General features: G+C 44.8%; 1 protein-coding gene across 1 annotated transcript; it reads left to right on the top strand.

Annotated features, from left to right (window-relative positions):
- The first annotated feature begins 23,085 nt into the window (after window positions 1-23,085).
- On the top strand, window positions 23,086-45,486 carry LOC120997958 (carboxypeptidase N subunit 2-like). Its single transcript, XM_040428336.1, has 3 exons — window positions 23,086-23,202; window positions 29,725-29,828; window positions 42,299-45,486. The coding sequence occupies exons 2-3, from the start codon at window positions 29,764-29,766 to the stop codon at window positions 44,730-44,732; spliced, it is 2,499 nt and encodes an 832-aa protein (XP_040284270.1). The 5' UTR covers window positions 23,086-23,202; window positions 29,725-29,763; the 3' UTR covers window positions 44,733-45,486.
- The last annotated feature ends 26,603 nt before the right edge of the window (window positions 45,487-72,089 follow it).

A 72,089-nucleotide genomic window follows, 5' to 3' on the forward strand; every position in this document is an offset into this window, starting at 1 on the left:
CCGTGGACACATCGTCATCATCAACCGCTTCACTTGTATCTGACACCTCAGCAAAGGAAGCAGCAGCGGGTACAACATCATCATCATCACACTGTACGTCCATGTGTGTAATCCTGCCTGACTGAGACATATCCCCGTAATCTACATCATCTGGCAATAATGGTTGCGCATCACTAATTGCATCCAACTGATGTGTAAATAACTCCTCTGACGGATCAAGTGAAGCGGCTGTGGTGGCTGTGGTGGTAGTGGCGACGGGCGGGTGCGTGGTAACTTGAGAGCAGGTGACCGAAGCTGAGTTGGAGGAGGATGGTGCGTCAAGGTTCTTAGCGGAAGCTGTTGAAGATTGGGTGTCCTGTCTAAGCCAGTCAACTACGTCCTCTGAATTTTTCGGGTTCAGGGTACGTGGCCTCTGAAAACTGGGCATTATTCCAGGGACAGTGGAAATCACAGCACCACGACCACGACGGCCCCTGCGGGGTGGCCTGCCTCTGCCTGTCATTTTTTTTTTAGATAAGTGGTACTACGCGTGCTAGGTACTGTGCCACCCGGTATGAGTGGTTGGCACTGGCAGTGGGCACACTACAGTCTGTGGAAGTGGGCCTGACACACACTGGCAGCAGGCAAGCAACTGAATTTAGACTACTGTCTAAAAATTAAATGCCTTATTTATCGGCAAGCTACTGTGCCACCCGGTATCAGTGGTTGGCACTGGCAGTGGGCACACTACAGTCAGTGGAAGAGGGCCTGACACACACTGGCAGCAGGCAAGCAACTGAAATTACACTAAAGTGTAAAAATTAAATGCCTTATTTATCGGCAAGCTACTGTGCCACCCGGTATGAATGGTTGGCACTGGCAGTGGGCACACTACAGTCAGTGGAAGAGGGCCTGACACACACTGGCAGCAGGCAAGCAACTGAATTTAGACTACTGTCTAAAAATTAAATGCCTTATTTATCGGCAAGCTACTGTGCCACCCGGTATCAGTGGTTGGCACTGGCAGTGGGCACACTACAGTCAGTGGAAGCGGGCCTGACACACACTGGCAGCAGGCAAGCAACTGAAATTACACTAAAGTGTAAAAATTAAATGCCTTATTTATCGACAAGCTACTGTGCCACCCGGTATCAGTGGTTGGCACTGGCAGTGGGCACACTACAGTCAGTGGAAGCGGGCCTGACACACACTGGCAGCAGGCAAGCAACTGAATTTAGACTACTGTCTAAAAATTAAATGCCTTATTTATCGGCAAGCTACTGTGCCACCCGGTATCAGTGGTTGGCACTGGCAGTGGGCACACTACAGTCAGTAGAAGCGGGCCTGACACACACTGGCAGCAGGCAAGCAACTGAAATTACACTAAAGTGTAAAAATTAAATGCCTTATTTATCGGCAAGCTACTGTGCCACCCGGTATGAGTGGTTGGCACTGGCAGTGGGCACACTACAGTCAGTGGAAGAGGGCCTGACACACTGACTGGCAGCAGGCAAGCAACTGAATTTAGACTACTGTCTAAAAATTAAATGCCTTATTTATCGGCAAGCTACTGTGCCACCCGGTATCAGTGGTTGGCACTGGCAGTGGGCACACTACAGTCAGTGGAAGCGGGCCTGACACACACTGGCAGCAGGCAAGCAACTGAAATTACACTAAAGTGTAAAAATTAAATGCCTTATTTATCGGCAAGCTACTGTGCCACCCGGTATCAGTGGTTGGCACTGGCAGTGGGCACACTACAGTCAGTAGAAGCGGGCCTGACACACACTGGCAGCAGGCAAGCAACTGAAATTACACTAAAGTGTAAAAATTAAATGCCTTATTTATCGGCAAGCTACTGTGCCACCCGGTATGAGTGGTTGGCACTGGCAGTGGGCACACTACAGTCAGTGGAAGAGGGCCTGACACACACTGGCAGCAGGCAAGCAACTGAATTTAGACTACTGTCTAAAAATTAAATGCCTTATTTATCGGCAAGCTACTGTGCCACCCGGTATCAGTGGTTGGCACTGGCAGTGGGCACACTACAGTCAGTGGAAGCGGGCCTGACACACACTGGCAGCAGGCAAGCAACTGAAATTACACTAAAGTGTAAAAATTAAATGCCTTATTTATCGACAAGCTACTGTGCCACCCGGTATCAGTGGTTGGCACTGGCAGTGGGCACACTACAGTCAGTGGAAGCGGGCCTGACACACACTGGCAGCAGGCAAGCAACTGAATTTAGACTACTGTCTAAAAATTAAATGCCTTATTTATCGGCAAGCTACTGTGCCACCCGGTATCAGTGGTTGGCACTGGCAGTGGGCACACTACAGTCAGTAGAAGCGGGCCTGACACACACTGGCAGCAGGCAAGCAACTGAAATTACACTAAAGTGTAAAAATTAAATGCCTTATTTATCGGCAAGCTACTGTGCCACCCGGTATGAGTGGTTGGCACTGGCAGTGGGCACACTACAGTCAGTGGAAGAGGGCCTGACACACTGACTGGCAGCAGGCAAGCAACTGAATTTAGACTACTGTCTAAAAATTAAATGCCTTATTTATCGGCAAGCTACTGTGCCACCCGGTATCAGTGGTTGGCACTGGCAGTGGGCACACTACAGTCAGTGGAAGCGGGCCTGACACACACTGGCAGCAGGCAAGCAACTGAAATTACACTAAAGTGTAAAAATTAAATGCCTTATTTATCGGCTAGCTACTGTGCCACCCGGTATCAGTGGTTGGCACTGGCAGTGGGCACACTACAGTCAGTAGAAGCGGGCCTGACACACACTGGCAGCAGGCAAGCAACTGAAATTACACTAAAGTGTAAAAATTAAATGCCTTATTTATCGGCAAGCTACTGTGCCACCCGGTATGAGTGGTTGGCACTGGCAGTGGGCACACTACAGTCAGTGGAAGAGGGCCTGACACACACTGGCAGCAGGCAAGCAACTGAATTTAGACTACTGTCTAAAAATTAAATGCCTTATTTATCGGCAAGCTACTGTGCCACCCGGTATCAGTGGTTGGCACTGGCAGTGGGCACACTACAGTCAGTGGAAGCGGGCCTGACACACACTGGCAGCAGGCAAGCAACTGAATTTAGACTACTGTCTAAAAATTAAATGCCTTATTTATCGGCAAGCTACTGTGCCACCCGGTATCAGTGGTTGGCACTGGCAGTGGGCACACTACAGTCAGTTGAAGTCGGCCTGACACACACTAGCAGCAGGCAAGCAGCTGAAATTACATTAAAGTGTAAAAATTAAATGCCTTTTTTAAGCAAAGTCCTGTGCCAGCCGGTATGAGTGGTGGGCACTGGCAGTGGGCACACTACAGTCAGTGGAAGTCAGCCTGACACACACTGGCAGGCAACTAACCTTAGATTAAAGTGTAAAAATTAAGTGCCTATTTTTTAAGCAAAGTCCTGTGCCACTCGGTATGACAGGGGTGGGCACTGGCAGTGGGCACACTACAGTCAGTTGAAGTCGGCCTGACACACACTAGCAGCAGGCAAGCAGCTGAAATTACACTAAAGTGTAAAAATTAAATGCCTTTTTTATGCAAAGTCCTGTGCCAGCCGGTATGAGTGGTGGGCACTGGCAGTGGGCACACTACAGTCAGTGGAAGTCAGCCTGACACACACTGGCAGGCAACTAACCTTAGATTAAAGTGTAAAAATTAAGTGCCTATTTTTTAAGCAAAGTCCTGTGCCACTCGGTATGACAGGGGTGGGCACTGGCAGTGGGCACACTACAGTCAGTTGAAGTCGGCCTGACACACACTAGCAGCAGGCAAGCAGCTGAAATTACATTAAAGTGTAAAAATTAAATGCCTTTTTTAAGCAAAGTCCTGTGCCAGCCGGTATGAGTGGTGGGCACTGGCAGTGGGCACACTACAGTCAGTGGAAGTCAGCCTGACACACACTGGCAGGCAACTAACCTTAGATTAAAGTGTAAAAATTAAGTGCCTATTTTTTAAGCAAAGTCCTGTGCCACTCGGTATGACAGGGGTGGGCACTGGCAGTGGGCACACTACAGTCAGTTGAAGTCGGCCTGACACACACTAGCAGCAGGCAAGCAGCTGAAATTACATTAAAGTGTAAAAATTAAATGCCTTTTTTAAGCAAAGTCCTGTGCCAGCCGGTATGAGTGGTGGGCACTGGCAGTGGGCACACTACAGTCAGTGGAAGTCAGCCTGACACACACTGGCAGGCAACTAACCTTAGATTAAAGTGTAAAAATTAAGTGCCTATTTTTTAAGCAAAGTCCTGTGCCACTCGGGATGACAGGGGTGGGCACTGGCAGTGGGCACACTACAGTCAGTTGAAGTCGGCCTGACACACACTGGCAGGCAACTAACCTTAGATTAAAGTGTAAAAATGAAGTGCCTTTTTTTTAAGCAAAGTCCTGTGCCACACGGGATGACAGGGGTGGGCACTGGCAGTGGGCACACTACAGTCAGTTGAAGTCGGCCTGACACACACTAGCAGCAGGCAAGCAGCTGAAATTACACTAAAGTGTAAAAATTAAATGCCTTTTTTATGCAAAGTCCTGTGCCAGCCGGTATGAGTGGTGGGCACTGGCAGTGGGCACACTACAGTCAGTGGAAGTCAGCCTGACACACACTGGCAGGCAACTAACCTTAGATTAAAGTGTAAAAATTAAGTGCCTTTTTTTAAGCAAAGTCCTGTGCCACACGGAATGACAGGGGTGAGCACTGGCAGTGGGCACACTACAGTCTGTGGGCCTGCAGCTCCTCACACACAGGCAGGCCAGGCAACTGCAATATGTATATAAAGGAAAAAAAAAAAGCAGACTAATGTTGCAGCCCTAAAAAGGGCTTTTTAGGGTGCTGTCAGGACGCTGTCCTTACAGCAGAGATCAGATGAGTCTTTCAGGACTGGAGTGGACACTGAATTCACTAGCCTAGCTATCGATTTCCCAATTAAATCAGCAGCAGTTACAGTCTCCCTCCTCTCACTAAGACTGCAGCTTCAGAATGAATCTAAAATGGATGCTGTGCAGGAGGTGGGAGGGTCTGGGAGGGAGGGTATGCTGCTGATTGGCTGGAATGTGTCTGCTGACTGTGAGGTACAGGGTCAAAGTTTGCTCAATGATGATGTATAGGGGGCGGACCGAACATCGCATGTGTTCGCCCGGCAGAGGCGAACGCGAACAAGCTATGTTCGCCGGGAACTGTTCGCCGTCGGATAGTTCGGGCCATCTCTATTTCTGATCTCCTCATGCTGCTGCCACTTCACCACTCTGTGGTCTCCTCATGCTGCTGCACCATCACTAGTCTGTGGACTCCTCATGCTGCTGCCACTTCACCACTCTGTGGTCTCCTAATGCTGCTGCCACATCACTACTCTGTGGACTCCTCATGCTGCTGCCACATGACCACTATGTGGTCTCCTCATTCTGCAGCCACCCTCAACACTATGTCACTGGGCCTCTTTGTGGTCTCCTCATGTGGCTGCCTCTTCACCACTCTGTGGTCTCCTCATGCTGCTGCCATATCACTACTCTGTGGTCTCCTCATGCTGCTGCTACCTCAACACTTTGTCACTGGGCCACTTTGTGGTCTCCTCATGCTGCTGCCACTTCACCACTCTGTGGTCTCCTCGTGCTGCTGGCACCTCAACACTGTGTTACTGGGCCACTTTGTGGTCTCCTCAAGCTTCTGTCACCTCACGACTCTGTCACTGGGCCACTTTGTGGTCTCCTCATGCTGCTGCCACTTCAACACTATGTGGTCTTCTCATGCTGCTTCCACATCACTACTTTGTGGTCTCCTCATGCTGCTGTCACCTCAACACTATGTCACTGGGCCACTTTGTGGTCTCCTCATGCTGCTGCCACTTTACCACTCTGTGGTCTCCTCATGCTGCTACCACTTTACTACTTTGTGGTCTCCTCATGCTGCTGCCACCTCAGCACTATGTCACTGGGCCACTTTGTGGTCTCCTCATGCTGCTGTCACCTCACCACTCTGTAATTGGGCCACTTTGTGGACTTCGCATGCTGTTCCCACCCTCTCCACTCCATGACTGGGCCACTGTTTTGCCTTTTTGGCCTGCTTGACATCATCATTTATTTGATCCTTCTTCTGATCTGTCAAAAGGAAGGAAAAATTAGACGCACAATGGATCCTGTCTACTGTATGTAGCAGCTGTAAGGCCTGTATGACATGGTCCCTATTTTGCATCAGAATTGGCTTATGATTTGGTAGCCAAAAGCAGGAGTGGGTACAAAATACAGAAGACATGCAAAGATTCCATTCACGTGTCATCTCTGTTTTGGATTCACTCCAGTTTTTTTTATTTTGGCATTAGCAATACTGATGGATTACTGACCAAATGCTGACTGAGTGAAGGCGGATGTTCAACAGACAGGATCCGTTTTTTGGGGGTTATTGTTCTGATGGATCAGAGGATGGGCAAAATAATCAGTGACATCAACACGAACCTACTGCTGACACCCTCTCCACTCGGTCGGGGGGCTCTATTTGTAAGCGTTCTGTAGACATCTATGTGGAATCAGCTGACGACGGTGTAAAAGGAGTGCGCTTCTTCTTGACGCTAGCATCGACCTGTAAGGCTGAGTTCACACTTGAGTTATTTGGTGAGTTTGGCCCCATAACTGCCCATTAAGTGAAGTGTGCAGTGCCTGTCATCTGCATATCATATTGACTCCCAGTATTGTTTCACTACCACAGCAGACTCCCTATGCGCATTACTGCAAGGCACAGTGTTCTACACAGTCTCTCTGCAGCCAGGAAATAGCTGTATTTAACACAAATTCAGATCGAATCTGTTCGTAAAATTTGGATAACCGACTGAATCGAAATTTTGAGAAATTCGCTCATCTCCAACAACAACCTTTTGGGTTTCTGGCAAAGATATTCAAATTTCCTAAGCCTATCTGGTGCTAGCAGATGTAAGCTAATTTTCATTTATTTTTCCCAGAAACCCAGAGCAATGTTGACTGGCTTACAAAACTCCTCATGCATACTTGGCACCCTCAAATTTTAATTGTAGCGGAGCGCTAGTGCGACATAGGCTTTCTCCGCCGGTATTCCAAGGGTTACTTCAGGATCAGGTTATTAGCACAGGAAGCACAGCATCAGAAGTAAATAAAACCATCCACGAATATCCCATCACTCTTCCCAATAACTAGACGACACACAGTATCAGAAGCAGGACACTATTTAATGCCACATACCCTACTCTCCCATGCAAGGGAGACACCTACAGAAAATTATCCATTTTTCAATCACAGACTGGTTACAGCCCGCACATCCCCTCCCCTCAGCCTAAGAAGTAATTCAATCAACAGTCCAGTTGAGACATACATTGTAGCCATTGTGTTTCTACCGCACAACCAGACGAATGCTCAGCAGGTTACTGATTACTTTTTGTCTTACAAGTAATGAACCATAGGGAATTAAACATAACATTGCAAATCTAATTAACAGTCCAGTTGAAAAATCCATTGTAGCAAAACGCAATCCGCTACACTAAACATCCATTGTAGCCAAACGCTATCCGCTACATAAATAGTACCCCAACCAAAGCCTCTCAGGCAGCCAAGCAAAATTTATTTTCTTAGCTCTGTTGAAGGGTAGATAATAGAATGCTGGATTCCTTGTATGAGACAGTTTTCCTTTCAGAACGGAGACTATATTCAATTTTTTCAGAGAAGCATTGGTGATGCATGCACAGCAATAGATAAAAATCTTATTTTAAAAAATGGACCAAGTAGACAGTTTGAGGCTTCCACAAAAGTCTTTACAAAGTAGGGGAAAATTGATGTATGAAACACAAGGAGATGTGTATAAATATATATACTAAAGATGAGCAATTCAACTTTTCCCAAAAAACTTGATTGAAAAACGCCTTTATTACAATCAAAATCATCAAACATACATACTTAGTACTGCAATGCAGCACATGCCAAGAGGCAGCACTTAATAAACACTTACAATCGTCTTCCATAGCATCTTATTGTTATGTAAAGCACAGGTTAACCTACACTATACATCACAATGCATGCTACACTAGCATTCCTATTCAATCACAAATGAACATAAACCTTCCAACAAAGCATTTAGACAGTGATGAGGTGTGGGGGATGGGAAGGAACGGAAATCACATGCCCAAAGCTTTATTGAAAGGACAGACACAAACGGGGGGAGAGGGGTTAAGTCAACGTCCAAGATGTAATGCTGCAACAGGCCTGTGGCAGTCCAGGACGGACATGCTCTCCCTCCTGAGGATAAGCTGGTTCCTGGCAAGCCATATAGCATCCTTAAAACAGTTTATAAGGCGCAAGGCCTCCTGGATGGCCTCAACAGTATGAATCCCAGGAAATAGTCCGTACAACACCAAGGTGTGTTGCAGACTGTTCCTGGGCATAGAGTATTTGAGTTAATGTTCCAGGGCATCCAACAGGCCCTGCGCAAAGGGGCACTCCCAAAACAGGTGATAACATGTTTCCTCTGTGAAAGGGCACCTGGGGCAGTACAGGATTTTGCACCGGTTGCGTTCATGAATGACCGGATGGGTAAGCCTCCCTCAATGGCCATCCATGACAAGTCCTTGTGCCCGTTGGTTAACCTGTCTGAAGACACATTAGTCCATACTGTCTCTGTGGTGTCATCACGGAGTCCTGGAATTTACTCCACCAAGTCCTTTGCTCTGATTAGCTTGTGGATCGTCTTGGGTTTCCATAATTCGGGCTTGATGCCCTCTAGTAGATGTTCCCTCACAAACCGAACGACATCATGGAGCGTGCCAGTTTTAAGGGATGGAGTTGTCCCACTTGTCCCAGCCTAGTGGGGCAGGAGGAAGAAGCTAGACATGGCCTTGCCCGCAGAGCCGTTTGTGGTTCTCAGAGTCGAACGCTGTCACAAACAAAGGCGATGCGCAGTAAGGTGGGCAGGTCCGGAATGGGGTGTCCATTTTGGATCCCCAAACAAAGCAAAACACTGTCCTGGTGATGGCCCTAGAAACAGTGGCAAGAGGGAGACATGCCTGTGCGGTGTACTTTAGCACAGGCAGAACTTCGTTACGCAGGATAAGTTCTTTGCCCTCAATAGTGAGCTGTCTGAGGCTCCATAGTTAAATCCTTTTGTTAACCTTGGCCAAGTGTTCTTCCCAAGACTTAAGGGCTGAGCCTTCCTTCCCGTACCAGATTTCCAGGATCTGGATGAAGTCTGATTTGATGGTAAATGGGAAGGGGGCAGAGGAAGCCAGTTGCCAGTCCCCAAGAGCATACCTTCCGACTTCCCGCAGTTGACTTTAGCCCCTGAAGCTTGTCCGAACTATTTGCCGGTCTAGACGAGTGCGGTCACTGAACACAACAGCACAGAAAACGGTCACGTCGTTCATGTACAGCGAGCACTTGACCTCGTAGTGTCCTGGTGCGGTGATCCCTCTGATCTCTCCATTCTGCCGGATAGACTCCGCGAAGAGTACTATAACACAAACAAAAAGAAGAGGTGATAAAGGGCAGCCTTGTCTGATCCTAGAGAGAACTTGGAAAGGGTCAGTCTTCCTGCCGTTCACCAACACCGTGCTGTAAATATCAAGGTACATCAGGTTAACAAATGAACAGAACCTCCTGCCCAGACCCAGCTTGCCCAGTATTCATGAGAGACTCGGTCAAAGGCCTTCTCCTTATTAAGGCTGACCAGGGCCGTGTGTACACAGAAGTCTTTGATGAATTGTACAGTGTCTCTCATGAGTGCAAGACTGTCTGCGATCCTGCAGCTAGGAATGCAGCAGGTCTGATCCGGGTGGACGATCCTGCCGATGACAACCTTCAGCCAGTTGGCTAGTACCTTGGCGAGGATCTTGTAGTCCACGTTCAGGAGAGAGATGGGACGCCAGTTTTTCAGGTCACATCTCTCCTTCTTCCGCTTATACAAGATTATCATTCCTTTCCTCAATGATGGGGGCATTCTACCCTTTACCACCATCTCCTCATAGTGTCCCAGCAGGTCTGGACAGATCAGATCCCCCAGCGTTACATAGAGCTCCGCTAGAAGACCGTCACTGCTTGGGGTCCTGCCGGGCCGAAAGGATTTAGCGGCATAGAGCACCTCCCCCACCATTAGATGGTCATCCATTGCCTCTGCACCTGCAGGCTCAAGAGGGTTAGTGATACCTGATAAGAATTTATTTGAACTGGACTTTAACATACTCCCACCAGTCACTAGTCCGTTCAAACAAGCATTTGTCGTTTCGCCAAGCTACGTAGATCTCTCTAAGCTCCGCAAGAACGTCCTTCCGATTCAACAGAGCGCAGTTCAACTTCCAGGATCCAGGGTCGGGGAGAACCCGTCGCCAAGGACGCACTGGACCCGAATGGCTCTGTGATTGGAGAAGAAGCAAGGGATCATAGAGTGTCCACACCGTCTGACTGCCCGAGAGGTAAACACAAAGTCTATGCTAGAAAGGAGTAAGCCATCGGGTCGGCTCCACGTATAATTTACGTAGCCTTTCACCATCTCAATAAGCAGTTTGGAAATGACATCTAACTTGCTTGAAGTGCCAGAGCTGCGTCCGTCCTCCTCGATTGGGCAGTTGAAGTTCCTGGCCATCACTATGGTCCTAGTGGTAGCGATCTGCAGTCGCAGGGCCTGGAAGAGTTCCAGTCGCTAATCCTTGTCAGGAGAGGCATACACATTGATGAGCCTAACCGGCTCTCCCCCCCAGGAGCCGTCCACGACAAGAAGTCTGCCGCAGACAAGCTCCTGGACAGAGTCAAGTGTAAAAGCATTTCCCCTGAGGAGGATGGCAACACCAACTGACTTACGGTCACCACCACCGGACCAGTAGGACGGGCCGTTGGGCCATAGCCTGGCCAGATCGTTGTAAGTCCTAGAGGGGGGCAGTGCACACTCCTGCAATATGTACACGTCGGGTACCTGAAAAGCAAGAAAAGCTAGCACCGTCTGGCACCTAGACCTTTCCCTAATACTCCTAACAATTGATAAAAGGTTCATTAACCTTTAACCCCTCGGTCGTCCGGCGGCTTCTCTTCGTCTTGCCCGCTGTCTGTGGGTTGCCCCATCAACATCAGGCACTAGGCATCGAGCTCATCAAGGAGTGTGGAGGTCTGGAGGTATACCAGTTCCTCCACGAGCTAGTCCATTTCCTCTGCACAGGGCAGGGGATCTTCCTCCACCTCGATCAGCTTCTTCTTGGAGTGGTCGGCAACAGGGCTGTCCCTCTCCATCCTCTTTCTTGGCTGGACACCTGGGGGCGGGAGAACGGGAAAATCCTCCATAGTGAGGACTCCATCAGCTGGAGGGGGGTTAGTGCAGGGAGGGGAGGATTCGGGAGCATGGCCAGCGGCAGGTGTCCGCTTACCCTCCTTCTTAGATGGCTTTTCTTTAGGCTTCGTCACCACCGGAGCTGAGGCTGGGGGTTGGATTTCCCGCTGACCGCAACCTTGGCGGCAACAAATGCCCAGGTGCAATCCCTCTTTGGACAGTCCTTGTAGACATGGGAAGACAGTCCGCACAGGTTGCACACCATCTTCTTGGGGCAATCCTTAGTCTCATGACCTGTGACCCGGCAAATTTGGCAACGATCCTTCTTGCATTTCTTCATCTCATGGCCCTTCTTTCCACATTTCTGGCAGAACTGTGGCATATTCTGGTAGTAGATGAGACCGTGGGAGTTTTCGAGAGAAAAAGACTGAGGCAGTCTTCAGAGGTCGAGTCATTATTTAACTTCACGATCACTGACCACTTCCCGGTCCAGAAGCAGAGTCCATTCATGATGTGGGTGGGTTCCCTCACCAGTGTACAGAATCGCTTGAGGAAAGTGGTGATGTCTTTGCTAGGGGTGTGCGGGTTCCTCAAGGACACTGTAATCCTTCTCTCCTCCCTCTGAATGGGGCAGTTCCCAACATAGCGAGAAAATGGGGAGTCCAGTGCTTCTGATTTCACCGCTTTCCAGCATCTTCTACAGGTGTTTATTGACACGAAGGTCACGTAGAAGATCCCGGTCAAGAATGCTTGGACGCTGATGGTCTCCGGCTTCAAAAAACCCTGGTCCACCAGAATCTTCTGGCAGAAGATCTCCTGGGTCATGTCAGGGACCCTCCCATCCACCTCCCATCCACCTCCTTGAGCTTCAGGGCAACGGTATGCCTCATCCAGGGCTCCAGGGAAGGGGCGGCCTGGCCGGGCTTCACGCCGACCTTCTGCTGGCCAGAAGTGGTGGGGTCAGATCCAGAAGATCAAGGGGGCTTGGTGGCTTCTTGGCTGGTCCTGCAGCATCCTTGGTGGTCTTGGAAGGTTTGGAGGTTGAGGCCATGGCTTCTCCCTTCTTGGTTTCCTCTCCCTGGAGAATTTCCACAAAGTGTCCCTTTTGCCAAAAGGGGCGGGGCTATGCAGATATTCTCCTTGCTGGGCAGAGCTCTTCCAGGGAATATCTTTGCCGAGCCTCTTTTCCTCGTCGGGTCTTCACAAAGATCTTCTCCTTGATCGCAGTCGGAGAAAATCTTCCAGATGTAGTCATCTGCAGCTGTCGAAATCCAAGTAAGTACTGTCTAACGTCGTACACCAAGACTATTAAGCAACAGGCCGAGGGGTCAGAGACCGGAACACTCTTGTTCCTAGGGGAATAGCCCTACATCCAATAGCAGCAGTCAGCTGATGCCCACAGGCTGAGTGTAGGTGGTACCCAAAGGACTTGCGCTGTCAAGTCAAGGCAGACTACATTTGATTTTAGCCAAAAGGCCAAGAAGCAATAAAACTTGAACTCCAAGAAATGAGCAGAGCATATATAATCATCTTTTCTAGTTTAGAGGCCTTGAGGGGACCTCTGGCTGGGTACTATTTCTGTTATGAAGACCATTTAGTATATGTGATGACTATTGTAGGCTAGACAAGGCTTCTTTTTGCATATATGCAAATTAGTATGTGTAACAGCTGGCATCAGAAAGTATCTTTTTTGTCAGGAAAGCTTATTTGCATAGCTATTGGTTTTTGGGGAAAATAATCAAATTAACTTTTCTGACAAAAGGTGCGAAAGGTAATTCTTTCTGATGCCAACTGATGTTAGACATGCTAATTTGCATATATTTTTCCCAGAAACCAAGAGAAGCATTGCCTAGCCTACAATAGTTATCATATATATTAACAGGTCTCCATTAGAGATAAGTGAAGTTTTGAAAAATTTGATTTGGCTGCTTCGCCAAAGTTTGACAAGAAATTTGATCTGTTACGAATTAATTAATCACGAATCGCTATTTTAAAACCATATTTAGCCTATCAATCAATGGGCCAATTTTTAGCGGCCGCTTAGACAGAACAGCTGTTAAAACCAGTGATACGCTAGTGCAATATGGACTTTTGAGTAAAAAAAATATAATTATAATCACCTCATCTACTTGCTTGCACAGAGGCAGTCCACTCACCTGAAGTGGAAAAGACTTGTCGAAGGACCTGCAGAGAGGGTGATGACGTTACTGTACGCTCCAAGCGTGATCACATGCTGAGAGAGGAGCGGACTGCCTCTACACAAGCAAGTGGATAAGGTGAATATTTTTTTCCATTCTTTCTAACAAACTTTTGCTGCCATTTTAGGAAAAATGATTTGTTACCACGAAACACAAGGAAATTCGGCTTTGTAGTTAATCAAATTTTTCCTAACCTTCGAATCTAATTCAACTTTGGATGTTTCAATTCATTCAGCACTAGTCTCCATAATAGAAAAAGTATTCAAGCCAGAGGCCCCCCCAAGGAATCTTAACTGAAAAATCTGATTCTATCTGCTCTGCTCTGATAAAGGGTTTTGTAATCAAAGAGATACTCCTTGTATAGGAGCGATCCGTCCCATTGAAATGAATGGGACGGCTTGGGTGTAATTACACATGCTCACCGCTGCAGATGCAATGGCTAACAGGTAAACAATGAAGAGGAGGCAGCGCTGGCACGGCGCGCGCCTTCTCTTCAAACAGCTGATTGGCTGGGGTGCCGGGTGTCAGACCCCAGCCGATCTGATATTGATGACCTATCTTGAGGATAGGTCATCAATAGAGTTGAGCGAACACCTGGATGTTCGGGTTCGAGAAGTTCGGCCGAACTTCCCGGAAATGTTCGGGTTCGGGATCCGAACCCGACCCGAACTTCGCCCCGAACCCGAACCCTATTGAAGTCAATGGGGACCCGAACTTTTCGGCACTAAAAAGGCTGTAAAACAGCCCAGGAAAGGGCTAGAGGGCTGCAAAAGGCAGCAAAATGTAGTTAAATCCCCTGCAAACAAATGTGGATAGGGAAATGAATTAAAATCAAAATAAAATAAATAAAAATTAACCAATATCAATTGGAGAGAGGTCCCATAGCAGAGAATCAGGATTCATGTCAGCAGAGAATCAGTATTCATGTCATAGCAGAGAATCAGGCTTCACGTCACCCAAAACTGGAACAGTCCATTGTCATATATTTAGGCCCCGGCACCCAGACAGAGGAGAGAGGTCCCATAACAGAGATTCAGGCTTCATGTCAGCAGAGAATCAGTCTTCATGTCATAGCAGAGAATCAGGCTTCATGTCACCCACCACTGGAACAGGCCACTGTCAGATATTTTTAGGCCCCGGCACCCAGACAGAGGAGAGAGGTCCCATAACAGAGATTCAGGCTTCATGTCAGCAGAGAATCAGTCTTCATGTCATAGCAGAGAATCAGGCTTCACGTCACCCACCACTGGAACAGTCCATTGTCACATATTTAGGCCCAGGCACCCAGGCAGAGGAGAGAGGTCCCATAGCAGAGAATCTGGCTTCATGTCAGCAGAGAATCAGTCTTCATGTCATAGCAGAGAATCAGGCTTCATGTCACCCACCACTGGAACAGGCCACTGTCAGATATTTTTAGGCCCCGGCACCCAGACAGAGGAGAGGTTCATTCAACTTTGGGTTGCCCCGCAATATAATGGTAAAATTAAATTAAAAATAGTATTGAATGAGGAAGTGCCCTGGAGTAGAATAATATATTGTTAAGGGGAGGTAGTTAATATCTAATCTGCACAAGGGATGGACAGGTCCTGTGGGATCCATGCCTGGTTCATTTTTATGAACGTCAGCTTGTCCACATTGGCTGTAGACAGGCGGCTGCGTTTGTCTGTAATGACGCCCCCTGCCGTGCTGAATACACGTTCAGACAAAACACTGGCCGCCGGGCAGGCCAGCACCTCCAAGGCATAAAAGGCTAGCTCTGGCCACGTGGACAATTTGGAGACCCAGAAGTTGAATGGGGCCGAACCATCAGTCAGTACGTGTAGGGGTGTGCACAGGTACTGTTCCACCATGTTAGTGAAATGTTGCCTCCTGCTAACACGTTCCGTATCAGGTGGTAGTGCAGTTAGCTGTGGCGTGGTGACAAAACTTTTCCACATCTCTGCCATGCTAACCCTGCCCTCAGAGGAGCTGGCCGTGACACAGCTGCGTTGGCGACCTCTTGCTCCTCCTCTGCCTTCGCCTTGGGCTTCTACTTGTTCCCCTGTGACATTTGGGAATGCTCTCAGTAGCGCGTCTACCAATGTGCGCTTGTACTCGCGCATCTTACTATCACGCTCCAGTGCATGAAGTAAGGTGGGCACATTGTCTTTGTACCGTGGATCCAGCAGGGTGGCAACCCAGTAGTCCGCACACGTTAAAATGTAGGCAACTCTGCTGTCGTTGCGCAGGCACTGCAGCATGTAGTCGCTCATGTGTGCCAGGCTGCCCAGAGGTAAGGACAAGCTGTCCTCTGTGGGAGGCGTATCGTCATCGTCCTGCGTTTCCCCCCAGCCACGCACCAGTGATGGGCCCGAGCTGCGTTGGGTGCCACCCCGCTGTGAACATGCTTCATCCTCATCCTCCTCCACATCCTCGTCCTCCTCGTCCTCCAGTAGTGGGCCCTGTCTGGCCACATTTGTACCTGGCCTCTGCTGTTGCAAAAAACCTCCCTCTGAGTCACTTCGAAGAGACTGGCCTGAAAGTGCTAAAAATGAGCCCTCTTCCTCCTCCTCCTCCTGGGCCACCTCCTCTTCCATCATCGCCCTAAGTGTTTTCTCAAGGAGACATAGAAGTGGTATCGTAACGCTGATAACGGCGTCATCGCCACTGGCCATGTTGGTGGAGTACTCGAAGCAGCGCAGCAGGGCACACAGGTCTCGCATGGAGGCCCAGTCATTGGTGGTGAAGTGGTGCTGTTCCGCAGTGCGACTGACCCGTGCGTGCTGCAGCTGAAACTCCACTATGGCCTGCTGCTGCTCGCACAGTCTGTCCAGCATGTGCAAGGTGGAGTTCCACCTGGTGGGCACGTCGCATATGAGGCGGTGAGCGGGAAGGCCGAAGTTACGCTGTAGCGCAGACAGGCGAGCAGCGGCAGGATGTGAACGCCGGAAGCGCGAACAGACGGCCCGCACTTTATGCAGCAGCTCTGACATGTCGGGGTAGTTGTGAATGAACTTCTGCACCACCAAATTCAGCACATGCGCCAGGCAAGGGATGTGCGTCAAACCGGCTAGTCCCAGAGCTGCAACGAGATTTCGCCCATTATCGCACACCACCAGGCCGAGCTTGAGGCTCACCGGCAGCAACCACTCGTCGGTCTGTTGTTCTATACCCCCCCACAACTCCTGTGCGGTGTGGGGCCTGTCCCCCAAACATATGAGTTTCAGAACGGCCTGCTGACGTTTACCCCGGGCTGTGCTGAAGTTGGTGGTGAAGGTGTGTGGCTGACTGGATGAGCAGGTGGAAGAAGAGGAGGAGGAAGCTGAGTAGGAGGAGGAGGAGACAGGAGGCAAAGAATGTTGCCCTGCGATCCTTGGCGGCGGAAGGACGTGCGCCAAACAGCTCTCCACCGGGGCCCAGCCGCCACTACATTTACCCAGTGTGCAGTTAGGGAGATATAGCGTCCCTGGCCGTGCTTACTGGTCCACGTATCTGTGGTTAGGTGGACCTTGCCACAGATGGCGTTGCGCAGTGCACATTTGATTTTATCGGATACTTGGTTGTGCAGGGAAGGCACGGCTCTTTTGGAGAAGTAGTGCCGGCTGGGAACAACATACTGTGGGACAGCAAGCGACATGAGCTGTTTGAAGCTGTCTGTGTCTACCAGCCTAAATGACAGCATTTCATAGGCCAGTAGTTTAGAAATGCTGGCATTCAGGGCCAGGGATTGAGGGTGGCTAGGTGGGAATTTACGCTTTCTCTTAAATGTTTGTGAGATGGAGAGCTGAACGCTGCCGTGTGACATGGTTGAGATGCCTGGTGACGCAGGTGGTGGTGTTGGTGGTACATCCCATGTTTGCTGGGCGGCAGGTGCCAACGTTCCTCCAGAGGCGGAGGAAGAGGCCGAGGCGGCAGCAGCAGAAGAGGTAGCAGGGGGAGCCTGAGTGACTTCCTTGTTTTTAAGGTGTTTACTCCACTGCAGTTCATGCTTTGCATGCAGGTGCCTGGTCATGCAGGTTGTGCTAAGGTTCAGAACGTTAATGCCTCGCTTCAGGCTCTGATGGCACAGCGTGCAAACGACTCGGGTCTTGTCGTCAGCACATTGTTTGAAGAAGTGCCATGCCAGGGAACTCCTTGAAGCTGCCTTTGGGGTGCTCGGTCCCAGATGGCGGCGGTCAGTAGCAGGCGGAGTCTCTTGGCGGCGGGTGTTCTGCTTTTGCCCACTGCTCCCTCTTTGTCTTTTGCTACGCTGTTGGCTCGGTCTCACCACTGCCTCTTCCTCCGAACTGTGAAAGTCAGTGGCACGACCTTCATTCCATGTGGGGTCTAGGACCTCATCGTCCCCTGCATCGTCTTCATCCCTGACCTCCTGTTCAGTCTGCACACTGCAGAAAGACGCAGCAGTTGGAACCTGTGTTTCGTCATCATCAGAGACGTGCTGAGGTGGAATTCCCATGTCCTCATCATCAGGAAACATAAGTGGTTGTGCGTTAGTGCATTCTATGTCTTCCACCGCTGGGGAAGGTCTAGGTGGATGCCCTTGGGAAACCCTGCCAGCAGAGTCTTCAAACAGCATAAGAGACTGCTGCATAACTTGAGGCTCAGACAGTTTCCCTGATATGCATGGGGGTGATGTGACAGACTGATGGGCTTGGTTTTCATGCGCCATCTGTGCGCTTTCTGCAGAAGACTGGGTGGGAGATAATGTGAACGTGCTGGATCCACTGTCGGCCACCCAATTGACTAATGCCTGTACCTGCTCAGGCCTCACCATCCTTAGAACGGCATTGGGCCCCACCAAATATGGCTGTAAATTCTGGCGGCTACTGGGACCTGAGATAGTTGGTACACTAGGACGTGTGGCTGTGGCAGAACGGCCATGTCCTCTCCCAGCACCAGAGGGTCCACTAACACCACCACGACCATGTCCGCGTCCGCGTCCCTTACTAGATATTTTCCTCATTGTTACCGTTCACCACAATAAGAAAAATATTATTCGGGCCAATGTATTGAATTCAAATTCAGGCCTTTTTTTACAGATACCTAACACTATCTGGCTATCTATTTAGGTACCGTATTACACTAATACAGGCACACCAGTAATGACAGATTTAGCTGAATATAAATTTGAGGCCTAATATTTAGGCGCTGGGTGACAGGTATACGTTTACGGACAGAATTAGACTTGGATCTGCACAGTAGCGTGTGTGTGAAGTTATTGAGAATTACCCTATCAGCACCTTGAATCTAATATACCCTTTTAGGGATAGATTTAAAGTAGGCCTGATACAGCAGAAACCACTAATTTAGATAATTGCAAAATTGGGAATTGTATTTCAACCCAGAACAAAAACTGCGCTTTGACGGACACTAAATAACTTGACCAGCTAAAGCAGTAATGACAGATTTGGATGAATATAAATGTGAGGCCTATTTTTTAGGCGCTGGGTGACAGGTATACGTTTAATCACAGAATTAGACTTGGATCTGCACAGTAGCGTGTGTGTGAAGTTATTGAGAATTACCCTATCAGCACCTTGAATCTAATATACCCTTTTAGGGATAGATTTAAAGTAGGCCTGATACAGCAGAAACCACTAATTTAGAGAATTGCAAAATTGGGATTTGTATTTCAACCCAGAACAAAAACTGTGCTTTGACGGACACTAAATAACTTGACCAGCTAAAGCAGTAATGACAGATTTGGATGAATATAAATGTGAGGCCTATTTTTTAGGCGCTGGGTGACAGGTATACGTTTACACACAGAATTAGACTTGGAATTGCACAGTAGCGTGTGTGTGAAGTTATTGAGAATAACTTCGTGACAGGCTCAGCTTGACCCTGATGTAGGATATAGCCAAAAAATAACCACACTATTGATAGTTAAATGCACTTGGTGACAGGCTCAGCTTGCCCCTGATGTAGTATATGGCCAAAAAATAACCACACTATTGATGGTTAAATGCACTTGATGACAGCTTGACCCTGATGTAGGATATAGCCAAAAAATAACCACACTATTGATGGTTAAATGCACTTGGTGACAGGCTCAGCTTGCCCCTGATGTAGTATATGGCCAAAAAATAACCACACTATTGATGGTTAAATGCACTTGATGACAGCTTGACCCTGATGTAGGATATAGCCAAAAAATAACCACACTATTGATGGTTAAATGCACTTGGTGACAGGCTCAGCTTGCCCCTGATGTAGTATATGGCCAAAAAATAACCACACTATTGATAGTTAAATGCACTTGATGACAGCTTGACCCTGATGTAGGATATAGCCAAAAAATAACCACACTATTGATGGTTAAATGCACTTTGTGACAGGCTCAGCTTGCCCCTGATGTAGTATATGGCCAAAAAATAACCACACTATTGATGGTTAAATGCACTTGATGACAGCTTGACCCTGATGTAGGATATAGCCAAAAAATAACCACACTATTGATGGTTAAATGCACTTGGTGACAGGCTCAGCTTGCCCCTGATGTAGTATATGGCCAAAAAATAACCACACTATTGATGGTTAAATGCACTTGATGACAGCTTGACCCTGATGTAGGATATAGCCAAAAAATAACCACACTATTGATGGTTAAATGCACTTGGTGAAAGGCTCAGCTTGCCCCTGATGTAGTATATGGCCAAAAAATAACCACACTATTGATGGTTAAATGCACTTGATGACAGCTTGACCCTGATGTAGGATATAGCCAAAAAATAACCACACTATTGATGGTTAAATGCACTTGGTGACAGGCTCAGCTTGCCCCTGATGTAGTATATGGCCAAAAAATAACCACACTATTGATGGTTAAATGCACTTGATGACAGCTTGACCCTGATGTAGGATATAGCCAAAAAATAACCACACTATTGATGGTTAAATGCACTTGGTGACAGGCTCAGCTTGCCCCTGATGTAGTATATGGCCAAAAAATAACCACACTATTGATGGTTAAATGCACTTGGTGACAGGCTCAGCTTGCCCCTGATGTAGTATATGGCCAAAAAATAACCACACTATTGATGGTTAAATGCACTTGATGACAGCTTGACCCTGATGTAGGATATAGCAAAAAATAACCACACTATTGATGGTTAAATGTACTTGGTGGCAGCTTGTGCTGGCACACCACAAGCCACAAAATGGCCGCCGATCACCCCAGAAAAAAGTGACTGAAAAACGCTCTGGGCAGCCTAAAAACAGTGAGCAATTGAATAGCAGCAGTTCAATGATCCACAGCTGTAGATCGATCACTGAATGAAGTCTTTTGGAGGAGTTAATCACTGCCTAATCTCGCCCTAATGTCGCAGCTGCAACCTCTCCCTACACTTGTATCAGCAGAGTGACGTGCAGCGCTACGTGACCCAAGCTTATATAGAGGCTGGGTCACATGCTGCACTGGCCAATCACAGCCATGCCAATAGTAGGCATGGCTGTGATGGCCTCTTGGGGCAAGTAGTATGATGCTTGTTGATTGGCTGCTTTGCAGCCTTTCAAAAAGCGCCAGGAAAGCGCCGAACACCGAACCCGAACCCGGACTTTTACGAAAATGTACAGTTCGGGTTCGCTCATCCCTAGTCATCAATAAATATAACTTGGACAACCCCTTTAATAATTTTGTATAAACATTTTTCTGCAGTTCTTCTTGTCCTGGTCTCATATGATGTCTGTGGACATGGACCCATTCACTTGAATGTGTCAGCGATCAACATCCAATGGTCTGCACCGCAAAAAAGTAGTGCATGCATTTCCGTGCCTCCATTCCACACCACACCTTCCGGATTGCGGACCCATTCATGTTGCTGGCAGGGGCATTGCTAGAGTCTCAAAACATCCGGGGCCCAAGCCCCAATGAATATGGCCCAGTTCTCTAAGTTGACTCCCCTCCCTTCCCCCACACACTGCATTTTGCTGTACTTGCTATACAGCAGCACACAACTTCTTTAAGCCGCGCCTCATCTCTGCAGAGTGTGACACACATACATCTTAGCTTCCTCACTTTTCTATCATCATCCCCCAAGCTCTAGTCCCAACAGTGTTAGGCCTCATGCACATGACCGTTGTTCTGGTCCGCATCCGAACCACAGTTTTTGCAGCTCGGGACCCATTCACTTCAATGGGGCCGCAAAAGATGCGGACAGCACTAAAGAAATAATAGTAATAGTGCACCTCATAGTCCCACCAATAGAAATTCCCTCCTAGAATGCCCTAATTAGTAATACTGCCCACTACAGTGCCCCCAACAGTGATAATGCTCCCCAAGAATGCCCCCATTATTAATACTGCCCCCTACTGTTCCCCCAACCGTGATAACGCTCCCCAACAGTGCCGCCACTACAGACCCCTCAGTAGTAATAAGGCCCCCCATAGTGCTCTTAGTAGAAATAAGGCAGATCTATAAGTCCCTCCCATAGAGCCCCCAGTAATAATAAGAATGCCTATAATGTCCCCTGGATTTATAATACTCCTACAGTGCCCCCAGTATTTATACTGCCCCCTACTGTTATAATGTCATCCTGCAATGCCCCCAGTACATATAATGCCCCCTGCAGTGGCCCCTGTAGTTATATTTCTCCCTCCACCATACAGTCCCATGTAAATAACATCACACCATCTCTCCAGCCCCCTCCAATATACAGTCTCATGAAAATAGCATTCCTCTCTATCTACAGCCCCCTCCAAAATACAGTCCCATGTATCTCTATAATTATGATGATTTGCCAGAAGCGACAAGTATGGATTAGTGGAATTTCCACTGGACATGGGAGATTTTGGCCATATTTAAAGAGGACCTTTCATGTGGTTTGTAGTAAGTGAGAGAAATATCTGTACCCGCTGTGCTGCCATCCTGCCTGTTTTTTTTTAAAAAGCGCTCCTGCGCCCCGTTATGGCCCCCCACAAATCTCGCGCTCAGTATGCAAATACTGAGCATCGGAGCAATGGGGAGGAGACGCAGTTTTTCTCTGTGGGCATCCCCTTCTCCCCTGCCTGCCTGTGACGCTCTGCGCTTGCTTTTGGACAGTGCTACAGCCAGGGGAGAATGAGAAAGACTGCGTCTCCTCCCCATTGCTCATACTGAGTGCGAAATTTGCGAGGGGCCATAACGGGGCACAGGAGTGCTATTTTAAAAAAACAGGCAGGGTGCCAGCCCAGCGGGGGGTACAGATATTTATCTCACTTACTACAAACCAATGAAAGGTCCTCTTTAATGGCCAATCAAGACAGAGCTTTCAGAAGTCCTTCATACATTATCCCCTTCCCAGTTTGGATGCAAATTGTGGCCTTTTGGCTAATTCTGGTTTAAAAATGTATCCTTTTTTGCCACACAGTAGCTTACTGTTAATTTCAGACCATTTGGCTTCTGATAAAAAAGATTTTTTGTATGTGGTTCTGATGTGTATGAATTCAGCTGCTGCAAGGATGAAAATTGTGCAGCCAATAGCGCCATATATTGCATGTGCAGAAAAAAAAAACTAAAATACTAAAAGATTTCAAAGTAAAGTGTGAAGTAAACATAATGGGATTCATTATCAGCACTTACAACTACGCACGAGAAGATTATCGGAGAAGACAGCCTCTTATCTCATGCCCACATGTGTTTTGCCATTAGAAGGTGAATGTGCAGACGTGTGAGGCTGTTTCAGCAGATCCTGTGAGTGTTCTGCACTAGACTTTCAGATCTGGTCACAGGAAAATGTCTAATTTCCCACAAGAGAGGAATAGACCTTCATTTAAAGGTAAGTGCATCCTTAAATCTCAATTATATCTAGACTACAGTGATTAAAACTGTGGCTAGCAATAATATTTTATGGAAAACTACTCTCATCATCTGTATACCCTGGTGTCTTTCTAAAGTTTTCCGTCTCTATTTATTGTATCAGAGCTCTATGTAGAAGTGAAGTGACTGCTGAGCTACTGTATATGTCATAGATCCTTACAAAACAAACTGATAGTTCTGATGGGCCCTGTATAATAATTTTTATAATTGATAACATTGTATTATAATAAATGACCTGATTAGGAGAGATGAAGCCTGTACACCAGTACAAGAGGTACTCAAACGGGTATTCTCATCTTAAAGCGGTTATCCACCTTCGGGGGCCTTTTCAGCCAGACCCACCCAAATTGCTGGGCCTTCAAAGGGAAGCATACTTACCTGCTGCTAGGGTCCAACTCCTTTAGTGCCCTGCCGCTGTTGTCTTGCTCCAGTCCCTGCTCATACACTTCCTGTTTGACAGGAGTCACGACATGCCCATTGCAGCTGAAGACAGCCAACAGCGGTGTCACTTGACCCCCAAAAGTGGATAAACCCTTTAAGTACTTATGGCATATTCTTAGACCCATGTATCAGAAGAATGGGGCTCTCGTACTCGCCATTTGATTCCCAGCCCCTACATTCCCTATATAGTCCAATGTAAAGGTGACTTGGCCCGGTAGGCTTTCTAATTGACTCCCACTCAGTGCAGAGAGTTGTGTGTGAGCAAGCCCCCTCCCCATTCAACTGTATGGAGAATGCAATGGGGGACAAGGACTTGCTTTAAATGCTTAAGGTGGGATTACTCCTTTAACATTTTGTTAGGCCGCCATTTCTTAGTTCCCATACACTATAATGTTCAGCATTACAGGGAGTGCAGAATTATTAGGCAAGTTGTATTTTTGAGGATTAATTTTATTATTGAACAACAACCATGTTCTCAATGAACCCAAAAAACTCATTAATATCAAAGCTGAATATTTTTGGAAGTAGTTTTTAGTTTGTTTTTAGTTTTAGCTATTTTAGGGGGATATCTGTGTGTGCAGGTGACTATTACTGTGCATGATTATTAGGCAACTTAACAAAAAACAAATATATACCCATTTCAATTATTTATTTTTACCAGTGAAACCAATATAACATCTCAACATTCACAAATATACATTTCTGAGATTCAAAAACAAAACAAAAACAAATCAGTGACCAATATAGCCACCTTTCTTTGCAAGGACACTCAAAAGCCTGCCATCCATGGATTCTGTCAGTATTTTGATCTGTTCACCATCAACATTGCGTGCAGCAGCAACCACAGCCTCCCAGACACTGTTCAGAGAGGTGTACTGTTTTCCCTCCTTGTAAATCTCACATTTGATGATGGACCACAGGTTCTCAATGGGGTTCAAATCAGGTGAACAAGGAGGCCATGTCATTAGATTTTCTTCTTTTATACCCTTTCTTGCCAGCCACGCTGTGGAGTACTTGGACGCGTGTGATGGAGCATTGTCCTGCATGAAAATCGTGTTTTTCTTGAAGGATGCAGACTTCTTCCTGTACCACTGCTTGAAGAAGGTGTCTTCCAGAAACTGGCAGTAGGACTGGGAGTTGAGCTTGACTCCATCCTCAACCCGAAAAGGCCCCAAACCAGTACTCCACCTCCACCTTGCTGGCGTCTGGGTCGGACTGGAGCTCTCTGCCCTTTACCAATCCAGCCACGGGTCCATCCATCTGGCCCATCAAGACTCACTCTCATTTCATCAGTCCATAAAACCTTAGAAAAATCAGTCTTGAGATATTTCTTGGCCCAGTCTTGACGTTTCAGCTTGTGTGTCTTGTTCAGTGGTGGTCGTCTTTCAGCCTTTCTTACCTTGGCCATGTCTCTGAGTATTGCACACCTTGTGCTTTTGGGCACTCCAGTGATGTTGCAGCTCTGAAATATGGCCAAACTGGTGGCAAGTGGCATCTTGGCAGCTGCACCCTTGACTTTTCTCAGTTCATGGGCAGTTATTTTGCGCCTTGGTTTTTCCACACGCTTCTTGCGACCCTGTTGACTATTTTGAATGAATCGCTTGATTGTTCGATGATCACGCTTCAGAAGCTTTGCAATTTTAAGAGTGCTGCATCCCTCTGCAAGATATCTCACTATTTTTGACTTTTCTGAGCCTGTCAAGTCCTTCTTTTGACCCATTTTGCCAAAGGAAAGGAAGTTGCCTAATAATTATGCACACCTAATATAGGGTGTTGATGTCATTAGACCACACCCCTTCTCATTACAGAGATGCACATCACCTAATATGCTTAATTGGTAGTAGGCTTTAGAGCCTATACAGCTTGGAGTAAGACAACATGCATAAAGAGGATGATGTGGTCAAAATACTCATTCGCCTAATAATTCTGCACGCAGTGTATATATATATATGCTGGAATATGTCCCTGATTTAGATTATCTGTTGCACAACTGTTTGCTTGTAACACCCCCTACGCTCAGCTCCAGCATCAAGGTTGTCAAATGTATTCGAATCTAGTAATGAATCTATCTATGCTGGATGATATGTTATGCAGGTTATTGTGACTGTCATTTTCATCAGTTTACAGTAAATGCTGGTACTTATTTCAGTATTCTGATCTATGTACAGTACATTATTACATGTTTTTTTCTTCAGAGCAAATGTGATAAAGAAGGTTGGTAATCCTACCGAGTAACCAAAATCCCTCTACCACCACCGGGGCTGATGTATCCATATTTTTACTCTTGTGGTTTTCAGGTATAAAATTATTTTTAGGCCTCATGTACACAACCGTATTTTTCATCCATGTGCTATCTGTATTTTTTACTGACCATTCTTTTCTATGGGATCATGCACACATCCATATTTTTTGTGGATTCCTGTGGCTGTTCCACAAGTAAAGCCTCCTGCAGACATCCGTGGAACACGGTCCGTGAGATACCGGACTGGCATCCTGCTTGGATCATACGAGTGTATTATTGTACTGCGGCACAAAGCGCACAGCGTCATAGCAACCAATGACGCCGTGCGTTCCTGTACTAAGCAGGATGCCAATCCAGTATCTCACGGACCGTGTACCACGGACGTCTGCATGAGGCTTAATAGAAACATGTCCTATTTGGGTCCACATTGTCGATGGGAATAGAGAAAAATACAGACGGCACACAGAAGGTGTCCGTATTTTGCAGATCTGTTTTTTGCAAACTGAAATATGGACATAACCATGTGCATGAGCGCTTAGTATTAGTCATAAGAGTCCATGTTAAGGGTCCATTCAGATGTCCATTGAATGGGTCCGGATCGGTTCCGCAATAATGCGGAACAGGTGCGGACCCATTCATTTTCAATGGGGCCGGAAAAGATGCAGACAGCACACAGTGTGCTGTCCGCATCCTTATTTGCGGTCCGCGACCCCGAACTTCCAGTCCGCGGCTCCGGAAAAAAAATAGAGCATGTCCTATTCTTGTCCGCAGCTGCGGACAAGAATAGGAATGATCTATTATGTGCCGGCCACTACAGACATCTGAATGGACCCTAATACAAATAATGTAACTTTCTAAGGCTACTTTCACACTGGCGTTTTGGCTTTCCGTTTGTAAGATCCGTTCGGCGCTCTCACAAGCGGTCCAAAACGGATCAGTTTTGCCCTAATGCATTCTGAATGGAAGAGGATCCGCTCAGAATGCATCAGCTTGCCTCCGTTCAGTTACCATTCTGCTCTGGAGTCGGAAACCAAAACACTGCTTGCAGCGTTTTGCTGTCCGCCTGACGAAACTGAGCCTAACCTTCTCTGACACAATCTGGCACAATAGAAAACGGATCCGTCTCCCATTGACTTTCAATGGAGTTCATGACGAAACCATCTTGGCTATGTTACAGATAATACAAACGGATCAGTTCGGATGCATGTGGTTGTATTATTGTAATGGACAGGGGCGTTGATAGGGTCTCAATAGATCTGGGGCCCAAGCCCCAATGAATATGGCCCAACTGACACACAGACATCTTAACTTCCTCACTTTTCTGTACCCCCATAGTAATATTACTCCTCATAGTCCCACCAATAGTAATTCCCTTCTTGAATGCCCTTATTAGTAATACTGCCCTTTATAGTGCCCCCAACAGTGATAACGCTCCCCAAGAATGCCCCCATTAGAAGAGCCCTCCAGTATTAATAATACCCCTCACAGAGCCCCCAGTAGAAATAAGGCACCCCTATTGTTCCCCCAGTGGTAATAAAGCTCTCTACAGACCCCTCAGTAGTAATAAGGCCCCCATAGTGCTCTTAGTAGAAATAAGGCGGATCTATAAGTCCCTCCTATAGAGTCCCCAAGAGTAATAAGACTGCTTATGTCCCTTGGATTTAAAATGCCCCTACAGTGCCCCCAGTATTTATATTGCCCCCTACTGTTATAATGCTCGCCCTGAAGCGGCCCCAGTATTTATAATGCCACCTACTGTTATAATGCTCGCCCTGAAGCGGCCCCAGTATTGATAATGCCACCTGCAGTGCCCTCTGTAGTTATATTCCTCCCTTTAGTGTCCTCAGAAATTATAATTCCTCAGCCCCTCCACTATACAGTCCAATGTAAATAACATTATTTCCCTCCCTCCGCCATATAGTCCCCTGTAAATACCATCACACCATCTCTCCAGCCCCCTCCAATATACAGTCCCATGTAAATAACATCCCTCTCTATCTACATCTCCTTCAAAATACAGTCCCATGAAAATAACATCACACCATCTCTCCTGCCCCCTCCAATATACAGTCCCGCGTAAATAAGTCTACTTTTACACTCGCGTTTGGTACGGATCAGTCATGGATCTGCACAGATGGATCAGTTCAGGTAATACAACCGTCTGCATCCATTCAGAACGGATCCGTTTGTATTATCTTTAACATAGCCAAGACTGATCCGTCTTGAACAACATTGAAAGTCAATAGAGGACGGATCCGTTTTCTATTGTGCCAGATTGTGTAATAGAAAACGGATCCGTCCCCATTGACTTACATTGTGTGTCAGAACGGATCCGTTTGGCTCAGTTTCATCAGACGGACACCAAAGCGGAATGGAGACGGAACGGAGGCAAACTGATGCATTCTGAGCGGATCCTTTACTATTCAGAATGCATTAGGGCAAAACTGATTCATTTTGAACCGCTTGTGAGAGCCCTGAACGGATTTCACAAACGGAAAGCCAAAACCCCAGTGTGAAAGTAGCCTAACATCACCCCCTCCCCAGCCGCCTTCAGCATACAGTCCCATGTAAAGAACATTACCCTCTCCCCAGCCACCTTCAACATACAGTCCCATGTAAATAACATCACCCCTCAATATTCTGTCCCATGTGAATAACATCACTCTCTCCCACAGACACCTTCAACATCGAGTCCCATATAAATAAAATCACCCCCTCCCCAGCCAACTCCAACATTCAGTCCATGTAAATAACATTACCCCTCAACATTCAGTCCCATGTAAATAATATCACTCCCTCCCACAGCCACCTTCAACATATAGTCCCATGTAAATAGCATCACCCTGCCCCAGCCACCTCCAACATGCATTCCCATGTAAATAACATCACCCTCTCAACTTTCAGTCCCATGTAAATAACATCACTCCACCCTACTGTCCCATGTAAATAACTTCTCTCCCTTCAGCCCTAACATAAAGTCCCAGTTAAATGACTACAACTCCCAGCATTGCTCTGCCTCTCCCTTCACTTACCTCTCCTCATGTAGCAGACATCACCACAGCTTCTTCCCAGGACTTCTCTTCACTGCTCAGCGCCATCCTCTTCTGCACTGGTCACGTGATGGTGACATCATCACAGGTCCTTTTTAGCTACTGCATTTAGAACTGATCACATGACTTGTGATGTCACCACAGGTCCTTCAGCTCTTGCAGGGCATTAGATTCAATTGTATTGCTGTCCTGAGGATGGCAATACAGTTGGATCTGTCTGGCAGGCAGGATATTTGGGGCCTGGGACAAAACATCAGGGGCCAGGCCCCAAATGCTTTAACCTAGCAATGTTCCTGGTAACGGATCCGTTTCTGCAGATCCATGAGGCAAACTTGTATTTAACTCGCGTTAAATATTCTGCTGCTTTTATGAGGCGTCGTGGTCCTCTTCACTGACCGGGACAACATGCACACAATGCAGTTGTGGCTCAGCCTGTACACTACCTATCCAGTGTTACTACCTGTATATTGTCCACTCACAGACATGGTTCATTATAAAGGCAATGGACATGTTACAAGAAAATTAAAAAAATAATTCATTTGTGTTAACATTGTCATACATTGTCATTGTGTTTTCCACACTAGGATAATGCCATCACTTAAAGGGGATGTCCGACCACCAAATAAAATTGATCAATGACTTTATGAAAGCCCCACTGTTCTAGTGCCGCACCTCTTGCCTTGCTGTTTCGGATCCCTACTAAACTTGAAGTAACGACATATCATTCTCTTTTATATGACCGCTGCAGCTAGCCACTGGCTTCAATGATCACGTATGCAAGAGCTGAATGGGAATGGCACATCATCGCTTCAATTCCAATGGATTTAGGAGACACGGTGGGGATTTCATAAGGTGAGTGGCTCTACACTTAGGCCTCTTTCACACTACAGTTTTTTTTTTCCGTTTTGCGGGCCGTTTTTTGCGTTCCGTATACGGTCCGTATACGGAACCATTAATTTCAATGGTTCCGCAAAAAAAACGGAATGTACTCCGTATGCATTCCGTTTCCGTATTTCCTTTTTTCCATTCCTTTGAAAGATAGAACATGTCCTATTATTGCCCGCAAATCACGTTCCGTGGCTCCATTCAAGTCAATGGGTCCACAAAAAAAACAGAACACATACGGAAATGCATCCGTATGTCTTCCGTATCCGTTCCGTTTTCGTAGCGGAACCATCTATTTTAAAATGTTATGCCCAGCCCAATTTTATCTATGTAATTACTGTATACTGTATATGCCATACGGAAAAACTGAACGGAAAAACGGAACAGAAACACAACAGAAACAAAAAAACGGAATAACGGATCCATGAAAAACGGACCGCAAAACACTGAAATAGCCATATGGTAGTGTGAAAGAGGCCTTACTCTGTGCTACTTCTAGTACTGGTGTCTTTTTATGCAGCCGAGGGACCTTTAGGCCTCCTCAGGCACCAGGGCCTAGGTGCAAAAGCAAGATGTGCACCTCCTATAGCTATACCTCTGGTCACACCACTGCCGTACTCCCAGTCATGCCATAATTACATTGTTTCTTAAAATTTACATTCTGGCAGTTACTAAACACTTTCACCTTCTTAAAGGGGCTGTGCAGTGTCATGATATCAGATTGGCGGGGGTCTGATCGCCGACACCTCAACTGCTGGAAGAGAGGCCCTGGCGCTCATGCAAGCGCTGCATCCTCTTTAATGTTTCCTTGCACGATGGTAGAGTGTAATAATACCTTCCTCTTCTGTTCACCTGAATGAGAGAGGTAGCTGTAATTATGTTGCATCGCCAGTACCAGCTAGACAGCTTACAGGTGCGCAGTCTCCTGCGCTCGGAGATAAGACGGAGGAGTAATTATTTCTCTTGTTTCTCAGGAGAGATAATTATTGTAGCCACTAGGTGGCAGTATCGCACAGTGATGTATAATGTGATGGAAAAGAGCCAATATGGACAATCACAATATATTAGTAAGTGCCTTGCATTAAAGGGCTTCTGTCACCCCACTAAAGTCATATTTTTTTTTTTTGGGCTAGTTAAATTACTTATACTGCGATATATGAAAATATAATGGTCTTACTTACTTTGATTCAGCAGTTTCTTCTAAAAACGAAGTTTTATAATATGTAAATTAGGTCTCTACCAGCAAGTAGGGCGGCTACTTGCTGGTAGCAGCTGCAGAAAACCGCTCCCTCGTCGTGTTGATTGACAGGGCCAGCCGGGATCTCCTCCTCCGGCCAGCCCTGTCGGCATTTCAAAAATCGCGCGCCTGTGTTCATTCGGCGCAGGCGCTCTGAGATGAGGAGGCTCGCCTCCTCAGAACTCCCTCAGTGCGCCTGCGCCAATGACATCACCGAAATAGAAGAGGCGAGAGGTTGTCCGGTCCCAAAATCTAAATTCTTTTTATGTGCTCCTAACACCCCTCACCATCCAAACATATGCCCCCAATACCTGTTTTTCATGTCCGAGCTTTCCTTCCCCCCTGGAGGACATCAGATTATCCTGGCAGATCTGTTTACTTTCTCCCCTTCTTGTTTTGTTGAATACATAACTTTATTGATACACAAGCCTGGCTGCACTGCACAGAGATAAGTCACAGGCTGGACACGCCCCCCACTGCTCTGCCTGCAGCAGATACTCCTATAACTCCTGTGTCTTTCTACACCCAGACATGAATCTACTTCTCACTCAGTGTCTAAATCCCATTACTGACTGTCCACAGGTGAAAAACAGCTTGAATCAGCAAGCGTATCCAATCACATGTGTATATAATCCTATCCTGTGTGATACAGCCTGCTGAGCGGTGTATCTAATCCCATCACTGACTGTCCACAGGCTCTGCCCTCACATGTATCTAATCCTATCCTGTGTAATACAGCCTGCTGAGCTGTGTATCTAATCTGCCATAACAGTGACATCCATAGTGCCACCGTAACAGTTACATCCACAGTGTCCCCATAACAGTGACATCTAGAGCACCCCCATAACAGTGACATCCACAGTGCTCCCATAACAGTGACATCCACAGATCCCACATAACAGCGCCATCCACAGTGTCCCCATAACAGTGACATCCACAGGCCCCCATAACAGTGACATCCACAGATCCCACATAACAGTGTCATCCACAGTGTCCCCATAACAGTGACATCCACAGTGTCCCCATAACAGTGACATCCACAGTGTTCCCATAACAGTGACATCCACAGATCCCCCATAACAGTGACATCCATAGTGCCCCTATATCAGTGACATCCACAGATACCTCCCATAACAGTGACATCCATAGTGCCTCCATAACAGTGACATCCACAGTGTCCCCCCATAACAGTGACATCCACAGATCCCCATAACAGTGACATCCATAGTGCTCCTATAACAGTGACATCCACAGATCCCTCCCATAACAGTGACATCCACAGATCCCTCCCATAACAGTGACATCCATAGTGCCTCCATAACAGTGACATCCACAGTGCCCCTATAACAGTGACATCCACAGGCCTCCATAACAGAGACATCCACAGTGCCCCTATAACAGTGACATCCACAGGTCTCCATAACAGAGACATCCACAGTGTCCCCATAACAGTGCCATCCACAGGCCCCCATAACAGTGCCATCCACATTCCCCTATAACAGTGCCATCCACAGTGCCCCCATGTGCCATCCACAGTGCCCCTAATGACATCCACAGTGCCCCCAAAGTGCCCCTTGTGCCTTCCACAGTGTCACCAAAGTGCTCCCATGTGCCATCTACAGTGCCCATGTGCCATCGATAGTGCCCCTAATGACATCCACAGTGCCCCATGTGCCATACACAGTGCCCCTGTGCCATCCATAGTGCCCCTAATGACATCCACAGTGCCCCCAAAGTGCCATCCACATTGCCCACAAGGGCACCCATGTGCCATCCAGTGCCCATGTGCCATCAATAGTGCCCCGTAATGACTTCCACAGTGCCCCCATGTGCCATACACAGTGCCCATGTGCCATATACAGCTCCCCCAATGATATCCACAGCATAGTGGTCAGCCTCTGTGGCTGATCGCTATGCTGTCAATTATGTACAGCGCTTACATCGCACTGTACATAAGTCAGTACAGGCTTCACATACAGTTGTGTTCAAAATTATTCAACCCCCAATGCTGTAAAGGGTTTTAGGGAATTTAGTGTACATTTGTAATTGTGTTCAGAATGAAATCTTACAAGGACTTTTTAAAGAACCAAATGCAACTAAAATGACATCAATTGTTTTTGTAATATAGTAATAAATGTTTTTTTTGTGATTTCTTCATTGACACAATTATTCAACCCCTTAAAGACTACCACTCTTAAGAACAGAGGTTCATTCAAGTGTTTTCGATCAGGTATTGAAAACACCTGTGGATGTCAAGGAGCAGCAATCAAGCATATTAAGCACCAATTAGGCAGATTTAAAAGGACTGTGATACTCAGCTCCTTCTAGACATTTACTGGTGTGTTTACAAACATGGTGAAGTCAAGAGAATGGTCCAGGAAGACAAGAGAAGAGGTGATTTCTCTTCACAGGAAGGGCAATGGCTATAAGAAGATTGCAAAGATGTTAAACATACCAAGAGACACCATAGGAAGCATCATTCGCAAATTCAAGGCAAAGGGCACTGTTGAAACGCTACCTGGTCGTGGCAGAAAGAAGATGCTGACTTCGACTGCTGTGCGCTACCTGAAGAGCAAAGTGGAGAAAAGTCCCCGTGTGACTGCTGAGGAACTGAAAAAAGATTTGTCAGATGTGGGTACTGAAGTTTCAGCTCAGATAATAAGGCGCACACTGCGTAATGAAGGCCTCCATGCCAGAACTCCCAGGCGCACCCCCTTGCTGTCTCCAAAGAATAAGAAGAGTCGACTGCAGTATGCCAAAAGTCATGTGGACAAACCACAAAAGTTTTGGGATAGTGTTCTGTGGACTGATGAAACAAAATTAGAACTGTTTGGGCCCATGGATCAACGCTATGTTTGGAGGAGGAAGAACAAGGCCTATGAAGAAAAGAACACCTTGCCTACTGTGAAGCATGGCGGGGGGTCAATCATGCTTTGGGGCTGTTTTGCTTCTACAGGTACAGGGAAGCTTCAGCGTGTGCAAGGTACAATGAATTCTCTTCAGTACCAGGAGATATTGGATGAAAATGTGATGCAGTCCGTCACAAACCTGAGGCTTGGGAGACGTTGGACCTTTCAACAGGACAATGATCCCAAGCATACCTCCAAGTCCACTAGAGCATGGTTGCAGATTAAAGGCTGGAACATTTTGAAGTGGCCATCGCAGTCACCAGACTTAAAGGGAGTCTGTCACCACATTTGAGCCTATTAGACAGATCCAATAGCGTTATATGTGCCACCCAGAAGTTTAAAACGGTACCTTTGTTGCATATACCGGAGTCTTGTTTGAGCCAAAAATGAACTTTGTAGGTTCTGTAAATGCGCCCTCTCAAGTGCCCAGGGCGACGTCTCAATCTTCCGAGCCCAAGACCGGACCTCCCCAGCGGCTCATAACCCCGCCCTCCGTGTGCCTCTGCCCGCCCGTTTACACTCCTCCTCTCTCCTGCGGCGCAGTGGAACTTAAAGAAAGCAGTTGCAGCGCGCAAGCCTAAGAATGTGACTGAACTTGAGGCTTTTGTCCATGAAGAATGGGCGAAGATACCCGTAGATCGCTGCAAGACACTTGTGTCAAGCTATGCTTCACGTTTAAAAGCTGTTATAACTGGAAAAGGATGTTGTACTAAGTACTAAGATTGAATGTCACTTGGGGGTTGAATAAAACTGATAATGATGTGAGCACAGAAAAGACATTTGTGGTTATTTCATTATAAATGTTATGTTATATTTATCTGACTTACAAGTGCCTCTTTGATTTAATTGTAAACAAGATGACTGAAATGATCAAAATCAATGTCAAACTGGCCAAAACACTAAATTTTAGTGGGGGTTGAATAATTTTGAACACAACTGTAGAAGCCTGTACACTCAGAAGACGGCTGGCGGTCCCAGCGCATGCGCAGTAGTGCGCAAGCGACGGGACCGAGAGTCCGTCAGGAGGCGGTGACGTCAGTGATGACATTCCGTCTCCTGCCTCATGCAGGAAGGGCTGCACTGTGGAGGGTAAGTATTGGTGTAATAACCTTCCCTCCATAGGTCATGAAGATGGCCAATTTTCAAGTAGGGGCAAGAGAACCCCTTTAACTTTCTCTTCATGATAAATGCAAATTGCTGAAGTGAGACAACCCCTTTAACCCCTTTAAGTGTGCTACACTTAATAGGGTTAGGCATAAATGTCTTGGTTTGTGCATTGTGTGTTTCCTATGTGTAATTCATGTGTTCTATATATGTTCTATGTATCAGTGGTGTATGTGCAGTATGTGACATACCCTGTATGCATCATTGGCATGTGAGTCATGTATAAGTTTCTTGTGTGTCCACGTGTCCAATGAGTGGTTGGTGTGCGCTGCATGTGTCTTGTTTCTGACTGACTTAAGTGCAGGATATCCATATATAGTCAGGTCCATAAATATTGGGACATCGACACAATTCTAACATTTTTGGCTCTGTACACCACCACAATGGATTTGAAATGAAACAAACAAGGTGTTCTTTAACTGCAGACTGTCAGCTTTAATTTGAGGATATTTACATCCAAATCAGGTGAAAGGTGTAGGAATTACAACAGTTTGCATATGTGCCTCCCACTTGTTTAGGGACCAAAAGTAATGGGACAATTGGCTTCTCAGCTGTTCCATGGCCAGGTGTGTGTTATTCCCTCATTATCCCAATTACAATGAGCAGATAAAAGGTCCAGAGTTCATTTAAAGTGTGCTATTTGCATTTGGAATCTGTTGCTGTCAACTCTCAAGATGAGATCCAAAGAGCTGTCACTATCAGTGAAGCAAGCCATCATTAGGCTGAAAAAACAAAACTAAATCATCAGAGAGATAGCAAAAACATTAGGCGTGGCCAAAACAACTGTTTGGAACATTCTTAAAAAGAAGGAACGCACCGGTGAGCTCAGCAACACCCGAAGAACACGGAAAATAACTGTAGTGGATGACCGAAGAATTCTTTCCCTGGTGAAGAAAACACCCTTCACAACAGTTGGCCAGATCAATAACACTCTCCAGGAGGTAGGGGTATGTGTGTAAAAGTCAACAATCAAGAGAAGACTTCACCAGAGTGAATACAGAGGGTTCACAACAAGATGTAAACCATTGGTGAGCCTCAAAAACAGGAAGGCCAGATTATAGTTTGCCAAACGACATCTAAAAAAGCCTTCACAGTTCTGGAACAACATCCTATGGACAGATGAGACCAAGATCAACTTGTACCAGAGTGATGGCAAGAGAAGAGTATGGAGAAGGAAAGGAACTGCTCATGATCCTAAGCATACCACCTCATCAGTGAAGCATGGTGGTGGTAGTGTCATGGGCGTGGGCATGTATGGCTGCCAATGGAACTGGTTCTCTTGTATTTATTGATGATGTGACTGCTGACAAAAGCAGCAGAAGGAATTCTGAAGTGTTTCGGGCAATATTATCTGCTCATATTCAGCCAAATGCTTCAGAACTCATTGGACGGCGCTTCACAGTGCAGATGGACAATGACCCAAAGCATACTGCAAAAGCAACCAAAGAGTTTTTTAAGGGAAAGAAGTGGAATGTTATGCAATGGCCAAGTCAATCACTGACCTGAATCCGATGGAGCATGCATTTCACTTGCTGAAGACAAAACTGAAGGGAAAATGCCCTAAGAACAAGCAGGAACAGAAGACAGTTGCAGTAGAGGCCTGGCAGAGCATCACCAGGGATGAAACCCAGCATCTGGTGATGTCTATGCGTTCCAGACTTCAGGCTGTAATTGACTGCAAAGGATTTGCAACCAAGTATTAAAAAGTGAAAGTTTGATTTATGATGATTATTCTGTCCCATTACTTTTGGTTCCTTAACAAGTAAGAGGCACATATGCAAACTGTTGTAATTCCTACACCGTTCACCTGATTTGGATGTAAATACCCTCCAATTAAAGCTGACGGTCTGCAGTTAAAGCACATCTTGTTCGTTTCATTTCAAATAATCCATTGTGGTGGTGTATAGAGCCAAAAATGTTAGAATTGTGTCGTTGTCCCAATATTTATGGACCTCACTGTATGTGTAAACTCTGCCACATGTATGTTTGTGCATTTTGCTGTGAATGTCTATCATCATACTTCATCTTTAATATTTCTGTTATCACTGTAAGGGTGATAACAGGCTTATGAACACGTCTGATGGATATTCTGCAGTCCGCAAATTGCAGATCTGCAAATTGCAAATTGCAGATCTGCAAAACATGGATACCAGGTGTGTGCATTCCACATTATGCGGAGCAGAACAGCCGGCTTCTAATAGATCAGTCCTATCCTTGTCTGTAATGCCGACATGAATAGGACATGTTCTATCATTTTGCAGAACGGCCATGCGGACATACAGACATGGAATGCACATTGAGTCATTTATTATTTATTTTTTTGTGGCCCCATTAAAATGAATTGAACGGTACAGACATGGAAAAAAAGTTTGTGTGCAAGAGGCCTACGATGGGTCCCCAGAATCAGTTACACTGGTGGGCCCTAAGTACCCCAGTCCGACACTGTCTTCCACCATTTCATACTGGATACATCTTGTATTGACTGCTAGGTATCTCAGGCAGGAACATGGGCACAAATGTGACATACCACAGTAAATAACATTAATAATCCTTATTAATCCCTTAAGGACATGACCAATTCTTGTTTTGGCATTTTTGTGTTTTCTTTTTACCTTCTAAAAGCCACTAAAATGTTTTGTTCACATAGCTATATAATGGCTTATCTTTGTGGGGCATGTTGTATTTTTTAATGCTATAATTTAATTTACCATATATTGTATTTGAAAATGGGAAAAAAATTATGTGTATGGATTATTAATTATTTGGATGAAATTGAAAAATAAAAACAATTCCGCTAAGGTTTTTTGCTGTGTTTGCTATGTACTAAAAATGACATGAGATCACTATTATGACAATACCTAATTGTATAGTTTTTATTGTGTTTTAATTTGAATAAATTAAAACTTATTTGCGTTAATATTTCCAGACACCCATAACTTATTTTCATATATCTCAGTCTACAGAGCTATATGGGTACATACATCTTTTGATCACGTTTTAGTCATCCTTATAACAGTTACAACATGTACTAGAAATAAAAACATGTACTTTAGGTCAGTAATAAACACAATGAAGAAAAAATTTGAAAAAAAACCCCTGCAAAACGCCATATTTGTTTGCTTGCTTCCCCCAAATTCAATTAATGTTAAATAAATAACATCTACATACCCCCAAATGGTACATATAGTGACTACACATTGTTCTGCATAAAACAAGACCCCATATTCATATGCTGATGCAAAAATATACAAGATATTATTAGTCTTGCAATGTCAAGATCAAAAAATGGTCCTAAAACGTGAATACAATATCCATACCACAAAACACAGCAAAATCCAAATGTTAATATATATAGGTTTTCTTCAGAGGCCCTGGAAGGCAGGTTCAAATTGACAGAAGATGGGGTCTACATGAGTAGGTGGCACCAGCAATATCATAGAGGTGCAGCAGAACAAAGTGCAACCCAATATACTGTCCCAGCAGAAAATACTACAGTGCAGCACAATATATTGCCTCAGCAGAACCACATACCACAGTGCAGTACAATATGCTACCCCAGCAGAACCAAATACTATAGTGCAGCACATTATAATGTCTAGCAGAACCAAATATTATAGTGCTGCACAATATAATGCCCCAGCAATATAACCAAATACCAAAGTGTAGTACAGTATATTGTGCTATACTTTGGTTCTGCAGGAGAACCAAATACCACAGTGCAGCACAATGTACTGTCCCAGCAGAACCAAATACTACAATGCAGAATAAAATACTGTCCAAGCAGACGTGCTGCTGAGACAGTATATTGTGCTGCATTGTGGTGTTTTGTGCTGCACTTAGGCCTCTTGCACATGAACGTTGTGCATCCGTTCCGTGCATTGTGGACTGCAATTTGTGGTCCCCAATGCATGGGCAGCGTCCGTGCGGCGGCCGGGACAGATCGAGAGTTCGAGACCCATCCGCGATCTGTCCGCACCGCAAAAAAATAGAACAAGTTCTATTTTTTTGCGATGCGGAGGACGGACAGAAACACCACGGAAGTCTCTAATAAAAGAAGTACTCTATTTTTGTTTTCTATTTTACATATATTACTAACTCACCACCAGTATTCTAGTATTCTGTAATTTGTTACACCCTAACTCAGTTGCATCCATACATTTTGAACCTTTTCATTATAATAAATAACCTGGTCATGTGACCTAACTGCTTGCTGTAGTCTGACACCTTGCTCTAATGTGTAAACAGGAACTTGGTCTCTCCCCTGTGGTTGACTTCCTGTTAACTTCAGGATGACATCATCACCAATCAGATCCCTCCTGGCAGCTCTAAGGCCACATCCTTCTCCACACTCCTTTGTTTAGCTCTGTATTTTGATGAAGATATAATGTCTCCCCTATCTAAAGGGCCAGGAGTGCACATATATAATAAGTGAGTGTATACCATGATTAGCTGCAGTTATACAGGGAGTGCAGAATTATTAGGCAAGTTGTATTTTTGAGGATTAATTTTATTATTGAACAACAACCATGTTCTCAATGAACCCAAAAAACTCATTAATATCAAAGCTGAATATTTTTGGAAGTAGTTTTTAGTTTGTTTTTAGTTTTAGCTATTTTAGGGGGATATCTGTGTGTGCAGGTGACTATTACTGTGCATAATTATTAGGCAACTTAACAAAAAACAAATATATACCCATTTCAATTATTTATTTTTACCAGTGAAACCAATATAACATCTCAACATTCACAAATATACATTTCTGACATTCAAAAACAAAAGAAAAACAAATCAGTGACCAATATAGCCACCTTTCTTTGCAAGGACACTCAAAAGCCTGCCATCCATGGATTCTGTCAGTGTTTTGATCTGTTCACCATCAACATTGCGTGCAGCAGCAACCACAGCCTCCCAGACACTGTTCAGAGAGGTGTACTGTTTTCCCTCCTTGTAAATCTCACATTTGATGATGGACCACAGGTTCTCAATGGGGCTCAGATCAGGTGAACAAGGACGGCATGTCATTAGAATTTCTTCTTTTATACCCTTTCTTGCCAGCCACGCTGTGGAGTACTTGGACGCGTGTGATGGAGCATTGTCCTGCATGAAAATCATGTTTTTCTTGAAGGATGCAGACTTCTTCCTGTACCACTGCTTGAAGAAGGTGTCTTCCAGAAACTGGCAGTAGGACTGGGAGTTGAGCTTGACTCCATCCTCAACCCGAAAAGGCCCCACAAGCTCATCTTTGATGATACCAGCCCAAACCAGTACTCCACCTCCATCTTGCTGGCGTCTGAGTCGGACTGGAGCTCTCTGCCCTTTACCAATCCAGCCACGGGCCCATCCATATGGCCCATCAAGACTCACTCTCATTTCATCAGTCCATAAAACCTTAGAAAAATCAGTCTTGAGATATTTCTTGGCCCAGTCTTGACGTTTCAGCTTGTGTGTCTTGTTCAGTGGTGGTCGTCTTTCAGCCTTTCTTACCTTGGCCATGTCTCGGAGTATTGCACACCTTGTGCTTTTGGGCACTCCAGTGATGTTGCAGCTCTGAAATATGGCCAAACTGGTGGCAAGTGGCATCTTGGCAGCTGCATGCTTGACTTTTCTCAGTTCATGGGCAGTTATTTTGCGCCTTGGTTTTTCCACACGCTTCTTGCGACCCTGTTGACTATTTTGAATGAAACGCTTGATTGTTCGATGATCACGCTTCAGAAGCTTTGCAATTTTAAGAGTGCTGCATCCCTCTGCAAGATATCTCACTATTTTTGACTTTTCTGAGCCTGTCAAGTCCTTCTTTTGACCCATTTTGCCAAAGGAAAGGAAGTTGCCTAATAATTATGCACACCTAATATAGGGTGTTGATGTCATTAGACCACACCCCTTCTCATTACAGAGATGCACATCACCTAATATGCTTAATTGGTAGTAGGCTTTCGAGCCTATACAGCTTGGAGTAAGACAACATGCATAAAGAGGATGATGTGGTCAAAATACTCATTTGCCTAATAATTCTGCACGCAGTGTATAAAGCTTCTGACTCACTGTCTGTCTGTACTATCTGTGTGTACCTATTGCCACTCCCAATACAGTGCCAGCTGTTCTCCACAATGCCACCAAATACTGTACAGCAGAAAAATAGTGCCCCCACTGATAATAATGGCCCAATAATAATACTCCCCTATTGTGCCCCAGTAATAGTAATGCTCCTATAGTGCCTCCAGCAATAATTATACCCACTATTGTGCTCAAGTAACAATAATGTCCCCTAAATACCCCTAGTTATAAGAATGCCCCTAGTTTAAAAAAAAAATCCCCAGTAATGCCCCTATAGTGCCCTTGTATTAAAAGTCCCCAGACAAGTAGTGCCCCCAATGACTAATACCCTCTACAGTGCCCGCGATAACTAATACCCACTATAGTGCCCCAATGACTAATGCCCCTATAGTGCACCATTAATGCCGCTATAGTGCCACAGCAATGCCTTCTATAGTGCTAACATCAATTTCCCTTATAGTGCCACCAACAATGCCCCCCTATAGTGCCCCCACTGAGCAGTGTTTCCTATATTGCCCTAGTTAGCAATGTCCCTTATAAGCCCCAGTAATGACTCCTTACAGTGTCCCAACACAACAGTGCCCCCTATAAGGCCCCAATAATGCCTCCCTATAGAATCCCTAAAATAAAAACTAATATCTACATCCTGTTCCCCACCATCTTCTGCAATGCAGCCTGTGGCCCGAGCCACCTGGGTTTGAGTGCTGGCAGCAGCAATTACATCATCATGCCGTGTGCATCAAGACGTAGCAGTTGCAATATCATGGTGATGCCTGGGACCAGGCGTGGACATACTGATGTCTATAAGGGGTGAACTGCAGGGCAGGGAGCTATTTGCTTGTGTACCCTTCCGCAGTTTAATTCAAGGGGGACCTGCAGCCGTGCGGGATGGTTGGGCAACCCACTGGTTATTGGCCTACCGGTAATTTTGCCGATGTGATCTATGGCCAGTGTGTCCCTTATTTTCTCTTCATTTTTGGTGCATATTTCTAGAAGGATTCAACTGTGTAATATTTGTGCAACATGTGAAACTATCTAATGCTTTGTTTTACCTTTTTTGTTTGCTTTTGCAGAAATAAAATGCATTTGATTTTGCTCCTCTTGGCGTTACTTGAAACCATTGACTCTACTTCTGCAAGCTGTAAAAACGTGTATGACTGTCCCAAAGATTACCAGGAAGTCTTTATGAAGGAAACCATCAAAGAAATCCCTAAATCCGTAAGCCAAAAAATAACTGAGATCTTTTTGGTGCAAACTGGAATTTCGACAATCCGAAAAGATGCATTTAAATACATGACTCACTTGGGAAAAATATTCTTTATGAATAATAAAATTAGCGTAATAGAAGTTGGTGCCTTTGATAATCTAAAGAACCTTACTGAACTTGAGATATCTGGAAATGCAGATTTGCATGAACTTAAGACTGGAGTTTTCAGCAATCTTAGCAATCTGAAGAAGCTGGTTCTTAAAATTAACAACATTAGTTCCTTGGGTCAAGGAATTTTTGATGACCTTCAGAATTTAGAAGAACTCTACATAAACCTCAATAAGTTATCTTCTTTTCCTCCAGGGATATTCAATGCACTTGGAAAACTCAGAATTCTTCATCTAGCAAAAAATAAATTAACTCAGTTGCCTGAGGACATATTTAGTAAATTACCTGAACTAAAAATCCTTCGCCTCTATGAAAATGAGCTCACTGAGCTTCCTCAAGGATTGGTGCACAATAACCAAGAACTGACTGAATTCAATATAAATTCAAACCAAATAAAACTATGGCCCAAAAACATTTTGGCTAAATCAAAAAATCTTGAAAAATTGTTTTTAGAAGATAATCTGTTAGAAGAACTTCCAGATCAAATGCTGTTTGGGCTTAATAAAATAAGGCAGCTGAAAATAAATGCAAATAAACTGAAGAAGCTTCCAGATGCGATAACTGATGGTAATGTTGTTACAGAACTTGATCTGAGCCAGAATAAACTAACTGATATTCCTGTTGCTGCATTTAATAATTTCAAGTCTTTGAGGAAGTTGATTATTTCTTCAAACCAGATCACTATGCTAAATAAGGAAATGTTTTCTGGTCTTGGTAAATTAACAGAGCTTAATGTTGAAAATAATTATCTTAGCAGCTTGCTAGATGATGTGTTCTCATTTCTCCCAGAGTTAAAGACTCTAAGACTTAATAACAACAAGTTCACCAACATCCCTCTTCAACCAATTGAGTCAATCCCCAAGCTAGCTATTATACATTTAAAAGATAATCCTTGGGCTTGTGACTGTAACCTTCAGGATTTTTACAAGTGGATAAATGACAACAATGCAAAAGTAAAAGACATTAATCAAATATTGTGTGAATTGCCAGATAACCTCAAGGGGCAAGTCATCTTTTCCCTGAAGCTTGATAAATTAATTTGCTTAACAACACCAGTGACAACAATGAAAGCAACCACCAAGGCAGCCATCATCACAACTCATCTAACTACCATCCACACAACTCAGCAGGTCACTACTGTAAAGTCTCAAACAACTCTAATACCTACAACACTTAAAACAGTTCCTCCGACTACTCTTCCTCCAACTACAACTCAAAAAACTACTTTTATGTCAACTACTGACTTTATACCAACCACACAATTTACAACAGAGCTTTTAACTCCAGACTATACCACTTTAAAGATTTCAACACTTAAAGAAACAACTTTTTTGCCAACAACCACCATAGTAGTCACAACTCCACAAATAACAACTAATATGCCAACCACAGAAAATACAACCCCACAATCTACTACAACTGTAGAGATTACAACATCCCAAGAAACAACCTTAATGCAAACCACAACCATAGCAGTCACAACTCCACAAGCTACAACAATCATGGCAACCACAAAACTTACAACCACCCAACCAACAACTACAATCATGGAATCTACAAGAAATCAAGCCACATCAATTGCCTATATTACACATCCTGAAACAACTTCTGAAGCATCTACAGAAGCATCTACAACAACTTTCAAGACCGCAACACAGACTGTCAGCACCCTTATGTCAACTCCAACACCAAAAACAACTACATCTGCAATTGCAAGCACTCCATTGGAACTAACAAGTTTATTTACTACACTGAAGATGACAGCAGTTGTCTCTACTGAAATAACATCTACATCTATGCCAACAACAAAGACTTCTACAAAAGGTGCCATGTTACCTGCAACAGTCTATTTTATGCATACAACCACAGAGAATATTACTAAAGATGAAGACTCCACACTACATTCATCAGTTGCATCACAGATAAAAGATAGCAGTTTTGGCTTTGGATCTAGAGTTCATCACTGTCAGATTTTATTTGTCTCCTACCTAACATTACTGTGTATCGAAATCTGTACTACAATGTTTTTAATAACATTTACTTACACGCTACACAAATCTATACGTAGTGTAAAGATACCAGTACGTCCTGTAAGACTGGTTTATGTGTATAGTAAAAAGGAGAAGACATAGGCACACTTAGCTTTCATTAAGTAATGTAATTAAAGTGTGATGAAAGGAACTATAAAGCTATCAATGGAAAGACCATTAAATGACACTGATGAAGACTAAAAAGCCTAAAGATTGTGCAAGTTGGAACAGATATTTATGTGATGCTAGGTTGTATCTGTGCTCTATACCAAAGGATTATTAATGCATGGTTAGTGGCTTCACCTGCTATGGCCACAACCAGGCGATATGTATTGGCCAGATATTTACACGGGTAACAGCTATGTTTCCTTCACTCGCTATACTTCATTGGGGAGCACCTTATCTCCCAGTTGGACGAAAGGATCAGCATTTATAATGTTTCACTCTCGTGGAAAGACAAGTCAGGAGCCTCTTATTCCCATTCTTCTGTCAGCAGAGCCTACTAACATTGTTGAGACTGGTCAACTTTATCCTATTAAGATGGACAGCTCACATTATACTTTGTATAGTGTTGTAAATAATCATATTAAAAAGGGGTTGTTCAACCTGTTTGTATTGATGAACTATCCTTGGGATAGGTCATGAATATCTGATTGGCAGGGGTCCAAAATCTGGCAAACAATCAGCTGTTTGAAGAGTGCTGCCTCCTCTTCATTACACTATGTGTCTTCTCCTCTCTAGCGGTGGTGTAGTGTAATTTCAAGTACTCGCTCCATTCAAGTGAATGGAGTGAGTACTTGTAATTACACTGCACTTCTAAGATGACAGGTGGTGTAATGAAGAGGAAGTAGCGCTCACATGGAGTGATGTCTCCTCTTCAAGCAACTGATTGGTGGGAGTGCAACCAGACTCCCGCCGATTAGGAATTGGTGACCTATCCTGGCTGCAAACCCCTTTAAGATGAACAATAAATGCCTGGTGTACAGGGCTTGTAATGATAATATACAAAGGAAATTCAAAACACAGAAGGATTTTTTTAAATAACAGAAATAGACAAATTATGTGGCATGGCCGATATTTCACAATAGCATAGGTAATAGTTTATGATATGTAAAAATGAAATGTATAATACAAAATATAATATATATATATATATATATATATACACACTCACCTAAAGAATTATTAGGAACACCTGTTCTATTTCTCATTAATGCAATTATCTAGTCAACCAATCACATGGCAGTTGCTTCAATGCATTTAGGGGGGGTGGTCCTGGTCAAGACAATCTCCTGAACTCCAAACTGAATGTCAGAACGGGAAAGAAAGGTGATTTAAGCAATTTTGAGCGTGGCATGGTTGTTGGTGCCAGACGGGCCGGTCTGAGTATTTCACTATCTTCTCAGTTACTGGGATTTTCACGCACAACCATTTCTAGGGTTTACAAAGAATAGTTTGAAAAGGGAAAAACATCCAGTATGCGGCAGTCCTGTGGGCAAAAATGCCTTGTGGATGCTAGAGGTCAGAGGAGAATGGGCCGACTGATTCAAGCTGATAGAAGAGCAACGTTGACTGAAATAACCACTTGTTACAACCAAGGTACGCAGCAAAGCATTTGTGAAGCCACAACACGCACAACCTTGAGGCGGATGGGCTACAACAGTAGAAGACCCCCACCGGGTACCACTCATCTCCACTACAAATAGGAAAAAGAGGCTACAATTTGCACGAGCTCACCAAAATTGGACTGTTGAAGACTGGAAAAATGTTGCCTGGTCTGATGAGTCTCGATTTATGTTGAGACATTCAAATGGTAGAGTCCGAATTTGGCGTAAACAGAATGAGAACATGTATCCATCCTCTGATGGCTACTTCCAGCAGGATAATGCACCATGTCACAAAGCTCAAATCATTTCAAATTGGTTTCTTGAACATGACAATGAGTTCACTGTACTAAAATGTCCCCCACAGTCACCAGATCTCAACCCAATAGAGCATCTTTGGGATGTGGTGGAACGGGAGCTTCGTGCCCTGGATGTGCATCCCTCAAATCTCCATCAACCGCAAGATGCTATCCTATCAATATGGGCCAACATTTCTAAAGAATGCTATCAGCACCTTGTTGAATCAATGCCACGTAGAATTAAGGCAGTTCTGACGGCAAAAGGGGGTCCAACACCGTATTAGTATGGTGTTCCTAATAATTCTTTAGGTGAGTGTGTGTATATATATATATATAATCCAAAAATGAAGCAGCTCTCTTTACACTTTGTATAGGGTTGTAAATAATCTGGTTACTGAGGAACGACTGATAAAATCTCCCCATCCCACTTTATTTGTTGGCATACAGGCATTTTACATTATTTAGCATATATTTCTCTTGTATACAGAGTGATCAAAATAAGGTAGGGTACTTATTCAGAGGTCCCCTTTAATATCACAGTTGTATCAGATGTCTACTAAAATGAGTTAGTAAAGGGCTTTAAAGTTGTATTTTCTAATTAGAACAAGTTATCCCCATCCAATGGATTGGTGGCAATTGTTAGATTGGTGGGGGTATGACGAGTGTTACCCGCACTGATCCTGAGAATGCAGGTGCTGAGCCCCTGTATAAATGGAGCGGAAAGTCCTGCATGCACACTACCACTATTCATCTCTATGGGACTGCCTGAAATATCTGAGTTTGAGCACAGGTTCAGTGCACATGCTCATCCATCGCTCTATTGAAACAGGGAACACAAGACCCCTGTACTCATGATCGGTGAGAATTCAGGTGGTCAGACCAATCCACCAATCTACTTTTCATTAGATAGGGAATAACTTGTCCTAATTGAAATACCCTTTATATCTTAGACCTATTGCACTAGTAGCCTGTGACTGCCTCTGTCCTATTCTTTTGGGCAGGCACAGGTGCCACGTCACTTATCCTGCCTCATCTGTTGCTTTGCTAGCGGTCCGATTGTGTATGCCATCCTCTTCCCACCAGGAGCGCGGCCAACTGCCGACATCCCACATTGCTCATCCTGCTCCAGGCCATGTCCTATGCTTTCTTGCTATGCCTCCCTGCACTGGCCCTTTAAGAGTGGGGAAGCGTGTGCGTGCCCTAGTTTTCCCCAGTGGTCCAAATGGGACACTGGTACTATTCCAAGAGGTAGTGGCCTGGTGGCTCCCCTGCAGTTAAGTCCAGATCCCTATTTAGGGTACTGCCAGGATAACACCCTTAGGTCTACCTAAAGTCAAACTGTTCCACACCCACTGCCCATAACAAGGCCCATGTTTCTAAAAGACCATACCTTTTTGTCTAGGAAAGTGTAGTTGTTGGAGCCCAGTGTAGTCTTCTGGAGATCAATTTCAGGGTAAAATTAAAGGCTACAATGATATGGAGCAGCTCTTTAGTAGGGACTCTCCAATATTTTCTATTATAACACATATCGGGTCTGATTTACTAATCGTATAGATGACGTAAACTCAGATATGGTTTCTAGACCTGCATCAGTTTATCACAGTGGCTCAGGCGGGAAGATAAATCTCTTGCAAGGATAGACATTTTTCTTTAAAATGTATGCCAACTATTAGTTGACTTAAGTCTCATGCAGACGTCCGTGGAACACGGCCCATGAGATACCGGACTGGCATTGCAGGAGCGCACGGCGTCATAGAAACCAATTATGCCGTGCGCTCCTGCAATGCCAGTCCGGTAGACGTCTGCATGAGGCTTTACTGTGAGACCGAATTTAACACTAGAATTTGGGGCATAGTAGACAATGCATCTTTACCGAGAAGCAACAACAATTATTCAGGCCTGAATTCATTGTCTGGTTAGGCACCAATAATTTCCCAAAATATATATATGTGCCAAATTTTGCTACAAAATCTAGGTGTGCACAGTTCAGTAAATATGGGCCCTTGTCAACAGCATCATGCATAATAGGAAGGATTTAAAATCCTAACCATGTTGCTAAATACAGAGATTATAATAACTCACAATCTAATCTCACACATTAGGGCCAATTATTTAGTAAACCAGTTATTCTACTAGCAGAGATGAGCAAATCAATTCTGAACTAATCAGATTCATTAATAATTTCACTAAAATTCTGCTGCCAAATGAATCCAAAGTTTTAGCAATAAGGGTGGGTTCACATCAGAGTTATGGATTTAGTTTTTGTTTTTCGTTATAAAATGGTTATAAAGGAAAATAATGGAATCCATAAAACGGACGTCAAAACTGAAGCCTTTAAGAGGCATTCCGTTTTGATTCCTCATAATAGAAGTCTATATGGGCAGCATAATAGATCCGTCTGGTTACCGTTATGCAAGACGGAAAACAAAGTCCTGTCGACAGGACTTTTTTTTTTCCACTCTGCAAAACAGGAACCAGACAGATCTGTTATGATTTCCATAGATTTCTATTATGACAGAAAGCAAAACGAAATGCCTTTTAAAGGCTTCCGTCATAATACAAGTCTATGGGCAGTATAACGGATCCGTCCTGGTTTCCATTATGCAGGACTGGACTCCTGCATAATGGAAACCAGGACGGATCCGTTTTGCTGCCCATAGACTTGTATTATGAAGGATCAAAACGGAAGGCGTCTTATGGATACCGTTATTTTCCGTTATAACCATGTTATAACAGAAAACAAAAACGGAATCCATAACGCTGATGTGAACCCACCCTAGAGATGTAGAGTAGAGATGAGCGAAGTTTTTGAAAATCTGATTTGGCAACTTCGCTGAAGTTCACCAGGAAATTAAATTTGTTATGAATTAATTTGTCACGAATCTCTATAAATCAGGTATACCCAGCCCACTCTGCCTGAAAGTGAACGGGTCTGCGATCCCCATGCGCCTGCCCCACGGAAGGTGCCTGTGCATTGCGGACCGCAATTTGCGGTTCACAGCATGGGCATGGGACACTTTCATTTAATAATGACGACCGCACTGTATAGTCCTTCTTTATTGTTAATGGCTGTGTAGCACCTTGAAACAGGGGCTGTTACTGGTATGTGGTCTGGCTGGTTATGTGGGGGCACAATATGCAAATTATTGCTGTTCTGGCCTGCAATCTCCTGCAGGTTATTTGACAGTAAACACAGAATATTAATCAGCTCTGGCATAGTATGATTTTTTTGGAGGGGTTGAATAAGCAAAAACTGTACAACACGTGTTCTAACATAAATCTAGCATAGCATATAGAATACTAGTGAGAACTTTGTGTCAGGTCATCTCACATGTTTAATTTTTTTGTTTTTTTTTGTTTTAAAGGGGTTGTCTCCTCTCTCCGTTACTAAGGCGAGATGAGACAGTATTGACCACCAGCCGGCTGGAAAACAGCAGAGCTCTGCGGCGCTCGCTGTTTCAGTAGCTACCATTGCTGTGCATGAGAGCTACGAAAACAGAGCAGCACAACAAGCTATGGTGTTTCCCAAACTCAGAAACAGCATAACTTGCTGCATTACGCTGTTTCAGAGTTAGGAAAGTAGCATAGCTTGCTGTTCTACGGGCTCTTTCCATAGCTCTCATGCATCCCAATGGGTGCTACTGAAACAATGAGCCCCTGAGTGCTCTGCTGTTTCCCAGAAGGCTAGTAGTTGGGACTGTGTCTTATCTCGCCTAAGGGTACTTTCACACTAGCGTTTTTCTTTTCCGGCACTGAGTTCCGTCCTAGGGGCTCAAATCCAGAAAAGAACTGATCAGTTTTATCCCCATGCATTCTAAATGGAGAGCAATCTGTTCAGGATGCATCAGGATGTCTTCAGTTCGGTCTTTTTTACTGATCAGGCTTTTCAGAAAACCGTAGCATGTTGTATTTTTACCTCCGGCCAAAAATCCGGAACACTTTGACTGAACGCCGGATTCTGGCATTTTTCCCATTGACTTGCATTAATGCCGGATCCGGCGCCGTGTGTTCTGTCAAACGGATCCGGCTTTTGCATGTTAAACCCGAAAAATTCGTCCATAAATGAATCAGTTTTTCCCATGCATTTTTTCATTGTGATCATAATCCTGATCAGGATTCAAATGTATTCAGTTTTCACACGTTTTTCCGGATCCGGCAAGCAGTTCCGGCGACGCAATTGCCCGCCGGATTCAAACAACGCTAGTGTGAAAGTATCCTTAGTAACAGTGAGATGAGACAACCCCTTTAAGTTTTAAAAAAAACTGTATAAATCAGTGATTAATAACATAATATTAGGGTTAAATCCATTTATTACCTACTCACACACACACACATACTTCCAATTTTTTTTTCTTGAATTTAATGAAACCAGCATATAGGTGATCAGTACACAAATACACAGAGTAGTGCATCATATTATCTGTGAGTGATAATGTGATATTAAGCATCAGGCCTGGCCCTTAATCATCCGTTTCTATTCTATATGCAGAATTTTTTTTTGGGGGGTGGGAGTTTCAATTCAATTGAATTAAAGGGGTTTTCCAAGATTTTGATAAAGATAACCTAGCTTTATGATATGCCATCAGTATCTGATCGGTGGGGGTCCGACACCTAGACCCCCTTCGATAAGCTGTTTGAAAAGGCACCGGCACTCCTATGAGCTCTGCAGCCTTATCGCAGCTTACCAAGCACATTGACATACATTGTATAGCGGCTGTGTTTGGTATGGTGCCCAGCCCCATTGAGTGCCAGTGCCTTCTCAAACAGCTGATTGGCAAGGGTCCCTGGTGTCGGACCCCCACCAATCAGATACGGATGACCTATCCTAAAGATAGGTCATCGGTATCAAAATCTTGAGAAAAAAACCTTTACACCGGCATATAGGTAATCAGTACACCAATACGCAGGGTATATTTACCTGTCAGTGATAACGTGATACTAAGAGGCAGGCCTCAGTCATCCATTTATTTTCATTGTATCCCCACACAGTTGAAATTACATTTTTTCTGAGACTTGTTCATTTGAATTAAACCAGCATATACAGTTGTGTTCAAAATTATTCAACCCCCACTGAAATTTAGTGTTTTGGCCAGTTTGACATTGATTTTGATCATTTCAGTCATCTTGTTTACAATTAAATCAAAGAGGCACTTGTAAGTCAGACAAATATAACATAACATTTATAATGAAATAACCACAAATGTCTTTTCTGTGCTCACATCATTATCAGTTTTATTCAACCCCCAAGTGACATTCAATCTTAGTACTTAGTGCAACATCCTTTTCCAGTTATAACAGCTTTTAAACGTGAAGCATAGCTTGACACAAGTGTCTTGCAGCGATCTACGGGTATCTTCACCCATTCTTCATGGGCAAAAGCCTCCAATTCAGTCACATTCTTAGGCTTGCGCGCTGCAACTGCTTTTTTTAAGTCCCACCAGAGGTTCTCAATCGGATTTAAGTCTGGTGACTGCGATGGCCACTTCAAAATGTTCCAGCCTTTAATCTGCAACCATGCTCTAGTGGACTTGGAGGTATGCTTGGGATCATTGTCCTGTTGAAAGGTCCAACGTCTCCCAAGCCTCAGGTTTGTGACGGACTGCATCACATTTTCATCCAATATCTCCTGGTACTGAAGAGAATTCATGGTACCTTGCACACGCTGAAGCTTCCCTGTACCTGTAGAAGCAAAACAGCCCCAAAGCATGATTGACCCCCCGCCATGCTTCACAGTAGGCAAGGTGTTTGTAACGGACCGTTTCCGCAGACAAGGGGTTAAAATCCGTTTAGGCGATGTGCCCCTTTCTGAGAGACAGGCACAGCTACTGCAGAACACCAAATTCCCGAACTGGATACAAAGTAGCACTCCAAACTGGAACCTCACGAATAGCTGCTAGCAGACGAACAGGAATCAGCTTACACTCCTAGCAATCAGTCTTATAACAGCATACAGCGGATCCCCCCAATAACGAGACAAGGCTCCGTGTTGAGGGTCAAACAGTGGTCTGACTGTACTTCACGTACAGCCTCTTTTATTCATAAACCACAAACATAGTACTGCCCACAGGGGTTTGAAATATAACCAATCAGTAATTTACAACACATACAATGATACAACAGCAACCAATCGTTCACGCCCCCAGAGGACCAGAATGAAGACTGTGACATAGGACAACATATCCCCACAATGCATCATGGTTTCCTCCTCTCTGTCCAGACAACCTGAAGAGCAATCCAATTATCTCTCAGGACAAAAGGGAGATCGCCAATACACATGTGAGGACAACAGAACAGACATCACCATTTTAAACACACAATGGGACAATGGCACAATAGAAACACACCCGCATATTCCTCCCAAGCTGACAAGTTACACTTATTATAAATTGTTACAACTTTGTGAGTTTACATTGGCCATACATATAACTTACATTAATTTAAACAGTATAACTTGGGGACAAACCTATCCAAAATTCACTTGAATCAGTTCAGGGGTTTAAAAGTTAGTATATGGCCCATAATCCAGGGGCAAGAGGCCAGCAGCCAGTCCTCTCCAAAACCCAGTGGCGAGGTTGGTTTCGCCACACATCTCCCCCCCCAGGGAAGACTAACCAGATACCTGACCTCACGCCGGTCGGTACCTGAGTTAGTCTGGCAGCCCACCCACAACCAAATACTGGACCTGTTGACTTTAGTAGCCTGTCTCTGTCCAGTGAGTCCACCAAGGTTATGTTGGAAGCTGGTACTCCCAGTCTCTGTGTTGCTCCCTGGCTTGGAGTGGAGGTTGCTTTGTGGGCAGGGATCAGCGGTACTCTGCCCTGGTGCCAGCGCTACCACGGAAGAAGCCTGGTTGGAGCCTGGTTGTTGGAGGGGGAGACCGACTGTCTCTACCCCCTGTGCTGTAAGTGCAGAGAGAACGGTCCCATCTGTACTGTTGTGGGGCTTACTGTCTCCCCCTGGTGCGTTAAGCTGCCGCTGGGGAGAGGGGGTAACGAGCTCCTCTCCCATACATACTTCCAGCCGCTGGGGAGGGCGACCGACCGTCTCCGCTCCCAATACAGTGTCCTGCCGCTGGGGACTGGAGACTGGGCTCCCAATTCCCAAAAAATCATGCTGCTGCTGGGGGGCAGGGACAACTACCTCTGCCCCCTGTAACTCCGCCTGCCGCTGAGGAGGGAGGACGCTGCTCTCCTCTCCCTGCATTTCACACTGCCATCCCGGCATATCACTCTGCTGCTGGGGGGCAGGAACTACTACCTCTGCCCCCTGTAACTCAGCCTGCCGCTGGGGAGGGAGGACGCTGCTCTCCTCTCCCTGCACTTCACACTCCCGCTGGGGAATGGAGACTGGGTTTGTCACCTTACTGTCCTGCTGAGCCTTCTCACTGGCGTGGAACAGCTGCTGGTAGCCCTGTTCCAGCTCCATCTCCCGGGTCACCAGGTGGACCAGGTCCTGCTCAATCTCATGAGTGTCGTCCCAGTCACACCTGCTCTCCCTCCATTCCAAGAGATCATGGAACCGGGCTTGTGTAGGGCTCCCAAACTCCAGCTCTGAAAAAGTCTCCCATAACAAGCCAGGACCATCAAACTCCTCTCCCTCCGTCTTGTCATGCTCAGCTGTCCTGGGTAGGTACTGTGCCCCATACCACCAGAGCGCCTGGTAGGCATCTTCCAGCCACAGCTCCCGCCATGCTAGGAGTTCCAATTCCTTTACCCATTCCTCCCGGGGCTGCTCTCCCAGGAAGGGCATCCGCAGGGCTACTCGCTTCTGCAACCGCTGGTCTTCCGTGGGGAGTCTCTCGTCCTGCATATACTCCACAATACCCAGTACCTGGTACCAGATGCCTTTGCGGACTGCATCTCGGTCATCCATGACACCCTCATCGTACTCCACTGCTGTTTCCATTCTGGTGCTGTCAGGGTCGCTGTACTGGGACATGCGTTGCCCTCAAATTGTAGAATCCACAGAAATGGTGTCTCCTGTAGCTGTCCTTCTGGCTGTAGGAACTATCCCGCTGCTTGCCACCAATGTAACGGACCGTTTCCGCAGACAAGGGGTTAAAATCCGTTTAGGCGATGTGCCCCTTTCTGAGAGACAGGCACAGCTACTGTGGAACACCAAATTCCCGAACTGGATACAAAGTAGCACTCCAAACTGGAACCTCACGAATAGCTGCTAGCAGACGAACAGGAATCAGCTTACACTCCTAGCAATCAGTCTTCTAACAGCATACAGCGGATCCCCCCAATAACGAGACAAGGCTCCGTGTTGAGGGTCAAACAGTGGTCTGACTGTACTTCACGTACAGCCTCTTTTATTCATAAACCACAAACATAGTACTGCCCACAGGGGTTTGAAATATAACCAATCAGTAATTTACAACACATACAATGATACAACAGCAACCAATCGTTCACGCCCCCAGAGGACCAGAATGAAGACTGTGACATAGGACAACATATCCCCACAATGCATCATGGTTTCCTCCTCTCTGTCCAGACAACCTGAAGAGCAATCCAATTATCTCTCAGGACAAAAGGGAGATCGCCAATACACATGTGAGGACAACAGAACAGACATCACCATTTTAAACACACAATGGGACAATGGCACAATAGAAACACACCCGCATATTCCTCCCAAGCTGACAAGTTACACTTATTATAAATTGTTACAACTTTGTGAGTTTACATTGGCCATACATATAACTTACATTCATTTAAACAGTATAACTTGGGGACAAACCTATCCAAAATTCACTTGAATCAGTTCAGGGGTTTAAAAGTTAGTATATGGCCCATAATCCAGGGGCAAGAGGCCAGCAGCCAGTCCTCTCCAAAACCCAGTGGCGAGGTTGGTTTCGCCACAGTGTTCTTTTCTTCATAGGCCTTGTTCTTCCTCCTCCAAACATAGCGTTGATCCATGGGCCCAAACAGTTCTAATTTTGTTTCATCAGTCCACAAAACGCTTTTGTGGTTTGTCCACATGAATTTTGGAATACTGCAGTCGACTCTTCTTATTCTTTGGAGACAGCAAGGGGGTGCGCCTGGGAGTTCTGGCATGGAGGCCTTCATTACGCAGTGTGCGCCTTATTGTCTGAGCTGAAACTTCAGTACCCACATCTGACAAATCTTTTTTCAGTTCCTCAGCAGTCACACGGGGACTTTTCTCCACTTTGCGCTTCAGGTAGCACACAGCAGTCAAAGTCAGCATCTTCTTTCTGCCATGACCAGGTAGCGTTTCAACAGTGCCCTTTGCCTTGAATTTGCGAATGATGCTTCCTATGGTGTCTCTTGGTATGTTTAACATCTTTGCAATCTTCTTATAGCCATTGCCCTTCCTGTGAAGAGAAATCACCTCTTCTCTTGTCTTCCTGGACCATTCTCTTGACTTCACCATGTTTGTAAACACACCAGTAAATGTCTAGAAGGAGATGAGTATCACAGTCCTTTTAAATCTGCCTACTTGGTGCTTATTATGCTTGATTGCTGCTCCTTGACATCCACAGGTGTTTTCAATACCTGATCGAAAACACTTGAATGAACCTTTGTTCTTAAGAGTGGTAGTATTTAAGGGGTTGAATAATTGTGTCAATGAAGAAATCACAAAAAAAAACCATTTAATACTGTATTACAAAAACAATTGATGTCATTTTAGTTGCATTTGGTTCTTTAAAAAGTCCTTGTAAGATTTCATTCTGAACACAATTGTACAACAAATGTACACTAAATTCCCTAAAACCCTTTACAGCATTGGGGGTTGAATAATTTTGAACACAACTGTAGGTGATTACTACCCCAATACACAGGGTAGTGCACCAAATTATCTGTGAGCAATAATGAATTTAGGCCTAAATCCATTTCCCTTAATTTCTATCGCCGTGTCAATTTTTTTTGAGGGGGTTGTTAAATATATTCAAACCAGCATATTAGTCCCACCATGGGGAAATGCACAGTTTTACAGCAGCACAAGGAGTACAAAAACTCCAAGATAAAGACATTACAGTGACAGTAGATTACAGATAAAAATGTAAAAAATACGGGATATAGATTTCACAGCTTTCAGTCTCTGGATAGAATGATATCCACAGGAACCTGTAGGCAATGAATGCAGTCTATGTTCTCTTGGGTCGATGTTGGTCGTACAGCCTAACCGCAGCAGGGAGAATGACTTCCGACAGCACTTCTTCCTACACTTGGGGTGAAGCAGTTGGTCACTAGAGGCAGAAAGTTATTCTCCAGTATGGAGATCAACTTGGATAGTATCCTTCTCTCACCTACCACCTGCATTGGTTCTAGGGGGCTCCCCAGGACAGAGCTGGCCCTTCTAATCAGTATGTCAAGTGCAACGTCCCGCTAAAGGGCAACGCCTGGGGTATCCCTTGCCCCTTGGGAGGTTTCTATGAAATATGTCCCTCTAAGCAGCCGAAGCACAAGGCTCCTTTTGTAGATGGTAATGTTGGTACCCAGAGGTAGGATTGCCAGAGTTGTGCAAGGTGGCCTACAGTCTCTGTAGATGTTATGCACACGTGTCACGGTGTTCCTACCTGGATATCCGTGAATCCCAGATGTGATGTGGTCCGAAGCAGTGCAAAAGTGGTAGGTGAACTTGTATGGTGGATGAGTAGAATAAATAGAGTCCAGACTTTGTAGTAACGTAGAACGTTGAACAGTTGCTTTTACTTGGCATGAATTGGTAATCCAAACAGCTTCCAAACAGTATCTTGGTCATCAGCAGGTATTAGAGTACCTCAAGCTTCGGCTCAGCTTGGAAGGAGGCAATGCAAGCCCAGGAGGGGACAAGTGCAGCACGCCAGACCTGCAGGGTATTGCGATAGTGAGGTCACGGTTATGGGCAATCGAGGGTTACTCACTTTTTAGAGGAGAACCCTGGGCAGGCATGCGGCAGTGAAGGAGAGGTAGACACAAGTTCCTCTGGGGCACACTCTGGATGTAGGGACCAGACCTGATGCTGGATGAGGTGCCCTGGGTGTTGCAGGTATTTTAAGTGCCTGAGGCAAGGTCCCTTTAAGGATCGTGACGCCAGTGCCTGTAACGGTGGCACACCGATTTATAGGAGCAATAAGTGAGGTACACAGGTGGTATAGTGAACCAAACGTTGCTTTACTTGGAAAACAGTCCCAACTTTATACAGACAGTTAATAATGATGATGCAGTCCCTTATAACAATATTCCACAAGCAGGTTTACTTTCAATATGGCAGGTAATAATCTTGCAAGATACTTGGAGGGTATACAATTAATGCTTCACAGCCCTGGCTGCACTATCTCCTCAGCTATTCTAGCTGGCTGGATCCCAAGGCCCGGATGCCTAAATGCTGGCTTTAATCCTTGGTAAAAATAATCTTCCTCCCATATTGACCCTTGCTTTTATCTTATAGTACTTCTGCCCATCAGCTTACTTATCTGAGCTGGTTGTATTGTTCCTGTTGTGAGGGAAGCTGCAGGTTTCTCCCAGGAGGTTCATTCATACTACAGGGGTAATCTTCTGAGCTAACTGAGGCTCACTTTATCAACAGGCAGGCTAGATTTCTTCACTAGCCTCCTGGTAGCAACTAGCAGCCTGGACTATCCAGCTGCATGTCAGGAGGAGGCCCTCAGCATATCTCTGGCTAAGATGCCCTCTTACTTCTGTCTCCACAGACTCCTGACTACAGACTAACTCCTCCCTGTCTGGGCCTGAACATTTATACTAGGGGCTCCCTATCTCCCTCTAGTGTCTAGGATGCCTAACTACACCCTAATAGGCCTGCAATGCATGACACAGGGGAAACATTGCATGTAAAAACACATAGAAAATACATTAACATACATGGTCAAATATAATATTACTGTCCCTTAGGAGTAGAAGTAACACGTTAACCAAGTGACCCTTGTGTAGTGCCCACCCCTACCTAGTGGGACACTACATACCCCCATGCTACAACGTTGCCCGTCCTCGGCGCAACATAAAGGGGCCCTGCCCAGCTGGAGACTGCACCTGGAAGACAAAAATAATGCAAAGCAGGAATATTCATCTACATTTGCAAATACATATATATATATCAGGCAGTTCTGCTGGTTTAGGAGCAAGTACGGTGAAAAGGGGCGTCGTTCTCTTCTCTCAGGATAATGTAAGGAAACAGGGGCGCTGACCATATTAATATTTTAAGTGCAAATTGTCCATAATAAAACAGTAGTAGTCCATAGAAAAATATAAAACAATTATAAGTTCTTGGAGGCTCAAAGAACAACATGAGTCCGTACCCAGGTTTCCTTCTTGTAATTTGTTCAGTACAAGTGTTAAATGTAACCATATATGAAGCAAGGGCGGAGGAATAAGATCACATACAATGGAGTCCATCTCTGGGCACATTTCTTTAAAATAGCAAAATCTCAGAGGCCCACATACGTTAGAGTCATCTCTGGGCACATTTCCTTGGAATTTAAATGGCATAATAAAAGTCACACCACATAAAAGTAATCCACATTATTTAAAATGGCATATAAAAATAAGTGCTGCAAGATCCTTTAATCAACCTGAAAAGGGGGTTAAAGGGTTAATAGTGCAAACAACAAAAATAGGCACAACTGGGTTTTTAGCTCTGAGAAAAAAGCAGGCAGGAGGTCCTGTAAACAATATGGCCTTGATGCATGTGGTATTTTCAGTGGTTTACCGCATCCACTGAGCCGTGGGTAACTGGCAGCAGCAACATAGGGCCAAAACAAAGGACTCCTGTCCTGAAAGGGTTAATCCACTTTTAATAGGGTCCCTTGACAAAAGAAAGTAGAAGCATGGCCTAGCAGGCCTACTCACAGGTGTGCATCAGTTCCACTTTGCTCATCAGTGGCACATCCTGGTTCCGCTTGCAAATTAGGCCGGACACGATGATCCATATATGGATGGGCCCACAAAATAGCATTAGGCGGTAACTGGAGCATAAATGGACCCCTTACAGGTATGGGCCCCATAGGCCTAGGGGTATATACTGTCAGTGGCTCCACTGGTCTAGGTGTCGCTGGCTGTAAGCGACGGCTCCTGGCATAAGTAAGTCTCCCCGGTGCCGCGACAGCAGCTGCAGCCGCTATGGTCGGTCGACTGGCAGGGATAGGCACCCTTACTTCTGGCTCAGGGGCAACTGAGTCCTTTGGTGAATCCTCTTTATCCGGCGGCATAGGTGCCGCTCGGGATGCAGCAAGTTGGCGAAGGCCATGAAGGTGGACTTCCAATCTGGCAATCTGGTCCTCCAGTCTCTCGGGCGCTGCGTCGCTGCAGGGATCCGTCACAGTTGCAGCAGGCTCAGACACGGGATCCGAACTCCTTCCTTTTCGCAAGGCATCAAGGGCTTTCTGGAACTTGTTCGCAGGTAAGGTCATTCCGTCAGGAAAATCTTCATTCTTTAGCATGCTCGATCCTTCTCTGGAGAGCGACAGGGCGGCACACATTATTTCGCCTGCGACCTCCCACTGCTCCGGGAGGCCGCCCCCCGGGTACTCCAACATGGTAAATTTCCAGACAGGGTTGTGGCGCGGACATCAGTCTTTCCCGCACTTCTAGCAGAGGGCGCCAATTTTTCCCGCCAAGAAGATATGAAGATGACGCAGCAGTTAAATCCAAGCAGGATAAGCAGCCATCTTTAAGAAAAAACGCTGTCTATTCACTGACAGCAAACGGTGGCTTTACAACAGCAAAACAGTCCACAAAAAGCACAGTTTCACACCGCAAATTGGTACAGTTCTCTGGCCCAGCAATTTTCAATAAACAGTAGGGCTTAGTCACTTTTTAGGTGGATAATGGCACACAGTTTTGTAATCCAACAATGGCGCGGATATGATCGTATCCTGTTCGTGACGCCAATTTATGCAGCACGCCAGACCTGCAGGGTATTGCGATAGTGAGGTCACGGTTATGGGCATTCGAGGATTACTCACTTTTTAGAGGAGAACCCTGGGCAGGCATGCGGCAGTGAAGGAGAGGTAGACACAAGTTCATCTGGGGCCCACTCTGGATGTAGGGACCAGACCTGATGGTGGATGAGGTGCCCTGGGTGTTGCAGGTATTTTAAGTGCCTGAGGCAAGGTCCCTTTAAGGATCGTGACGCCAGTGCCTGTAACGGTGGCACACCGATTTATAGGAGCAATAAGTGAGGTACACAGGTTGTATAGTGAACCAAACGTTGCTTTACTTGGAAAACAGTCCCAACTGTATACAGACAGTTGATAATAATGATGCAGTCCCTTATAACAATATTCCACAAGCAGGTTTACTTTCAATATGGCAGGTAATAATCTTGCAAGATACTTGGAGGGTATACAATTAATGCTTCACAGCCCTGGCTGCACTATCTCCTCAGCTATTCTAGCTGGCTGGATCCCAAGGCCAGGATGCCTAAATGCTGGCTTTAATCCTTGGTAAAAATAATCTTCCTCCCATATTGACCCTTGCTTTTATCCTATAGTACTTCTGCCCATCAGCTTACTTATCTGAGCTGGTTGTATTGTTCATGTTGTGAGGGAAGCTGCAGGTTTCTCCCAGGAGGTTCATTCCTACTACTGGGGTAATCTTCTGAGCTAACTGAGGCTCACTTTATCAACAGGCAGGCTAGATTTCTTCACTAGCCTCCTGGTAGCAACTAGCAGCCTGGACTATCCAGCTGCATGTCAGGAGGAGGCCCTCAGCATATCTCTGGCTAAGATGCCCTCTCACTTCTGTCTCCACAGACTCCTGACTACAGACTAACTCCTCCCTGTCTGGGCCTGAACATTTATACTAGGGGCTCCCTATCCTCTCTAGTGTCTAGGATGCCTAACTACACCCTAATAGGCCTGCTATGCATGACACAGGGGAAACATTGCATGTAAAAATGCATAGAAAATACATTAACATACATGGTCAAATATAATATTACTGTCCCTTAGGAGTAGAAGTAACACGTGAACCAAGTGACCCTTGTGTAGTGCCCACCCCTACCTAGTGGGACACTACATAACAGACATCCCAACCTACAAAAACTCATTTCAGGGAGGTGTACTTCTCATTTCAGGGAGGTTTTCTTTTTTTTCTTTCACAAACTTTTTATTACATTTTCCAAACATATGCAGTATCTGCACACTTTCCTCTATGGTGTGGAGGACTGGGCTCATTACCCTGCCCCAAATTATCATATTTATGTATATGATTAAAGGGATTCTGTCACCACCTATAAGCCCTGTGAGCTAAAGATATGCTCATGTCCAGGGTAGCATTCTGATTTCTAAGGTGGCCTTATAAAAGCTATTTGTGGCTTTATTCTGCAGAAAAACAGGTTTTACTAACCTATCAATCATTGAATTAAGGTGCCCAAGCAGGGGAGGTCTGTGGATGCATGGTGCGCGGCCGCACGCATCGCCGTTCGTGCCCAGCACCGCCTTCTACTCCTCAGTGCCGCCTCTCCCTCCCTCCCCCTCCTCCCGCTTTGAGATCCCGCGCGTGCGCACAGGCTCAGCCTGATGCGCCGCTGCGGACTGCTGGCATCGGCTTCTTCTTGCACTGTGCGCACGCGCCGAGAAGGGGACACTGCTACAGGTTGCCGGAAAGGTTTACTGCGAGTAAACTAGAGATGGGAAGTTCGGATCTTTCACATGAATCGGTTCATTTGAATCAGTTCATTCAAATGAACCGATTCATGAATCGAATCTTCGGTTCAGTCGCTGAGCTGACAAGAAGAAAGTGAACCGAAGCTTAGGTTGCGCAATGCGCATGTGCTGATGACGGATGCTTCGATTCACTTGCTGACTCGCTGAGTCGGCTCTTGGTCTGAGTCAGGAAGTTTATTCTTTAAAACCCTGTGTGTAAATGTGTAATTTTCTACCCCACTGTAGGAAAAAAACAAGCATCCAGGGGGGGTGAATTTAACACTGGGGTAAATAATATAATTAAAATGGAGGGTTAAATGTGTAAATGTATTTTAAAAAAAATACATCTCTCTCAATAGTTATATAGCTACTGAATGAGACAGAAGAAGGGATGCCTTTAACATATATATCTCCTTAAGAAGCCAATTTGAGCCTAAAGGGTTAATTCAACCTGTAATCTAAACTCTGTCCTGTCACTTCTCTTATCTCTCTGCTCTGCTATCAGTAAACCTTTCCGGGATATATTGTTCCACATGTGGGTGTCAGGGAGCCGCTATCTAATAGCGGGAGACTCCCTGAACGTCCGGGAGACTTGAGATCCCTGACATAAGCAACCATGTAGACTTCAGAGGCAGGGCCTCTGGGCCTAGCAGAGCAGGCAGCGCCCTGCTAGCCAGCACACAACCTCTCCCTAAGGCTCCATTCAGACGTCCGTAGAATGGGTCAGCATCCGTTCAGCAATTATCCAGGACGGGTGCGGACCCATTCATTCTCTATGGGGCTGGAAGAGATGTGGAGAGCACACTATGTGCTCTCCGCATCTGCATTTCCGGAGCGCTGCCCCAATCTTCCGGGCCGCAGCTCCGCAAGAAAATAGGGCATGTCCTATTCTTGTCCGCAATTGCGGACAAGAATAGGCATTTCTATGGGGGTGCCGGCCGGGTGTATTGCGGATCCGCAATTTGCATATCCGCATTGCACTACGGACGTCTGAATGGAGCCTAAACTCCTCCCTTTAGCTACAGAGGGCTGGAAGGAACCAGAAGGTTACTCACCAGGGAAGCTTATACTGCCAATGTTGTTGCCGCCATCTGCTGGTGGACCAGGTTATTACACTTGAACATAATAGTTTCAGGAATAAATATGCACGTTATTAGGCTATGACATTAAATACATCAGAGATTATGCATTAGCACATAGTAAATGGTAGCAAGGTGTCAAAAGAAGTAGTAATGGCACTTTTGGGTCATTACACAAGTCTCTTCCTCTCGCTGGTGGAGATGCTGCTACCCCAGTAGGCCACTCCGAAGATGACTGATGCCACCACAGAGTTCTCAGCTTCCTAAGCAGGTAAAGCTTGTTGTGACTTTTTCTGTACAGTTCGTCCATGTTATCTATTCAGTCCTGCTTATTTTTGAGCAGTACAGCCAGGTACTTATAAGTGTTGACTACCTCAATGTCCATGTCCTGGATGTCCACTGGTTTAGGAAGATGTATGTGCTTGCCGAAGTCCACAACCATCTCCTTAGTCTTCCTGGCATTCATCCTAAGGTGGTAATGCTGGCACCACTCCAAAAATTCCCAGGTCAGTTCTCTGTACTCCATGTCATCCTCATCAGTGATAGGTCTACTTTTGTCGAGTCATCAAAAAAATTCTGTAAGTAGCAGCTAGATGAGTTGTTCCTGAAGTATGCAGTGTACAGTGTGAAGAGAAAAGGAACGAGTGCTTTACCCTGAGGTGCCCCTGTACTACAGATCACTGTGTCTGAAACACAGTCCCGGGCTCTCACATAATGAGGTCAGTTTGTCAGGTAGTCTAAGATTCAATTGAAGAGGTGGTGGTCCACTCCCACAAGATCCAGCTTGTCTCGTAGTAGCCCTGGCTGTATGGTGTTAAAAGCACTGGAGAAATCAAAGAACACTATTTTCACAGAGTTTGCTGGTTTCTCCAGGTGAGAAAGAGCTTAGTGTAGATGGTGGATGATGGTATCGTCCAACCCAATGCCAGACTGATAAGCAGACTGGAGGGGTTCCATGGATAAGCTCACTAGAGGACAGAGATGTGTGAGAACCAACCTCTCCAAGACCTTCATCAAGTGGGATGTCAATGCCACTGGTCTGTAGCTGTTGAGGTCAGACACAAATACACAGGGTAGCGCACAAAATTATCTGTGAGTGATAATGAATTTAGGCCTAAATACGTTGGAGGAGCAAGATGATGATGACACCGGCCATGTCACCCAATCGCCTCAATGGCACGCAGAGTTGGGGAGAACTGGCTCCTCTGGCATGCTGACCAGAATAGCAAACTGCAGACTCACTTGCTTATGCGGTGACAGGTAGATTACCGACATCAAGCAGTCTGATAATTACTGGATAGCCATACTTTTAGACCCTCGCTATCAAAGAAAAATGGGGGAATAGTTTCCTGCCGAAGGAAGGGAGGACAAATTATGTTATTACCAAGACTTTGGGCTTCCTTGAGCGTCATGCCGTTCATGTGACCGGTTTTGGTCACATGCCCGCTCTTGTGACTGCTCACATGATACAAGAGGTGGGTCTACACTATACCCACGCAGGCTTAAAACCAGCCAGCACGGACGCTTGGGCTGTCCCTGCCACACACAGGATGGGATGCAGGCTTTTGTCCCATGAACAACGACTGCTTCATGCTGAGATAAGTATCTTACATTACAGCGACTGACCATTGCTGATTCTGGACCTCTAAACTGTTTATATAAGAATTTGTTAATGCATTGTGGCTATTGGGCACTCTGGTGCCAATGATGTATCAGTCCCCTGATGATTTGGCACTTTGCCATTGTAACTCGTAGGGACGTTTTTTAGAGCTGCCATGAGTGTACCCCTGATTCTTTGCTTCCCTGACGAATGCTGGTCAGTCAGGGGCATGCAGAGAGGTGGAAATTGGAGCAAACTATAGGGTCACATAAGGTCAGATGACCCCCTTTTTCTTTGCTGACATAAACAGGGTCTATAGGCAGTCAGCACTGACTGGACAGTGACAGACAGTTCTGGGACATCTAGTTGTCAATTCATTTATAAATTTATAGGATGAATAAAAGTGGAATTGCAGAATTTAGCATTCTAAGTAAAGATTCTCCAGAATTGTTATATCATGGGGAAAGCTAGCATGTATTACAAAAGCCACAAAAACATGTATTATTTCTTGCTTTTATGGTATTTTATGGGATAATTCTAAATAAATCCCCTAGATAACAAACTTCTAAAACAAATTCTAATTCAAACTTTCTGTATACCCAGCACATAAAATTTCGTCATGTTATTCTTCAGTATTGCCACAAGATGGTGCTATTGTATATTTAAATCAATTATCCTTCAACAAGTGAGCTTGGCAAGATACTGCAGTAAATCCAGCTGTCCTCAGTCTGTGTGATATGTAGGATATGAAGAATTATTTGTACCTCTAAATGAAAGCGTAGCAAAATTCTATTTTTTAATATACTTATATAGAAGTATACTTAATGTATAATACCTTGTGATTTTGCTTCTTGTCAGTAAATTATGTTTTTTCCTTCCCACCTTCCAAGAGCAATTACTTTTTCAGTTAACATAGCCATATGATGTCTTATTTTTAGTGGGACAAGTTGTATTTTTTACAATAGCTTATATTTAAAAACAGAAACATTTTTGGGGTGAAATTGAGGCTGATGCCCTCAGTTCCTGAAACTGCCTGTGCCTGCTGTCTTCCAGTTCAACTGAGGGCATCAGCCTCAAATGTTTCACTGGGCATGCACCGAGGGGGGTGCAACGGAGCTACTGGGGGCGTAGTGTATGAGCCAAGCAGAGTATTGCTTGGGCTCTGCTGGAGGGCAGGCTTGGGCACTTGATGGGTGTGTTCCAGAGCACCTTTGAACGAAAATAATGCCCCTCTGGGCACCTTACTTGCTAATTTGCATAATTGTGCCACAATTCTGGCTTAAAATTGTATTGCCAAGAGAATTCACATCTCTGTTTCATTTTTCGTTCTTCTGATCCATCAGAAGAACAGGAAAAACAAAAAACAGGATCCTGTGGGAAAAAAAAAAACGGACCCTGTGCATCAGTTATGCACATTTGGCATCCGTTTGAGCCATTACCGTCAGAGATCCGTTATTTTAGATGGAAAAAGTCCTGCATGCAGTACTTTTTTCCCTATAAATAAGCAAATCTCACATGGAAATGGCTCAAATGGACGCCAAATGGCAACAGGATCCATTTCTCTTAAAGGATCATGATGCATAGGATCCATTTTTTTCACAGCATCCTGTTTTTTTTTCCTGTTCTTCTAACGGATCAGAAGAATGGAAAATAAAATGGAGGTGTGAACTCTCCCTTAGCCAGTAGTTAGTATAGAGTCAGAGAAAAGTGTCTATCCCTGCACTACATTTCTCATCCAGCCTGAGCCCCTGTGATAAATCCGGTCTAAGCTTACACCAACTACAGAAATAATAAATTAGATCCAGTGTTTCATCTAAACAATGACCTGCCAACTAAATGTATCAGCTCAACTCAATGCCATCCAGCAGTTTTTGAAAAATGGAAAAAATGGAAATTACATTGCTGAAATCACCAGTGTTGTGGGCGCAACCAGGCGTAGCTTACGCCCTTCCCAACTGCCTCATGTAAATTTACGTCTGTGTTTTGTTCAGGTATTTAAAAATGGCACTTGATCGTGAGCGCAATGGGTGCCATTGCCACCAGGTACCTGCTGTTTTAGGGTACGGCCACATAATCAGGTTTCTGCATGCAGTTTTGGAAGCCAAAACCAGGAGTGAATTCAAAAAAGAGAAGAAACCATATCTGCCCTTTATAGTTTCTCTCCTTTTATGAACCACTTCTGACTTTGGCTTCCAAAACTGCATGCAGAAACCTGGCCATGTGGCCGTACCCTAAAACAACAGGTGCCCGGGACTAATGGACTAATATATGAGATCCAGATAACGTTGATCACACACATTTAACTCCTCAGATGGGAGGTCAAAAACCTGTGGTGCACCAGGATCTCCTAGCAAGGATTGGAGGAGCCAGATGGTGTGTGATGCAACCTCTGTCCTGCAGAATGATCCTAGTCTACCTCACATGAGTTCCTATGAAGAGCCTGACTATGGCAGAGCTCGATAATAACACAGTATAATTCTCATAGACTCTAATGCTAATGATAGCTTGTTATAGTTCCTTATGGGAACTATTAAAAAGTGTAAAAAAAAAAGAAAGAAAAATAATATAAAAATCCAATAACCTCCGGGGAGTGGGGACCCGGCTTTCACATGAGAGCTGCAGCCCTGCTCTAACAGCCCTAGACTGGCAGGAGTGCCGATCCGGGCTGTTTAACACTTTACATACTGCGGGCAATGGCGCCAGCCGCATGTAAAATGCTGACAGAGGGAGTGGACTCCCTCTGTCTCCAATCGGCACCCCTCTCTGGCGCACCTGCTAGTCAATGTTAGAATAGCATTGCCACTAAAATGCAATGCACTATAGGGATAGTGCATTGCATTGAAAAAAACTCAAAAAACTAAAAAAATAGAGAATTGCTGATTTATTCGTAGTTGCCACCGAAAAAACATAATAACAAGTGATCAAAAAGCGCCATTTACTCCAAAATGATACCAATGAAAAATACAAGTTGTCCCACAAAAATCAAGCCCTCACACAACTCCATAGAAATAAAAATAAAAAAGTTATGGGTCTTGGGAAGTGGCAATGCAAAAACATTTTTTCCTTTTAAAAAAAGGGGTTTTATTGCAAAAAAGTACTAAAACGTAAAAAAAAACAATATGTATTTGGTATCACTGTAATTGTACAGACCCAGAGAACAAAGATATTATGTTATTTATACCGAAAAATTAACGCCGTAAAATTTATAACGTAAAAATGCAGTGGCAGTGTTGCTGTTTTTCCCATCTCCCTCCCAGAAAGAGTTAATAAAAGTTAATCTGAAAGTTATGTGTACCCCAAAGTGGCGCCATTTAAATCTACAACTTGTCCCGCAAAAAACAAGCCCTCATAAAGCTACATAGACGGAAAAATACAAAAGTTATAGCTCTTGGAACGTGACGATGAAAAAAGGAAGAAAAGCGCTTGGTCTGTAAGGCCCAAAACAGGCTGGTCACTATGGGGTTAATATTGTAACTTGAGGGACCACTGTCTATATTTTGCTACAGCTACACCTTTTTTTCCCCCAAAGACTTGTTGCAAAGTTTCTACAGTTAACAAGAAGACAATAAGCATACTTTCCAGGACCGCTGACAGTGTATATTTTGCTGCAGATGTTCACAATTGCATGTTTCTTTTCTAAAAACCTATGCACATTCCCACAGTCCTGGTCATCAAAATGGCAGACATCATTTCCTAAGTGCCTTGTATTAACTTTGTATTACCTTTGGCTACATGATAAATGCCATTTGCTGATGTGGGACAACCTCTTTAAAGGATAATTTTTGAACCGCTTGTTCAGAACAAGACACAGTTTTTTCTGATACTACTTTGTCTGTATAAACATGAACTGGCATCTGCCCCCATGAAGAGATCATTTTTGGACCACTTGTTCAAAACAAGATATTGCTTTTTCTGATACTACTGTTTGTATGAACAACGGGAAAGCATCTGCCTCCAATAAAGAACAATTTTTGGAATGGATTTTAATTTTAAAAAATTATTAAAAATCTGACTCTGACATTATTAATGCTGTCTTTGTATTACACAGCTTAAAAGGTTTGAGAGAGGTACATTTAAAAAAATAAAAAATAAAGACCAGAAAGAAAAAATATTAGTCCTAGGAGACCTTAGAGCATCACACACGACTTTTCAGGGCAATCTGTTCCTTATTGATTCAGGTCAGATTTATTCGTTAGAACTGGACCTAAAACGAATTTCAAGAAATTTGCTCATCTCCACTTGTTAGGAGTTAGACATGGATGCTAGTTCTGGAACAGGCACTGTAACCTGTTAAGCAAGTTGAAGGGGTTGCACAGGATTAGGAAAACATGGCTGATTCTTTCCAGAAACCGTGCCACACTAGTTCATGTGTCTGGTATTGCATCTCAGCTGCAATGAAGTGAATGCAGTCAAACAAAAGATGTAGAAGACATCAGAGATCAGAGGTTGTATATTTTGAATGAAGTACAGGCACATAAGTAGACAATTGCAGTTTTTATGAATATGTAACAATGTGTCCCTTCTCCTCTAAAAATAGTAAACAATGCAGCTTTCTTTCGTATTGTTTACAGCACGTTTAGTTATATATAGGGGAGCTTGACAATCAGTCACTAGATAAATATGATTAAATATGGTACATATCGTTTCACCATTTTCTGCACCAAAATGTTCCACTTTATTGGACACAATACAGAATTTTTCAGCGCTTACCACTTCTACAAATTAAATATACAGATGTAAATATATTGGCGTCACTTGCTTTTCAGTAAGAAGCCTTCATATTTTTGTACATCTTAGACTGGGAGGGCTTCACATCATGCTAATGTATTATATCACTTGTGTATTCTTAAGGAAAGGAAACAATTTAATTGCTCTTAAATAAATAAGCACCAGATGTTGCCCATGACCAAGACAGCCTCAGCCTCCAGGATGTATGCAAACAGGGAGGTGATGACTGGCGACAGCACATGGGCAGCAGGGTATGGAGGATACAGGGAAGTTACAAGCACTGTATTTATGTGGCCGACCTCCAAATAATACTGAAAACTCCTTGTCTATGCCAGAGGGGCCAGCGTATTCACGTACCATGCCAGGGTGTTCAAACAAGTCATAAAAAGCTGAGCAAGCAAGCGAGAAAGAAGAAAAATGGTAAATGTGGTTTGATCTTGTTTACTTCCTGACCTCCTCCTTGCCTTGCAGCTCTTGTGCTGTTCAGAGCAGGATTCCCCTCTGTGCACACATCCTGGAGGAATTGTACGGTTCAACTGCTGCTACACACGTGTGCTCCGAACGCCACACCGAGAGCAAAGGAATCATATGACTGGAGAAATGTTACCTCGTGTTAACTCTGTATACTTTAAACATACGTTCTGAATATAAACGTAAGGTTTTACATTCTGATATTACATATTAAATTGAAGAATACTGGCTAAAAACTGACATGGGAAAGGACTACATTCAGAAAGGTATTGTTCTTTCCGGTCTAGGAACAGAAATAAAAACAGCAGTGACGTACCCATGCTTTGACAGATTTCAATTAAACAATGGCATCCCATTAACTATAGTTGGGGAGAATTTATCGAAAGATTTGTGCCACTTTTCTAGCATTAAAATGTTGCAAACTTGCATAAAATCGTTGCATAAAAATAATTGCATTATTGCATGAATATTGAAGTCTGTTAATGCCACTTGCTAGTTTCAAGGCCAACTTGTGTAAAAAAGTTACTTTTCTTATAGGGTACAACATATTTAAAGGGAGTCTGTCATCACAGTTTCACCTTTTTAACCCTTTCCATAGCTTTCTAGCAGCATTACAGTTGATAAAAACGTTACCTTTATAAGCAATCGTGGACTTAAAAAACTGGCAAAAATCATCTCAGTAGGATATGCAAATGAGGGCTCGCAAGTGCCCAGGGGCGGCGTCAACCTCGTAGGTGCCCAGGCAGCTCTGCCTAATCGTCGCTTCCCCCCGCCCAGTCATTCCCCTTGGCCCGCCCATCCTTTCCCTCTGCTCGCCCATCTTCTTACTTCTTCTCTCGCCAAGATCCCGCGCCTGCGCGCTGAGTCCGTCGGCCGGCGCATGCGCACTGCGATGTCCATTCCTGGTACGGCATCACAGTAATTAATGCGCATGCGCCGGCTAACAGCGAGGTAGCCGGCGCATGCGCATTAATTGTTCACATGGCTTATGGGCTACAATACCAAGCACAATCACTGTCCTGAGCATAGTGTACTCCTGGAAAACCCTTAAAAAGGTTATCCGAGACTAACAAATGCTCCTCCGGGCCCCCTCACACTGAATCTACTTACCTGGCTCCCTGCACCGTTCCTGGTCCCCACACCTTTGCAGCTGCTTCTCCCCGTGCACGGATGAAAACATCCGGTGTCGGGGGGAGCAGCCAATGGCAGGCAGGGACGGGGACGAGCTTCCCTAGCTAAGTAAGCAGTACATACAATAATAACTATACCTATAAATACACAAATTAGCTTTAAGAGCCTGACCGTTGCAGTATTTGTTCATTTTGTAATTCATTCATTTTTTTTTTATGATGTCGTTGTACCTGACTCTTTGCATTGTATTGTTCCACAGGTGAGACAGCCACATTGGTTATACATAGAAAAGAGATAAAAAAGAGGAGGTGTAGGCCAGAGAGGGTGTGGGCAGACGCTTGCAGTACATCTATTCCTAAAGTTAGAAAATGGCACAAATCTTAGGACAAATCATAGCAGACATACATTTTATTTTCAGTCTTTAGGAAGGCCTGGGATGTGTCAAATTTATTATGTGTGCGCAGTTTATTAAAATTTTAGAACTTTTGCCAGTCTTATCTAATCTGCCCCAACCTTCTACAGATCACTAGTCAGACCGGATTCTGGATTAAAATTGGAGGAGAGTAAGTTGAATGAGATGAATTTATACCTATTTTCTACCTTACATTTCTTATTTTTCAACCTTACAATTTATACATATAAAACTAGCAGGACCCTGCTTCGCATGGGTATATTTCATCTATTTCATTTAATGTTTTTTTGTGTGTCGTTAAAAGATATCTTTATTAAGTGTTTACAATCAGACATACAATAATAATATCAAAAACAATTATAAAAACATTGCAGGTAGGTGCTATGATAGATGATACACCCCACCAAGCTCCCCAGAAGAAGCGCGGCCAAACGGACGCTGGGATTTTTCTACCCCCTCCAGCTCCGTATTGGTATCTGCTTTCTTTGTACTTTTTTGGTCCGATGATGGTCTTGTAGACTC

Source organism: Bufo bufo, chromosome 4, assembly GCF_905171765.1.
Source record: "Bufo bufo chromosome 4, aBufBuf1.1, whole genome shotgun sequence".
NCBI lineage: Eukaryota > Metazoa > Chordata > Amphibia > Anura > Bufonidae > Bufo > Bufo bufo.

Excerpts from the sequence above, each read along its gene's own strand:
- LOC120997958 (XM_040428336.1), top strand. The coding sequence starts at position 29,764 with ATGGGAATGGCACATCATCGCTTCAATTCCAATGGATTTAGGAGACAC. Across the intron at positions 29,829-42,298 it reads CACGGTGGGGATTTCATAAG|AAATAAAATGCATTTGATTT; the intron begins GTGAGTGGCTCT and ends TTGCTTTTGCAG.